The sequence below is a fragment of the Girardinichthys multiradiatus genome, chromosome 5 (assembly GCF_021462225.1).
Source record: "Girardinichthys multiradiatus isolate DD_20200921_A chromosome 5, DD_fGirMul_XY1, whole genome shotgun sequence".
Lineage (NCBI taxonomy): Eukaryota > Metazoa > Chordata > Actinopteri > Cyprinodontiformes > Goodeidae > Girardinichthys > Girardinichthys multiradiatus.
Window position 1 is genome coordinate 29,465,875 of NC_061798.1, and position 71,725 is coordinate 29,537,599.

The 71,725-nt window shown below is 40.9% G+C and overlaps 5 protein-coding genes across 9 annotated transcripts in view; all 5 read right to left on the bottom strand.

Annotated features, from left to right (window-relative positions):
* syngr2b (synaptogyrin 2b) overlaps positions 1-3,683 on the bottom strand; it is a 15,434-nt gene extending 11,751 nt beyond the window's left edge. Inside the window, exon 1 of the mRNA XM_047366071.1 lies at positions 3,449-3,683. Within this exon, the coding sequence (XP_047222027.1) occupies positions 3,449-3,559 (111 nt within the window). The 5' untranslated portion in view covers positions 3,560-3,683. The remainder of the gene's footprint in view (positions 1-3,448) is intronic.
* Positions 3,684-6,182: 2,499 nt separating this feature from the next.
* si:dkey-93h22.7 (hemicentin-1) lies at positions 6,183-16,146 on the bottom strand. The gene is given in 14 exon segments (XM_047366680.1): positions 6,183-6,362; positions 6,364-6,386; positions 6,466-6,531; positions 6,625-6,673; positions 9,278-9,305; positions 9,388-9,489; positions 9,561-9,866; positions 10,822-11,094; positions 12,498-12,604; positions 13,708-13,891; positions 15,346-15,524; positions 15,609-15,735; positions 15,819-15,845; positions 15,934-16,146. Coding segments are annotated over 14 exon segments (1,560 nt in total). The 5' UTR covers positions 15,965-16,146; the 3' UTR covers positions 6,183-6,304.
* Positions 16,147-16,269: 123 nt separating this feature from the next.
* On the bottom strand, positions 16,270-29,313 carry LOC124868996 (Fc receptor-like protein 5). 3 transcript variants are annotated; one of them, XM_047366683.1, is made up of 12 exons: positions 29,186-29,313; positions 28,807-29,016; positions 28,174-28,200; positions 26,125-26,406; positions 25,754-26,047; positions 22,552-22,824; positions 22,149-22,466; positions 20,376-20,429; positions 20,188-20,289; positions 20,078-20,081; positions 19,905-19,989; positions 16,270-16,475 (listed from the first exon to the last, which is right to left on the bottom strand). In XM_047366683.1, the coding sequence occupies exons 3-12, from the start codon at positions 28,178-28,180 to the stop codon at positions 16,455-16,457; spliced, it is 1,440 nt and encodes a 479-aa protein (XP_047222639.1). In that variant the 5' UTR covers positions 28,181-28,200; positions 28,807-29,016; positions 29,186-29,313; the 3' UTR covers positions 16,270-16,454. The 3 variants fall into 3 exon arrangements, with proteins under 3 accessions (XP_047222639.1, XP_047222637.1, XP_047222638.1); XM_047366681.1 differs by lacking the exons at positions 28,807-29,016; positions 29,186-29,313 and adding an exon at positions 28,288-28,404; XM_047366682.1 differs by lacking the exons at positions 20,376-20,429; positions 28,807-29,016; positions 29,186-29,313 and adding an exon at positions 28,288-28,404.
* An 18,494-nt stretch (positions 29,314-47,807) lies between these two features.
* Positions 47,808-54,850, bottom strand: LOC124867712 (zinc finger protein OZF-like). Its single transcript, XM_047364292.1, has 2 exons — positions 53,576-54,850; positions 47,808-50,376 (listed from the first exon to the last, which is right to left on the bottom strand). Exons 1-2 carry the CDS (start codon positions 53,715-53,717, stop codon positions 49,055-49,057), a joined length of 1,464 nt encoding a protein of 487 aa, XP_047220248.1. The 5' UTR covers positions 53,718-54,850; the 3' UTR covers positions 47,808-49,054.
* Positions 54,851-59,756: 4,906 nt separating this feature from the next.
* The window catches only part of LOC124867710 (zinc finger protein OZF-like), a 16,947-nt gene continuing 4,978 nt past the window's right edge, over positions 59,757-71,725 (bottom strand). Inside the window, exons 3-4 of one of the 3 annotated variants that reach the window (XM_047364290.1) lie at positions 71,226-71,336; positions 59,757-60,193 (exon numbers count right to left, since the gene is read on the bottom strand). In XM_047364290.1, coding sequence (XP_047220246.1) covers positions 71,304-71,336 — 33 coding nt within the window. In that variant the 3' untranslated portion in view covers positions 59,757-60,193; positions 71,226-71,303. Of the gene's footprint in view, positions 60,194-68,032; positions 68,070-71,225; positions 71,337-71,555 lie in introns of those variants that run through there. The other 2 variants (XM_047364291.1, XM_047364289.1) reach the window with 2 other exon arrangements.

Consider the following 71,725-nt stretch of genomic DNA (forward strand, 5'->3'; position numbering starts at 1 on the left):
TTGCCGGCACTAAGTGGGACCTGTTCCCGGTGCATGTTGGACTCCGGCAGGGCTGCCCTTTGTCACTGGTCCTGTTCATAACTTTTATGGACAGGATTTCTAGGCGCAGCCAAGGGCCGGAGGGGGTCTGGTTTGGGGACCAGTGGATTTCGTCTCTTCTTTTTGCAGATGACGTAGTCCTGCTGGCCTCCTCTAGCCAAGACCTCCAGCATCCTGGACGCCTTCCTCGGGAGGTGTTCCAGGCACGTCCCACCGGGAGGAAGTCCAGGGGACGGCCCAGGACACGCTGGAGGGACTATGTCTCTCGGCTGGCCTGGGAACGCCTTGGGCTCCCCCCAGATGAGCTGAAGGAGGTGTCTGGGCAGAGGGACGTCTGGGCGTCCCTGCTAAATCTGTTGCCTCTGCGAACCGGTCCCGGATAAAGCGGAAGACGACGAGTACAAGTACGAGTATTATTTTATTTAGCCTGTCGAGAGTGTATATTTGTGTGTATATATATTTTTTCAGATTTTTTCAATTGTTTCCAAGTGTTTATTTTGAAAGAATTTTACAGTCTGTAAATATTTAAATAATTCCATTTTATATTGTTTGTAATTTTGTTCACTTTTTATTCATGGTTATTTATTATTGTTTCTGTTATTTATCCTTCCTAACATTACCTTACTAAAGGTTCATCTTTACCCTGTCCTGCTGCTGAAACCATTTAATTTCCACCTAGGGGGATGATAAGGTTTATCTTGTCTTTATATTAATAATTGTGTGATAGTTACAGAAGTTTATGTGCTCATTTACTCGACTGTTTAGGGGGTGGATCCCTGCACGATTGAAACGATAGCGTTTTATTAATTCACTGTCGTTCATTGTACAGAGAATATTTCTCCCTTCCGTCATCTTCCCTGCTTAAAAGTACTCCTTGCTACTCTTAACATTTGTTCACTTTTGGAGCTCTCTTAGGCCAAAGATGCTTCGTGAATAACTTTTAACTAACCGAGGGAAAATTCTAAAAGAAAATCTTAGAATTTGAGAAATTCCACAATTTTCTTACAATGACGTCACTAGGAGCTACTTTTAGTCTTAGGATTGTTACTGAATATGGGCCCTGGTGCCTATGGATGCCAGTGAAGGACAATCAACTCATTGTTATGTTCTAGAAACCATTTTGAAATTATTTAAGGTTTGATGTGTGTCATGATGCATTAATCTGCAGAAAGAAGCCATGAGAAGATGGCTACACCGGTCAGCAACAATACTCAGGTTGGCTGCGGTGTTTGAACAATGTTCACTTGGTACTAAGAGACAAAAAGTGAGCGAGGAAAATATCTCCCACACCATTACATCACCTCTCCCAGCCTGAACCACTGACACAAGCAGGACAGATCCATGCTTATGTGTTGTTCTGACTACTTCTGATCCTGGAAGCTCAAATCGAGACTCAGTGAACCAGTCGACATTTTTACCCTCTGTTATTGCCCAAAGTAGGCAACCCTATGCAAATTGTACCCTTAGTTTCTGCTCTCAGCTGACAAAAGGGTGCAACCTGTGTGGTACTCTGCTGCTGTAGCCCATCTGTTTCAAGGTTTGATGTGTTCTGCGTTCAGAGATGCTATTTTGTATAACTCGGTTGAAAACAATTGGTTATTTCAGCAAGCCAGAACAGCAATATAATGTTGACAACCCGTAATACAGTTTCACAAGAAGTGCAAATGAAAAACGTTTTGATTGATAAAAAAATTGCAGCGTAAAATGTGGTGGCATTAGTGTAGCTAATAAGATCACAAACACTACAGCAACAACAGATATCAGGAGTTGAGTTCAGTCAGGGTTATCTAAAAAGCCAGTGATTGAAATACATGTAAGTGGATTTAAATCGGGCCTGTTTGTTTCCATGTAAAGGGCCAAGAGATAATTTGTTGTGATTTGGCGCAATATGGATGAAGTGAATTGACAAAAGCTCAAGAATTTTAGACTGAAAATGACTGTAGTCAGCATTTTCTTAACATTTAGCGTTGCAGAGCACATTGCTCAATGTTAGAAACATCCATAATAAAAGTTTCATTTTCAGTCAGTAAAATACTGTCAGTGTCTCTAGAATAGCCAGTTGTGGAAAAGCAAAAGCACTTGTGTTTTGTAGAGAAAAATCTATAAGAGGTAAACTTTGTTTGCATTAAATAGTTTTTTGCCCCCATTTCAGATCATACTAATTATTAGATCCAACATTAGCAGACTTTTCCTTAATCCAAGAGGATCTAAAGCACATCGTCGGACCTGGACGTGTGAGTCCAGTAAAAACCAAGGATAAAATAAGCTTTAAATCACCAGATACAGACTCTGATCTAGAATGGAGGAATTTCAGATGAGTTGTACACAGCTGGAACAAGTATCCACTGCATTTAAGGGGGGGCGGGGGGGGGGGGGGGGGGTCGATAGTTGGCCAGGAGTAAACGAAAGGGGTCAGCAGGTGGGGAGCGGTATCACCTTACCTGCCTGTTCAGAGCCCCTGTTTAGCAACAGCACACTTATGTCTCTCTCTCTCACACACACAAACACACACACAGTGTTTCAAAGCACATAAACAATGATCACCGCCAAGGTCATGTTCTGTCCTTAGCCCTCATCTGATAGCCTGGATAGAGAACTTTATCTGGATTAAAATACGTGTTTTGTCTGATCTGAATCACCTGGAGGACTTCATTCTTCAGGAATATGTCCAACAAGGAGAGTTAGGATGGTTTTATTCAGGAAGCTACCCAACGACAGAGAAACAGAAACCTGAACCAGACCCAAGTAGGTGCAGTGGCCTGGAGATTTTGTGGGACCCAAAATAGTGGTATTGTTTTAAATTAATGGGTGTTTTATAAACAGTATATCACAGTGAGGTGCTTTAAGTTGTTGAATTTTGATGTAGAGAACTAAAACGTAACTATTTGACAACAATGTCATAGCCCAGTCTCTAACATAACCCTCGACCTCTGAGGACATTAGATGAAATAACAGGGGCTCACGCCCTCCTGAATCCGGCCCTGCTCACAGCAGGTGAATAGTTGACTGTCTCGCTGAGATTTTAGGAATATCCAAAACATTTCCTAGCAACAGGTGATCACACAGCAAAACTCCCCCTAATTTTTGCTCATACCCAATTCAAAGTGAACGCATTCTCGTTTTAAAACTATTGCACGTCATAGAAGTAGGACAGATATAGGTCAGAGATTAACAGTTGTGTTCAGATGGTAATTTCCTCCCGGAAGTGACAATCTAGATGACATTGTCCTCAGTGTTGATCTGTCACCAAGCAGCTGCAAGAAACACGACGCCTGCTGGACACGCACCAACATTTTAACTCCAGTTTAATTAAACTTAATATCCCTCTCACCACAGACCACATGTTAGATTAAGTTATCGCTCTGTCTCTGTTTAAACCTGAGCTTCTCCAACCTGTGCACTCACTCACCCAGCTGAGCAGCCGCACGATGGTTTGCGGCTGTCGGACGAACTTGTAGAAGTCAAAGCCTCCTCCAGCCAGCGCAGCGCCGTATGCACTTGGACCTCCTGTCTCCGCCATGTCTGAGCCTCGGTATGGAGCCGATTCTCCGGAGAAGAGAAGGCAGCCTGTGGTCTTAGCTGAACCAAAACTCAAAAGTGCTGCCACCTCCTGTGAGCGTTTCCCTAAAGTGACTTCGCAGCGAGGAGGGGAGCGGCGCAGAGAGGGGCGGAGCTGCCAGACCCGTCTGCCTGGGAGGCTGACTGTCAATGTTGCTATTATTTAAAGCAGACTTTTTCGGAAGACGGCAGCGTACAGTGCTAAAACAATATACCGGGATTACAGTACCAAAGCTTTAGTACAGTTTATCTCAGCTGATTGTATACACAGTAAGGCATGCTGCCTTTTAAATCTGTCAAAGACCATTTGATTTGAAAGAGCAATAAATGACATTTAGATGATACCAATATCATGAATGTAGGTTAAAACGTAAAACAGGTACAGCATTTTAATAACTGAAATTATGGGGTGTGTTCCCCAATTTACATCAAAACCTGAGAAAAGCTACATGTTAGATATTACCCTAAAATGTTCAACAAATGATCTTTGATTAATGATTTGCCTTTTAAGTGAATGGAATAAATGTTATGTAATAGCAAATGTCAGTCTTCTTATTTTGCCCAAAGGTGATGTGTGTAACATTAGAGTATGACATTTTTACCTTTTAAAACAGCGACAGAGAATATGCCTCCCGGAAACAAACTGACCTTCAGCAATGCAAGATCTTAGTGCATGTGTGTCTCTAGGGAACCATTCATGACAATGTGTCACGTTCTTCTTGAGTTATACTTGACAATATAATAAACTCAAGGCTCATGCCATAAGCATCAAAAGTAATTATACCGAATTGTTCCCTCACCGCATTTCTGCTGAGCCTGCTGCAGGCAGGGAGTGGGTCCAGCTGTGGTTTTCAGAGGGGTGCAGAAAAATTAAGCTGCTCTTTAAAGCATTCGGTCACTTCTAACTTTTCTCTCCAACCATCATACAGCTAAGTATAGACAAAATAGAAGCACAAATCTGGTTTATATTTTGGTGATTGCTGAGTTAAACAAAAATAGTGTTTCATTATAAAGGAACACCAATGCTGAAGTGCTTTTGGGCCCCTTTTCAGTCAAACTTTCTGAATTCAGACTACCTTTGCTTTCTAAAAATTAAAGCAGGAAACTGAGAGAACTAATGTAGCTAATGTAAAGTACAGTTTGTTCGAGCAGAGAGAACAGGGGAGAACTAAACAGAAGTTCTCAAACTTTACAGGACCAGGTTGAAAAAGCTATGTAATTAATATACTAATTACTGGAGAGTCTATATGTCTTTAAATAGTTTTTAAAAGTGATGAATTAGTTTATGTTGGGACTGTACATTTAGCTAACAACATTTAGATAATGAACTGTTATAACCTGAGTCTAACGTCTCGTTCTTGTGAAAGCAGAAGTTGTACAACACTGGTTGGTACGCACACAGGATGATCTGAACATTTTCAGCAGACCAAGTGCAGACTCAGCAAACAGACAGAAATACAAATTCATTTGATTATCTCCTCTGCAGTTTAGCAATGAATAGAACGTCACAATGCATGCTTTAGGTACAGTCTAATTTCTGGACATCCAGTGAAGGGTTCCAGGGTATTTAAACAGCAAACCACAGTTATAAATGCTATGTATATAGGATTTTCTTTTTACATCAGATTTGAATGGTGACATAAAACAAACAATTTGCACAAAGAGTTTCTGTGTCCGAATATTTCCTCTCATGCAGGAGATAATGTGTTCGCAAAAGTGTTCATAGCCCTTGAACTTTTGAAAAATGAACTTTTGAAAAGTCACACTGCTTTCAACCTTTTTACAAATAAAAATCTAAGAAATGTGTGCATGTTGGTCTTCATGATGAAGTTTGTTAACTAATGTTCCAAGAGCTGTATTTATAAGTCAGTGAGTCATTTTCTACCACTTATTCCATAGTGGGTCACAGGGGAGCTGGTGCCTATCTCCAGCAGTCTATGGGCAAGAGGCAGGGTACACCCTGGACAGGTCACCAGTCCATCGCAGGGCAACACACAAACAACCACACATAAGGGCAATTTAGAGTTTCCAATTAACCTAACAGGCATGTCTTTGGAAGGAAGCCAGAGTACCCGGTGAGAACCCACGCATGCACGGGGAGAACATGCAAACTCCATGCAGAAAGACCCCAGGCCGGGAATCGAACCCAGGACCTTCTAGCTGCAAGGCAACAGTGCTACCAACTGCACCACCGTGCATTTATAAGTCTGAATCCCTTTTCAGCCTTTGAAAAAAGGCAGACATCTCCGGGGCACACAGAAGAGGGGTAGGAGCCATGACTGCAAATAAGGAAATGTGAATCTTTTTCCATTTAACATTTTCTAATGGCACAGTAACCACTGTAATATGTAGTTTGAAGTGTCCCAAAATATTACATATATATAGTATATCTGTCAGTACTGTTAATTATTGTAAATGAGCATAAAAACAGCAGAAAATGAAAATTTTACATAAACAAAAAATCCATTACAACAATTATATTTGTGTAGTGCCATGCAGATCAATGTGTTTTGTCAGCTATATTCAGTTCTAACATTCTTGTCAATAATCCAAAAAAAGGGAAAAATTACATATTTGTCCAAATATCATGAGAACAAAAACTCTTTAATATATTCTGATGTATCATACCAATGAAAAATAAACATGCTGTAATAAGTATATAACATTTCGAAGACATTGAAGACATTTATGATTAAAAAAAATGTCTCTAGTTTGATTCTTCATCAGCTAGATTCTCCAGCGTGCTCCTCTCCAGCTCGATTTGGGTCATCCTCAGAAGCTTCAGATTCCTGACCAGGACACGAGAAGAATAGTTAAAATATTTGTTAATGGCCGACTTAAGATGAAAGAAAAATATTTTGCTCTCACCAGATAAAATTCATCCTCTCTAGGTGCTCTCGCCACATCAGGGTCCTCAGAGTATTCTGCAAAGTCCTACAGAAGAAGATTTATGTCAGGCATTTAGGGTGTGGAAAATGGAGATCTAATATAGACTATACTGTTAAAAATACAGGAATACTGACTAACCATTTCGTCCTCAGACGCAACAAGTATTTGGTCCATTTCAAGACTTGAACTGAGAACAAAAAAAAAAAACAAAGTGAATTGAAAAAGATGTAGGCAACAGCATCACTTCTTGGCTTTTGAAAAATATTTTATTCTTGTCCATTTAAGCCTCCTGATGGGCCAAATCTGTGCAATCAGTTGGATAAATACAGCCAAACAAATTTACATTGTGGTGTCGACATGCAAGGAAGGAAACAGCTGGAAATTATTTAGAAGCTGTGGATTGTGGCAAAATAGTTGCTTTCACAACAGGTAGTCTCCAGAAAAAGAAACAAAACATATACCATTATGGTGCTACATATATGCTCTTCCTGGAGAGCAGTCTCTACATACAGGTGAAACCAGATGTTTACATACACTGTTTTACTGTTTTTCCTCCTCACTGTCTGACATTGAATCAGGCTAAACCTTTGCGGATTTTAGGTCAGTCAGGATTATATAATTTATGTCAATTTGCTAAATGCCAGAATAAAGAGAGAGACAACCTTTTTAAAACTTTCTTCAAATTCAGAAGTTTATATCCATTCCCTTAGTATTTTGTACAAGTTCCTTTTAAACTGCATGGCTTGTGTCAAATGTTATGGGTCTCCTTCCACAAGCTTCTCACCATAGTTTGCTGGAGGTTTGACCCATTCCTCCAGACAGAACTGATGTAACTGAGCCTGGTTTGTGAGCCGTCTTGCTCACACACACCTCTCAGCTCAGCCACTAATGGCCACTCTAAAACATTTACTTTTTTCTCCTAATGCTACTTTAAAACTATCTTAGTGGTATGCTTAGGGTCATTGTCCATTCCGAAAGCCTGTTTGTGTCCAAGCTTTTACTTCCTGGACGATTTGTTAAGATGTTGCATCTGTAATTTCATATAATGTTTTATGCTTATGGTGCCATCTACTTTCTGAAATGCACCAGTCCCTCCTGCAGCAAAACACAGACACAACATCATGCTGTCAAACCTGTACTTCACAGTCGGGATGGTGTTCTCAGGCTTGCAAGCCTCCCTCTTTTCCCTCCAACTGTAACAACGGTATCTATGGCCAACCACTGTAGTTTTCATTTCACCAGACCACAAGACATGTCTGCAAAAATCCAGGCATTTATCCCTGAGTCCATTTGCAAACTGTAATCTAGGTTTTTATGCTGCTTTTAGAAAAATGCCTTCTTCAACAATGAGTGGCCCCACAGCCCATGTCAGTACAGGACTTTTTATGCTGTGTAATAACACTCTCTTACCAGGTTCAGTCGCTGCCTTTTGCCTTTGTTCTTGGGTTCATATGCACATTTGGCACAAAAACGCGTTCACCTCTGAGACAGAGAACCTCTTTTCACCCTGTATAATTTACATGCTGTTTGTACTTGCATATAATTGTTTGACCGGATAAATGTGGCACCTTCAGGCATCTAGTAATTGTATCCAAGGATGAACCAGATTTATGGAGGTCCACAGATGTCTTTCTGATATCTTGGCTGATTTCACTTGATATTTCCATAATGTAACACAAGGAAGTAGTGTGTTGTTGCCTTAAAATGCATCCAGACGTCTGTCTCTTTTTAATGACTCTTTAAAGGCGTAGTAATCTTAGTGAATGAAAAATAAAAAGTTATATGTATTTTTATACAGTGTGTAAATGTCTGATTTCTATTTCTTTTCTATTTAATTATTCTGGGACAGAAATGATCAAATTATATTAAAGTAAAAAAAAAAACATATCCATTTTATCAGAGAATGAAAGTTGTTGCCGTGAAAATTCAAAATACATTATAAACAAACATGTGTTGGGTTAGAGGAATTTTACAAAGTATTTAATTGCATTTAAATGTAGAGTATGTCAGGATTATCTTTATTTGAAGATTGTAATATTTCAAATAGCACAAATATATGTGCTATATGTGGTATATGATATAGCACATAAATAAATAAACATTTCAAATGGAACAAAGGAGAAGGTAAAACAACAAATTATTACATGACAGAAAAAAATAAATGAGGAAAGAAATACAAAAATATCCGAGTTGCTAACTAAATAAATACAATTTTAACTAAAGGGCCCAAAAATAAACAGGGGCATTGAAACTACAGCAAATATTAGTTAGAAATTAAAATCGAAATATCACTTTATGCCTCATTTTATAGCTCTAAAATAATTTAAGCCGATTATTTTTAATGTTTTCATTTGATTTGTCGGCGCCGTTACGATTTTCTTTAAGCCCTTCATATATTTATGTACTTATTCTGGCCAATGGTAATGCTAACTCCCCATGACCTTATTCTGACATGTAATAATGGTCAAAAATGTCCTTTAAACCTGCTAGGGAGGTTTTTTTTAAGGAATTATATGGGAGCTGTAATTAATTCATGTGAAGACACTAAAAGAGGTATCTACTTCTTACAGTGGTTTAACAGAAGTTGACTTAAAAAATCCTGATCTATTCTTTTAAAAGCAGCTGTGATGCTAAAGGAAAACATGAATAGTCATTTTTTGTCATTTTGCATCTACCATGTTGTTGTTTACCCTTTCCTTTGAAAAAGGAAACAAAAGTGAAGCTTATTTAAATATATTTAAAAATATATTACTCCATTAAATATTGAAACTTAAAAGAAGAAACCACTCACTCTAACTTCTGTTGATGGTGCTTCACACCTGAAAGAAGAATAGACAAATGTATCTCTTTGTCACAACTAAAAAAGACTAATAATATAGATATAATATTGAGTGAACATACTGAACATGACTCCTGACAGACAACAAAACAACACCAGGAGAACCAGGACCGTGAAACAGCTGAAAACAGACGCCACCACCGAGGTGGAAAGGCGGTTTAGCACTAGAAGAAATGTGAAAGGAGTTAATGATCTGTCACAAGGAAGCATTATTTCAGTAACATCCAGCTTTTACCTTCTTTATCCACATAGAGCTTTTTGCTACTTATAACCGTGCTGTTGTCGAAGCTGTCCCACACTTCGCAGCGGTACTTCCCAGAGCTGCTGCTACCCACTGACAGCAGCAGTATGGATTGTTCTGGCGGCTTATCGACCACATAGTAGAAGCTTCCTCTGTCACGTAGAGGAGTTTGGTTGAGGTACCATTGGAAATGTGGGTGAGTTCCCCTTGCTGCTTTGCAGTACAGCCTCAAGCGAACAACAGCATAGTTTCTTGCCATGTCATGGTCAGAATGGACTGTCACTGGGCCAGCAACTGAGACTAGGGACAGGTTAAAAGAGATATAAAGTCAGAAGCATTGTAACTGTTGACCTTTATTGACCTTGTGGTTCTCTGCCCACTGATATTGTCTCAGCTTGAACTAAACTGTATTTATATTTCTGGTTTTCTGTTGACCACTTTGATTGACTTAAGCCAAGCCCCTATACATGCGCAATCCTGAACATGACATTAGTGGATATGGAAAATAGATGCGTGAATGGACTTCTTTTTTAGTGATCAGATCATTGGCACACTTAGATCCACCTATTCATTTTCTATATCCGCTTCTTCTATCCAGTGTCACGGGGGAGCTGGTGCCTATCTCCAGTGATCCATACACCCTATACCATCAGTCCATCGCAGCTCAATACAGAGACACACAGGACAAACAACCACGCACACTCACACCTAAAGGCAATTTAGAGAGACCACTTAACCTAGAAGTCTGTTGTTTTTTAACTGTTTGTGGAAGCCGGAGTACCCCGAGATGCACCTGGAGATGTACCCACACATGTACCCACACATACATGGGGAGAACATGCAAACTCCATGCAGAAAGACCCCAATCCAGGAGTCGAACCTGGGACCTTCTTGCTGCAAGGCAACAGAGCTACCAACTGCGCAACCGTGCAGCCCCACATCTAGATTCCTGTGTGAAAATATTTAAATAAAAGGAAGCTTCTTCCATCTTCAGTAAGTAGCTGAATGAAATGTTTTACAGTGAAGGTACACACAATAAAGTAATGATATAAGCTCCTATTGTTTATAACGATAGCACTGCAGCACAACAAGCCACAGCAGGAAGCTAGAAAATTATTGATAAAGCAAGAAATCTGAGTTTTTCATGATGAGGTTTGTGTTTTTATGCATGTAGAAACTAGTTTGGTAGATACCTGTTGTATGTCCAGAGAATAAGAAATACACACCAGAGTTTTACAGGAATTTCTTTACCTACCAATTTCAAAAGGAAACCACCGACTGTATTCCACCTGTTGCCCATTGTTTGCCTGACACTGTAGCCATCCGCTGTGCTGGTCCAGGACCGCTGGAACCTTGAAGGTGACGTGTCTTTCTGAAACTGTCGCATTGACGATAAGTTCCTTGCTCTTGTACAGTGAAAAGGTTATAGGCAGATCTCCTCTTTCAGACTGGCAAGTGATGATGGCTAAATAATTGTGATCGTCCTTCTTCACCACGGTGAATGAGATATCAGGGGTAGATACCAAGACTGAGGAAACAGATACAAGGAGGATGTTTGTTCTGCTGAGATGAAATACAACATCTTACAAAAGTATTAGTCCCCCTTTGAACTTTTCCAAATTTTGTCAAATTGTAACCTTAAATGTATTTGATAGTAATTATATTTTGTTGTCCTGCACAAAGTAGTGTATGATTGCTGAGTGAACAACTTGTTGAACCACCTTTTTCTGCAATGACAGCTTCAGGTATTCTGAAGTGTGTCTACCAGCTATACAGAAACTGAATTTCTTGCCCATTCTTCCTTAAAAACTAACTCAACCTCCCTTGGATGGAGAAAATCTTTAAACATAAATTTTCACTTTAACTGGTCCATTCTAACATATTTATATGCTTTCATCTAAACCATTCTATTATAGGTCTGGCTGTATATTAGGGTTGTTGTCCTGCGTCCCATGCAATCTGAAGTCTTTTGCAGTCTCTGAAAGGTTTACTTCCACATTTGACCTGTATTTAATTCACTTTCTCATCACCTCTCACATGCTTTCCTGTCCCTGCTGTAAAAAGAAGTCTTACATCATGAAGCTGCCACCAGCATGTTTCACTGTAGGGATGGTGTGATCAGGGTGATTTGCAGTGTAAGTTTCAGTTTTATACATGCATGCAGGCCATAAAACGTCAGTTTTGGTTTCATCAGACTAGAGCACCTTCTCCCACATGATTATGGTGTCCCCTACATGGCTTGAGGCAAACTGCAAAAGGGACTTCTAATGGCTTTGTTTTATTTGTGGCTTTCTTCTTTCCACTTTTCCATAAAGGCCAGCTGTGTGGAGTTTATGACTAATAGTTGTAATTCTCCCATCTGAGCTGTCGATATCTGCAGCTCCTCCAGGATTACCACAGGCTCTTGGCTGCTTCTCTGATTCATGCTGTCTTTGCCCAGTCTTTCAGTTTAGGTAGACATCCATGTCTTTGTGGATTTGCAGTTGTGCCATCCTCTTTTCATTTTCAGAAGAGGCATTGATCAGAGCTCTGTTAGATGTTCAAAGCTTGGGATATTGTTTATAACCTAAGTCTGCTTTAAACATTTCCACAACCTTCTCCCTGACCTGTCTGTGGTGTTCCTTGGTCTTCATGATACTGTTTGTTCACTAATGCTCTCTAACAAAACTCTGAGGCCTGCAGGGAACAGCTGAATTCATACTGAAATTAAACTGCACACTGGTGGACTTTACTAAGGACATCTTAAGGAAACTGGTTGGACTGAATTCAGTGAATGATGGAGAGGGCACTATGTTGGTCTACCACAAAATGTCCCAGTAAAATACATTGACGTTTATGTTTGTAACCTGACAAAATGAGAAAGGTTCAAGGGGTTTGGATACTTCTGCAAGTCACTGTGCAATCAGACACTTGCTACTGATTACTTCTAACCTTTCACTGTGATAAGAACGTCCGAGCTGTTGGAGGAGAAGACCGTGGTTTCGTTGAAGACGTTTTTAGCCTGACACATGTAGGAGCCGCTGTCTTTAGAGGACGCTCTGGGGAAGACACAAATAATTATAACTCTAACATCTCTCTGGGACAGTGTTGGACTGTTAGGTTTATGTTTAGCACGCATACAAACATTTTCCCCAATAAAACCTTTCCTCCTAAACAACAATTTTCCTCCTAAAACCTTATTGTGTTTTGGTATGAACAAGGAAAATATGTCACGCAGAAATCTTTTATCGATTCTTTAAGGAGTGTTTCAGACAGGAAAATAACCTAAAAACAATCATCACACTAACAGTTTACTATGATGACATTATGTCTTCATATTTACACATATGCAATGATGGCAGAGAAAGCTATGGTGCTGAGCATGTCCACGTTCAACTGAATATATCAGCTAAAGTTCATGTTGACTTGTAGCATCTTTAAAGTGACTGTGTGTAAAAACATAGGAGGGAATTCGCAAAGAATGTCAATTGAATTCATATTTAGCAGCTATTTTGCACACTTGTACTATTATTACTGCTCCTTATTGACGAAGCAGATTTAACTAAATATTTGCAAGCACAAAAATGCTCATCAAGTCCAGCTAATGCGAGCATTTTGCACCATCGGGATACATAATTGATCAAAGAGAACAATATTTTCTCACAAAGACTTCCAGGTCCTTAGTTGACTAGTTTCTCCTCCAGGTTTTAAGAACATCTGACTGCATCAGGAAGGAATTCTGTTATTATGTTTTTAATTCAATAAGTAATCTAGATGTTTTTAACACTCCCATACAGACTGTGAAAGAGAATCGACTGATTTACTCTTTTAACTGATTCCTTCAAACATAAAAAGCATCAGTTTACATTAGGTCTAAGCAAAAATCCATTATATTAATTTGTGTCATTGTGAGAACAGAAAAAAAACACTTTTTCCTGACCTCGATTATATCATGTTACTTTGTCACATTAAATACAAAGTCTCCCTCTACTCACCTGTTAACAGCTTTGAGTTTTAGCAATCCAAAGCATTTGCATTACATTTTGGCCCAATACCAATAACTATAGTGTACTATCCTAAAAGTGAGTATACTCAGAACACCTTAGCAAACATCTCCTAACGTGGTAGACGTTCCTGGACAATCTATGGATTTTGCACTAACCTGGAGATTATTAACCGGTTATCTCCAATCCAGTGGAAAGGAGACAGGGTGATGAGGCGTCCATTAAGAAACCACTGGTAGGACACATGATTTCCGGCTTCAACTTTACATTGTAGCTCTAGATTGTTTCCCTCAAAGAATTCTGTTGGGCCCGTGTTAACGATCTCAGCACCTTTGACTGGCTCTGCAAAACACAGGAAAAATAAAATTAATTTCAATAAACAATTGTTAGGAAGGAGAGTCTAAAGATTTTGTCTTAGTAGTTCTAGTTTTTTTAAATATATTTGTTTTTATCTAGTTGTTTCCATTTTCTTTGTTTATTTTGCAGACTGTATTGTTTTTTAGAGAAGAGAGAAGAGAAGAGAAGAGAAGAGAAGAGAAGAGAAGAGAAGAGAAGAGAAGAGAAGAGAAGAGAAGAGAAGAGAAGAGAAGAGAAGAGAAGAGAAGAGATTCTTTGGTGTTTTGGTTTTCATTTGTGTTTTGATCACACCTGAGTTTTTATTGTTTCAAAAGGTCTTGCCATAGTCTGTTCTCTTTGTATTTTAGTTCATTCTCAAGATCAAGTGTTAGTTGTTTTCCTCTGGGTTTGCAGTTTCATTGTATCTAGTTCAGCTTTCTCTGTGTTAATTATTCCCTCAGTTTACCTTTTTGCTGTCTTCCACAGCTGTTCCTAATCCCCTGAATAACTCACCTGAATTTAATGTCCTTCTCCACTCTCCTCTCACTATATAAGCTCAATGTTTTTCATTGTTCTTTGCTGGTTTCTTTTGTTACTCAATCTGCGCTCCGTGTCCTTGTTCTCCTTGTGTCAGTTCTGTAGGTTTTCTGTTTTAATTATTAAACCTTCACCGTGCTCTTTCCAAGTTCCTGTCTTACTCTCAACATATAAAACATGACACTTCCTGAATGCAAATAGCAACATTTTGCTTTTGTTTGGCTTTTCTTCGTTTATTGCAAGCCATAAAGTTACAGTGACATTCACCAGCATTATCGCATATTGCTTGCTTTCCATGATATTGTGCAGGCCTGATGTATGTACATAATTGAGCTTGCATAAACAATTCCTCACTCTAAATTTACAATAAATTGAAACTGGCACACTAACTGATGTTTTTCAAAAATCATGAAGTTTGTTGTATTTTTACCTTTGTGTGATACCATGTAAGCTTGTCTATCATTTTGCTGCTGGTGCACCTGAATTTCCCACTGAGGCACAATAGGGATATTTCTCTTCTCTTCTCTTCTCTTCTCTTCTCTTCTCTTCTCTTCTCTTCTCTTCTCTTCTCTTCTCTTCTCTTCTCTTCTCTTCTCTTCTCTTCTCTTCTCTTCTCTTCTCTTCTCTTCTCTTCTCTTCTCTTCTCTTCTCTTCTCTTCTCTTCTCTTCTCTTCTCTCTTCTCTTCTCTTCTCTTCACTTCTCTTCTCTTCTCTTCTCTTCTCTTCTCTTCTATTCTATTCTATTATTTTAAAATGAGAGAAATAATTTTCAAAATCATCAAAAAAAGACTAACATTAATATGAAATTAATGCTGCAGATGAGAGGAAGTAAGCTGAGCTGAAACTATTGCTGTATTTGTCTGAAATAGCATTTTGTTTTGTGCAAAACAATGTACTATTCCTCCTTACCAACCAGGACTTACCAACAACCTTAAAGAAGTGTGGTTGGCTGACAGTAGCATTTATCTCAGTGTTGTTTTGTATGCTTGCCACACACTCGAAGTAGCCCTCATACACATCTTTGATTTCCCTGGGAAAGACTCCGATCTCCTGCCCAGGTTTAATGGGGTAATCTCCCAACACCTCTGTACGGTCATCCTTCCTGGGGACAGGAATAACAACATCTCTATATTTGCATTCTCTTTCAAAATGCAGTACACTCCGACTGTAACCTGACTGTACGTACCTGAATAAGCTCAAAAGGATTGTTTCATTATTTTCTAGATTGGGAATTTCACAATAGAAGTCAACAACATCATACAACACAGCTACTGAGGGGCCACTGAGTCGTGGACGATCCAGTTGGACCTCATCTGTTGAAAAAAATCAGTCGACTCAAAGAACCATCAGGTTTTACTACCTGGAGGCACACAGCAAATTATAAAAAGGTACTTACTGCTTTCTTTTGTGCAGCAGCAGAGCCCTACAGGAATGAAGAAGAAATCAAATTAGACGTTAAATCATATATCAATAACTTTGGTGCATAACTGAGTTTCTGTTAGTTTGCTTACCCAGGATGACCAAATATATGAAAGGAAACATGCTGGAGTCCTTTACACAACAAAAGGCTTCAGATGGTGTAAAACTGGACTAAATAACAGACAGTTTCAACTGGGCAGATGAAGCTGTATGTTTGACACTACAGCCACAGTCAGAGAAATGTGCAGAAGACTGATAGTGCTGCAGGCCAACGCCTCTGAAGGTACAACGTCCTTCTCATCTTGTCAGCTGGGCAAAAATATAACTGTCCTGCTGCGGTTCAATGTCAAAATTATATTAAAGAAGTTATACTCACAGTGAGGCAAGAAGACAGTGTTTTCCTTCACTTATTCAATGAAAAATATACATTTCCATCTTTAAAGTTAGTTTATTTACAAAATGAGAATGTACAGTAGTTGTTCAAGACAATTTCTCACTCTTTATGCAGGAATAGCTTACTCTAACACATATTTGTCAAATTATTGAAAACTGAAAATTGGTCACATTTTAAATAATTAATGATGAATGAGGATCAGGATCTTCTTGGTTCTCCTCAAACTGTCATTTCAACGGTCTGAAACAGAGACAGAGGGACAGTTAGGATGTCTTTTCTGTTTGTAATTTAACTGTTTATCACATTGTAAAGTTTAGATACTGCAGGACAGCCAAAATACAGCACATGCTCAAATGTTAGCAAATCAATAAAATCTGATACATAAAACCCCCAAATAGTCTAATCACGTTAAGTTATTTTAACACCTATTTTCCATCTTTCCTGAATTGTTTCTTTTGTTTTTAAATGTTTTGGACAATCAAATATCTTTGAAAATAGTGTATATTTATAAGGGGTCACTTAAAAATTACATATAAATGTGACAAAATACATTTTTAATTTTAAATTAAACAAATCTTCAATTTATGCATGTGATCAATTAGAATAAATTCACTTATAAAGGTTACAAAAAATCAGTTAAAAGGTGAATTATTAAAAAAAATATATATTAAAATGTGAAATAATGATCTAATACTAATTTAAAGGTGACAAATATTTTTTTTCAGTTCCTTCAAATTACAGTAAAAAAAGAATAAGTAAAATGGTGGCATATTGACAAAAATCTACTACTAATAATAATTACATTTATAAATGTAAAATGAATAAGACAAATCAATTAAAAAGGTTCACAAATTAGATGAATTGTTATTAAATGAATTGTTCTCGCTATTACCATTTGTGGTGCCCTTCATGAGAAGAACTTTGTGAATTCAACCCACATTTTAATTCAAGAAAGCATTGCTGCTCCCCAGTGACAGCTAATACACTCAGCAGGCCTACTCTGCAAATTTAGTCAAGTCTCTGAAAAACACTAAGCTTAATCGTCAGAGCTGCCTGTAACTCCTGATCATGTGTCTGCCTCCATCACATGGTTAATGGTGACACACTGTGGTTTGGGATGTTTCGCTGCTCTAGAAATTGAGCAACAAGCAGTCATCGATTCAATTGTAGACAGGATCCATCTGGGAGGTGAAACTTTGGCCAAAATCACATTTTCAAAGACGTAGGAGCACATATTAAGCTTCTATGGCTGAAAAAAAACCTAGGGAATATTCCAGATGAAGGAGTTTAAAGGGTTCTTGGATGATATAAACTGTGGAGCCTGCAAGAAAACCTCAAGATGATGAGTGGTTAGAAATTGAAACAAGCATGTCAGATGGCAGACATCTTCAGTAACTTATTCTGATGCAGAAAGGAATTATATACACTGCTCAAAAAAATAAAGGGAACACTCAAATAACACATCCTAGATCTGAATGAATGAAATATTCTCACTGAATACTTTGTTCTGTACAAAGTTGAATGTGCTGACAACAAAATCACACAAAAATCATCAATGGAAATCAAATTTATTAACCAAACTTAAAGTGGAAAAACACACTACAGGCTGATCCAACTTTGATGTAATGTCCTTAAAACAAGTCAAAATGAGGCTCAGTATTGTGTGTGGCCTCCACGTGTCTGTATGACCTCCCTACAACGCCTGGGCATGCTCCTGATGAGACAGCGGATGGTCTCCTGAGGGATCTCCTCCCAGACCTGAACTCCTAGACAGTCTGTGGTGCAACGTGACGTTGGTGGATGGAGCGAGACACGATGTCCCAGATGTGCTCAATCGGATCCAGGTCTGGGGAATGGACGGGCCAGTCCATAGCTTCAATGTCTTCATCTTGCAGGAACTGCTGACACACTCCAGCCACATGAGGTGTAGTATTGTCCTGCATTAGGAGGAACCCAGGGCCAACCGCACCAGCATATGGTCTCACAAGGGGTCTGAAGATCTCATCTCAATATCTAATGGCAGTCAGGCTACCTCTGGCGAGCACATGCCATGCGGCCCTCCAAAGAAATGCCGCCCCACACCATTACTGACCCACTGCCAAACTGGTCATGCTGAAGGATGTTGCAGGCAGCAGGTCGCTCTCCACGGTGTCTCCAGACTCTGTCACGTCTGTCACATGTGCTCAGTGTGAACCTGCTTTCATCTGTGAAGAGCACAGGGCGCCAGTGGCGAATTTGCCAATCCTGGTGTTCTTTGGCAAATGCCAAGCGTCCTGCACAGTGTTGGGCTGTGAGCACAACCCCCATTTGTGGATGTCGGGCCCTCATACCATCCTCATGGAGTTGGTTTCTAACCGTTTGTGCAGACACATGCACATTTGTGGCCTGCTGGAGGTCATTTTGCAGGGCTCTGGCATTGCTCCTCCTGTTCCTCCTTGCACAAAGGTGGAGGTAGTGGTCCTGCTGCTCCTCCACTACTCTTGGTGTACTGGCCTGTCTCCTGGTAGCGCCTCCAGGCTCTGGACACTACGCTGACAGACACAGCAAACCTTCCCACAGCTCGCATTGATGTGCCATCCTGGATGAGCTGCACTACCTGAGCCACTTGTGTGGGTTGTAGAGTCCGTCTCATTCTACCACGAGTGTGAAAGCACCACCAACATTCAAAAATGACCAAAACATCAGCCAGAAAGCATAGGTACTGAGAAGTGGTCTGTGGTCCCCACCTCCAGAACCACTCCTTTATTGAGTGTGTCTTGCTAATCGCCAAAGATTTTCCCCTGTTGTCTATTCCATTTGTACAACAGCTGTGAAATTGATTGTCAATCAGTGTTGCTTCCTAAGTGGACAGTTTGATTTCACAAATGTTTGATTTACTTGGAGTTATATTGTGTTGTTTAAGTGTTCCCTTTATTTTTTTGAGCAGTGTATATTATTGGTATATATTTTCAAATATAATAGCATATTGATGAGTGCCCAAAAACAATATTGTATCTGTGTAGTTATTACCTAAATAAGACTGAAACATTTTTTCAGTGCATTACTTTCCTTCTAATATCTTTAGAAACTGCATGAAAACACTACTGCTTTGGGGTAAAAATATATTTCCTTTTTTTTATTTAACCTTTATTTAACCAGGACGTTGCTTGATATCAACATCTGTTTTTGAAGGAGACCTGGCAGAGATGGCACACCAGTCATTACAAGTTACAAGTGAAAAAAGCACAAGCTGAAAGTCTGAATTACCATCAAAACACATGAAAAGAATAATCTTGCTTAATCACTTGTAACAATAAAGAGCATGAACTACAGTTTATTACTGACAATTCTTTCCATACAAAAAAAACTATTCCATCCTGGGAACCTTGCTCTAAAATTGTTACAGAGAGTAAGTGCATCCTCTATTTGATTTTTCCTACATATCATTTTGCAAAAATACTGCTGATGAAATACAACTGCAGAGTTTAGGCATTGGGTGGTAACTGGTTTTACGCTATACCAAAGTTTCAAAAAGTTTCAAAAAGCAACAGTTTCAAATCCAAAAGAGTTTCCTCTAAATATTTAGTGTAATGCTAAATATTTTTTATATTTTGTTTGAAACTAAACATTTAATTTGGAGCTAAATATTTAAATATTTAGTTTCAAACCAGGGTTTACTGCTGGGTTTACCAGGTTCTGGACATCAGAAGACAAAGTGCCAGATTGCAGGCCAGCGGATTGAGACTCGGGTTCAGAGAGATGAAATGATATTGTGCTGAAATCATAAAACATATGCATTTCAGATGCATTAACATATTGGTTTCAGTTAAACACATCAATCTTGAAAAAGGTTAAAAACTTACTTAGCTGCAGAAACATTGGTAAGAGTTCAAAAAGACACAGAGAGGAAAACATATTTAATACCACATTTCAAAACAATCAACAGATTACGCACATGCATTGATGCACAGACCTTGGGAGTGGTCAAACATCTTGTACACGCAGGCTGAGGCCGCTGCCAGCATCAGGAGGAAGAAGCAGCAGAATACTATCATGATAACTTCAGTAAAACGTTCTGTGGGTCAGAAGAGACAAAGTCATTAATATAACACTGTCAAGGCTACATGCAAGTATATTAATAATGCAGTTTATTATCTATACTTTGGGATGTTTCAATGCAGGATGATGCTTGAGCCATTGAGTTAAGGAGTTCATCTTGTTGATAGAAAATCAAGGACAGAAAACAGAACACAAGAAGAAATATGACAGATGTTAAAATTGATCAACATTACAACCAGAGACTTCAATGTATTTAATTTAGATTTCATGTGATAGGCCACAACAAAATAATGTATAACTGTGAAGTGGAGAGAACATTATGTATGGTATGAAAAGTGTGGTGTGCATTTGTATTCATCATCCCTGGTGTCCAATTAAAAAACCTTACATTTTGGTGCACTCTTTGCAAAATAGTTTAAACTCAGTCAGATTGGATGAAGAACAGCTGTAAACATCAATTTTCAAGTCCATATTCTCACACATTTTCTATACTTTGACTAGCCTATTTTAACACATTAAATTGCTTTGATCTAAACCTTGTAGCTCTTGTTTATGTTTATGTTTATCTCCTTCTGTATTTAGGGTCGTCCAGCAACCTCTACCTCAGATTCAGGTCTTCTGGAATCACTCACAGATTTTCTTCCAGGATTGTCCTGTATTTATCTCCTTCTGCTTCCCATTAACTCAAACCAGTTTATTCAGGGTGATGTGCTGTGATAATTTTCCAAGAAAGGTGTATGTTTTTAAAAAATCTTCCAATATTTAGCTCAAAGTCTCATCTAACTTAAAGGATTTATAATAAATAAGACCTCATAGATTGTGATTCTATATGGTGACTGGAACAGCTTAATAGTTTTAGTAGATTTCTGTTGCCATTTAGTCAAAAAAAAATGAATTTTGAAGGTTGAAACTACTGACTTCTGGACTAAGTCTTTCAGTTCTACTGTCATGTTTAGTCTATGACACAAATCTTCACCATTAATCCTGTCTTACATTTGAACTTTTTATACAATTTGGATATCAAAATCTTTATTCAAAATTCATCAAGAGTTCTCATATAGCTCTAAAATGGCCAGATAGAGAGAGTCTAACATTGCTCAAGAGGAAAAGACCAATAAGACGGCATTCACTTCAATTCAAGCTTTTCCACCCTACAAGTTTCCTTGGGTGAGGGTATTCCCTTTTATCTATTAATCAGTGTGTGTGAATTAGCCAATCTGGCTAGTGCTCTTTAAGGGTTTTGAATTTGTCAGTCATTTTCTACCTCTTCTTCCATAGTAAGTCGCAGAGAAGCTGTTGCCTATCTCCAGCAGTCTATGGGCGAGATACACCATTGACAGGTCGCCAGTCCATCGCAGGGCAACACACAAACAACCATGCACACACACACTCATTCACACCTAAGGGCAATTTAGAGAGACCAATTAACCTAACAGGCATGTCATTGGACTGTGGGAGGAAGCCGGAGTACCTGGTGAGAACCCACCCACGCACGGGGAGAACATGCAAACTTCATGCAGAAGGAGTCAAACCCAGGACGTTCTTGCTGCAAGGCAACAGTGCTACCAACTGCGCCACCGTGCAACCTGGGTTTTGAGTTTATTTTCAGACAAAAAAATGACAATGTAATTGCTGTTTAAGTAAGTTAAAGGAGTTTCCACAGGCCAGATGATAGCATATAAACCCAACTTTTAGTCTTTACACTCTAATAATAAATCAGCTTAGAAAAAAAAAATTATACGTCTATTTGTTCTGCATCTCATTTGACCTGATGAGTATGTTGCCTAAAGCTGCACAGACATAAAGTGGTGCTGACTAGAAAACAAGTAAGAGCATATCTCCAACTTTTGGTTTCTGATTAATACTTCTTTTTACCAGTGATTTGGATGAGTACAGCTGCACTATCTGCCCATGGTCCTGATATCTCGTAGCTGTCTCTGGCCCTGCAGCGGTAATACCCAGAATTCTCCGGGCTCAGTTTACTGAGGATGAGGGCTTGTTTTCGGTGGGAAAGGTCAGTTTGAGGTTGGAAATTATCTTGTGACTCAGACAGAAGAATAGAGTCATTTAAGAGCCAGGAGAAATGTGGGAACGTTCCCCTGCTGATGTGACAGCTCAGCTTGGCTGCAGTCAGTTTGGCCTCAGCAGTGTACAGATAGTCCACTTCCACTCTTACATCCCCCCCGACTGGGACTGGAGACACAAGGAAGAGGAGAATGGAAGAGCAATGAGATCAAGGGGAAACCAAGAGTGTGGATTTCAGAATCACCTATCTCACCTATATCCAGAGTGAGGGTATCACTCTTCAGGTCCTGCACCTGAGTTCTTCCTTGACATTGGGCCTCTCCCATGTTCAGACCGATTACAACAGGAACATCGAACCAGGCAGCAAGTGAATCAGTGACTGTGATAGACCTGACCTCCTTATCATCCAGTAAAAGAGAAAAGTTTACTGGTGGACTCCCTGTTGAAGACCAGCAGGTTACATTTCCAAGGTAATTATCCCCATCTTTGAAAACGGAAATGGAGATTTCTGGTTTTGAGATCTTAACTGAAGAAGAGAAGGAGGGAGGAAAATAGAGAGAGAGATAATGTATCTTAGAAGAAACCAATTTCATGCAATCAGTGTATTTAATACATGGGGAAAAAAAGAATCACAACCATACATTGTTTGATAATAAAATATGTAGCCATATTCAATACATCAGAATATTATTGTAAAAATATATTATAAACATTGTAAAAATCTGGAAATATGAGGTGCAATTTATAGGAATTCTGGTAAGCCTTATTTAAGCTTGTTTGTTTTGATTGACTCGCAGGTGACGTTTTCTGCTCACGTTGATTCCTTTTGTCACCTCTGTGTTGTGTAACGTACACAAAGTGGATGTGCAGTGGAGTCATTGGTGGCATTTTTTCTGTTGAACCGACTCCTTTAGTTGTTTCTTTATATTAGAGCATTCTGGCTATGAAGCTCGACAGTTTGTGCTGTTCGCTCTAAGTTTGTTTGACTTGCCAGTAGTGTTTTCTGCTTGTGCTGAGTCCATTTGATTTAGTAGTTTGCTGATTGTTTTAATTTATTGCTTGTTTATTGATTCGTCAGTAGCGTTTTCTGCTCGTGCTGAGTCCTGTAGCTTGCTGCTGCTGTCTCGGTGGCATTTTCTGTCCATTCGACTCCACTGTTGCCGCCTGTTCGCCGGTGATGGATAATCTCTGTTGTGCATCCTGTTCAGGTCCTCTGCAGCCTTAGGATGGTCATGACATGTGCCCCCCTCCGTCTTAGCGTTAAGCATCTCAGGGAGGGACTTTCTGATTATGCTTGCTCTAATTGCAACGCTGTGCCCCAGGCGGTGCGGCTGGCCCGGCTGTCTTCCGTGGAGCTGCCTGCTAATGGGCGGTCTCTTCCCAGCAAGATATGTTGCCGCCTGGCCAGCCAGCGGCTTCAAAACGGCTCACTGCGGATGAGACTTCAGAGTCTGGGAAGAGGCGCAGACAGCGCAAACCACCTGGGCTGTCTACGAAGGTGGATCAGATAACAACGAAGCTGGTCCAGATAAAGGCCCTCAGATCTGCTGTAAGACAGAGCGCTACAGGAGATCCTTCCTGCCCACAGCAATCAGCATCTACAATGGCTTATGTAGAAACCTACATAATGAGCTACAACAACATTTAATTTCCCTTTGGGATTAATAAAGTATTTTTGAATTAAATTGAATTGAATTATTGTTCCTCCTGTAGAGGCGTTAAGGTCTACTGCCTATTGTCCACAACCTCAATGCCGTGTCACTGACGATCTGCTTTGTAGGGCCTATGACCCGGTGGCCCGTATGGCCCAGATCGGGAACTCACTCTCCCATCTGCTCTTGGGCCTGTCCTCCTCTTTGGAGTCGGTTCCATTGGACCAATCGACACAGGGCGTCTCTGCAGGCCTTTGCTCTGATGACACATGAGCTTGGACGCACACTCTCGACACACCTGGCGCAATCACCTTTAACTGAGCCCTGTAGGAGGACACTAAGGGCTCTTCCTGTGGTTCCCGGGGAGTTTTTTGGCTCCACCACACTTGAAGCCCTGGAACACATGGCTCAGGCCTCCCAAACGAGGCAGCAGCTGGCGAGTTTTCATAGACCTAACCGCCAGTTTATTGATACAGGGAACTGGGAGATCATTGCAGGGCTCGCTCCATCCTCCTGCTCCTATTTTGGGGTCTAGGAGCACCAGACCGAGACCAGCTTGGTCTCAGGGAGACCTTGGTGGGGCCCAGACTTCACGCCCATTTTGGACCGCGCAACCTGGTCGGTGTTTCCCCAGGCCTTCCCGGGCGGGGGCGCCCGCCAGTGATGCTTTGGAGTTGGCAGTTGGATTTTTTACCCCGGGACAGCTCAGTTACTGGGCTGCTCAAACCCCGGAATCGTGGGTGCAATCCACCTTGTCCCGGGGATACTGCCTTCATCTGCGCCAAGTACAGGGAAGTGATACATTGACTGGCTAATAATAATGGCAAATATTAATATTATGTAAAAGAAGATGAGGAGACAATGGAGTAGAGGATGGCAGGGCACGAGGGTGAAGTGGATCACAGGGAGCTTTTGGGAAACTTCATCCAAACCTGTAACTGTTGTCTCTCCTCTTGCAGAGCTATTTACAAGAAACCATGAAAATTTTAAAAATAATAAAGAGTTCAAGTTAGGTTTACATGAAATGGCTATCTTAGGCAAATGTGGTTTCCCTAAGATATTTAACTAATTTAACTTATCTCTTTTAAAATATTTTTCTTCTTATAAATTTACATGCCAAAATATTGCTAGAAAGACAAAGTTGTCTTGTAAGGAAAAACTATGGATCCAGTTTATAAAATACCTACATTAGCTTACAATGCCAGACATTTTAGAAGAAGATTAATTTATTTTATATCCTGCTTCACCACATACACTAAACTCTTCCACTTTCATTCGCTATAAACAGAAAGCAGGTAGCGGAAAATTACAGAGTGAAATGCTGAGATCAGGCTGCAGTTAGAGAAGAAACACCACATCAACCGTCCGCTAGGCCTGTGCTCCAAAAACTCTGGAGCATATTTTAAAATGTAAGCACATTCTTGATGAACTAATTGTGCAGATGAAGTCTTCAGGTCTACTTCCTCTCTTAAAAATATTTTAAAACGACTTTTTGTGACAAATTAATGGTATAAGAACAATACATTTCTACATTCACCTTCTCCATTTACTGCTGCTGTTGATACAATGCACTGTGGGATATCTTGCTGCACAGAAGCCTGCTCCTTTAACAATCCTAGGGTAATCTGAAAAGTCCTACCGCAGACCAGGATGATCCGTGAAAGTAAGGACCCGGGAAAGTGAACTGACTCGGTAAAATTGTGTCAAAATGCGTCGAGGGCTTTCAAAAGCCCAGGTAATGGCTAAGAGTCCCTGCAATAGAAAAGGGGGTAATTTTACACCAATTGTTTTGTTGGTATTTACCTTTGACTGTCAACGTGATCTCTGCACTGGTTGAATACCTGCTGGTGTCTTGCACCACAGACCAAACAATGCAATTATAATTTCCCTCCTGCTCCAGGGTCACCTTCTCCATTACAAGTTTGTTCCCAGCGATGCTGAAGCCAGAATTTGATGATGTTATTTCCTTCCTGTTAAAATACCAGGTGTAGTTAAGGTGGGAACCTTGTTCAGCATCACAGCTCAGACGAATTCGTGACCCCTCATACACAACTGGAGGGGAGGGTTCAAAGGTCACTCTGGTGTTTGATGGTGGAGCTAGAAATGAGGTAGAGCATTAGATTGGGTGTGAACCTTGGGAATGTGAAGTAATACCCCAACAGTCCAATACTCACTGACTACACTCAGTTTGATCCTGTTGCTGAATCCTGTGCTTTCTCCAGCTGTCGCCTTACACTGATATGACCCATCTGAAGCAGCTTTGACTTTAAAGGGAAACGTTGCAATTTGGTCCCCTTTTAGACTGATTTTTGTGCCGACCAGGAAACGACGATCTCTTATCAGCCTGTATTTGACCTTAGAGGACAAGCCGGGGGTAGAACACCAGAAAACCCCCCTGGTGTTGAGGTAGGCTCTGTCAGGACCAGACAGCACTGGGTGAAGAGAATCTGCTTCACCTGGAGAATTAAATTAAACTTAGTAATAGTGGCATTGCTAAAATATATTTTTTGCTCTTAAGCTACTGCCATAGCCCAAATATTTGACATGTGTTATAATGTATCGAGCAGTGTGATGTGATACATATTAATAAATTGTATTTACTACTTTAAAAATGTTTTTTTAACAAAACTATTTTTTATTGTATTTTTGCGCTAGTACAAATTGATCAGCTATAGCGTTTTTTAAATGTCATTAACATAGACAAAGCTGTGAAAGAGTTTAGCTTAAATCCCTCTATCTAATTAGCAAAATGACTGCAATAAAAGACAGACAGAGGTCCTAGAAATTATTGTCTTCTTGGGATAGCTATGGTTGACCCCAAACAAAAGCACCCATTCATCATTACATTGCATCCAAATTGCTTAATACGCAGGAAACTTCTAACACAAGAGACTAGTTTTCTGGTGTCATGGCATTAAAGACTTTAAGTTGTTGTGTTTTGGGATTTTGTCCTAATTTGGTGTATTAGACCTTTGATCTTTCCTATGTCTTAATTTTGGATTCATATTTTAAGTCTGTTCTTGTGTCCACGTGCAGTGATTGTTTGTTTCAGATGTTTGTTAGGTAACAGCTCCACTTATTGTTTCACGTGATCTCTTTGTAGACTTACACTCACCAACCAGTTTATGAGACATGGCTTGTTGGTACTGATTTGGCAACTATACCTTAATTCTTCTTGGCACAGATTAAACAAGGTATCTAAAACATTCCTGAGAGATTTTTGTCCATATTGTGTTAGGACTTGCGAGATAGAGGACCCCAGAATGCAGACTAGAAGGCAGCATGTCGGTAAGTGCAAAAAAGATTTAATTAACAAAAATTCCCTCTCAGTAAGAGGCAGAAACAAAATAACCAACGGGCAGGCAAGATATGCAAGGCATGATCCGAACAACAAAGCGTGATTAGGAAATGACTCTGCCATGACTAACTGAACAGGTGTGTATATATGGAGAGAAAACCAGATGAGCAAGGAGACAGATTAGCTAGATCAGGTGAACCAAATAACGATAATTGACAGACAGAACAGAACGTGGCTGGAGCAAGAACAGAGACTCTTGAATACAAACAAAAACCAAAGCATGACCAGAACCGAAAACCAAACTTGACCAAACATGATCAAGACTAAAACATGACCAGAAAAATAATAAACAGAAGCATGATTCAAAAACTGTGAGAGAAATATAAGAAAAACCCAGAAACCAAAAACCAAACAACTCCACATCATAACATAGTGAGATGATAACATCACACTGTTGCTGCAGATTTGTTGGCTGCACATTAATTAAAACTCCCCTTCCACTAAATTGTGGCTAGTGAGCGAATTAGCTCTTTGGTTCCTGTCAATCCTTGTTAGCTGCACTTTTGTATGTTGTTACCAGTTACTCGCATTGTATTTTCTTTCATCCACATTTAGATTTAATTATTTGCTTTAGACATTGATTTAGAAGGTTTGTGGTATTAAATACATTTAACTTTCATTCAACCTGCCTACTGCCTGTAGTCGGGTACTCTTAACCGCATCTAAAACATGACATCTGGATCATTAACAACTTCAAGGTCAAGGGGTCAGATTCAGTAAGGAAAGCTTCATTATGACCAAGAGTGTCCAACATGAGCCAGAATGATTTCCTCCTGAGGAGTGTGGTGCAGAATTGTGTTTCCACCAATTCAGAGCTTGCTTAACACTAGTAACCAGTGCTTCATGTTAGAAATATCACACTTACCTAACATGATGGGCAAACTTGCAAGAGCTGAAAAAACAAAACAACATGAGGCAGTAAGAGTTTTAGCCCAGTAAATAAATAATTTAGATTTTCAATACAACCCCATTAACTCACCCAAAATTGGCAACAAATATAAAGTGTGATGCTTCTTCATAGCAGGGCTCTGAATGTATCTTTGGCATGGTTACTTCTGCATGTACGTCCGTGTCTCATTGCGTGTGTAAGGTGCTGGGACACATATGTTGTGAGTAGATAAGATAACAGATGGGATGTTTTACTTCATCTGTACGATGTCATACAAGGGGGCTAAAGAACATGCATTTAGTGCAAAGAGTTTAATGAATACACAAATAAAAAAAACATGTGCAAACTCTTGAATAAGATTGAATTAACATTTTGGAATGTCAACAAATATTATTTCACATAAACAGGGATGTGCTTATAATCTATGTTGACACTTGTGTAGTACTTGTACCTAGGAAATTCACCCAGAGAATATTACCCGCTAAGGCACACAAGTTCGTTATTACCCAGGACAGAGAAGACATGGTTTCAAGTTTTAAAACACCAATTTATTTGATATAAATTGAAATGTAGCAATAAACAAACCATTCCAAGAAGGGCAGAGGGTACCTGATCAGGAGCGGAGGTTGCCAGTTGGATCAGAGCCAGAAGGCATAGGAAGCATCCACCAAAATAAAGAAAATAAACATCCAAAAAAAATCTACAGCACCCAGGGGTACGTGATCCACACACATGGCGATGTGACCAAAATCCCCGCACAACACAGCACAATGAGGGGGACACCGCCTGACCACCAGCTTCACCACTGGTCCTCAGCCACTAAAAAAGGGATAAAATAATTAGGGGGCCTACACCACTAACCAAATATAACAAAATAAATCACTTACAAAATGGCAACTCAAAATATGGTCATTAAAATTTTATTAGTAGAACAAATAATCAGCCAAAACAAATTAAACGATGAGGCATCTGCCGACAGGTCACTTACCTGCTAATACATGAAGGTTCTTACACGCAGACACAGGGAAGCAGGATTGAAGAAACAAGGCATCTGGTGTTCACCTGTGACCATACTAGCATTGACCACCTGACAGAATCGCAATAATGCAGCAAGAGAGGACACCACAGCAAGGTAGCGCAGGGCACAACACACCCACAAAAATGAGGTATGCAGAGGAAACATAAATGGGAAGGCAACATGGAGAACGGAACTGCAGCTCCTTTTATACCCAGGCGTCTCAACTGGCCAGACGTGGAGCTAGATTACCATCTTGCAATATATATAGAAATCTATATTTCTATAATGCCACACACTGATGAAACGTTTTTTAAAGCAGTCTGTAAACCGTTTGAAATTAGCTTTACACAATAAGAGATGTTTAAAGGTTTATAAGGAAAGTTACAATAATAATAGGATGTCTTTTTACAGAATCTGATCACATGTTTCAAAAGGTTACTCTGTTTCTTTGTGAATTATTGCAGACTGATTTTCTATTACTCTGCCTGCCAGGTGAGACTGACCAAGAAACAAACTACAAACTTCGTTCATGGAGGGGCTTTCTTTGTTCCACAGCTACAGGACAGATTCTGTTAGCGTTCTTCTGACCCCTCAGTAAGGTGGCATGCTCCTTCCCTAGGAACTGCTTATCTGAGTTGCAGTGTAGGAGTACAATAGTATTAATATAACCACAGCCTTAACACGTCCGTCCGTCGGTCTAATCAGTAAGTTTAACTATCCGGAATTACCATTATAGATATCTATGTCATTTTGACTAGTCGTAATGTCATTGTGACTAGTATGAATTTTGATTTAAGATATCTCTAACATCATTCTGACTAGTCAAAACTGCACTTACAGATATCTTTAATTCAGTTTTGACTCGTCAAAAAAATAGTTGCAGATATCTCAAATGACAACACCTGACATTGCTCATGTAAGGTTCGCCATAGGCTTACAATTTTTTAACCAGATTTTAAGACTTAGGGGCAATGGCGGTTGCATTTGTGGACAGGATCGTTAGAAAATGCCTAGGGATGGGTACCGAATTCTTAACTTTTTTAGGTACCGACTACCGAGTACCGGTTCACATAAAATCAAATGGTACCATGTTTCAGTACCTAAACGCATCATTGTGACACTGAGGGAGTGGAAGAGTGGGCGATTTTCCATGCCGGACATGAACACAGCATTGCACGCACAAGAGCGTAATGATGTCAGTAGCCGCTGGTTCCATCAACAAAGCAAGCATTGCTGATAGAAAGCGCAGAAAGGCTCCACTTTTCAAAATGCGGTGCAGATTACGCTCGCTGCAATGTTTGTGATGCAATGTGCAAGCCCAGCAGCGGCTATACTTCTAATCTGAGGAAGCACCTGCAGCGTTTCCCCACCCCAACCAGTCACCAACGCTGACACACTGCACTGTTACGTGCGCTCGCACGCAGGTGAACAGAAGCTCCTGACAGCAGACAGAAAAACATACCGCTAAAATTTAGAAAGCAGGCAACGACATGTGCAGTTTTAAAAAGCGGCAAATTTAGTTTTGATGGCAGCACTTCCTCTCCTGTGAGCAGCAGCAGGTCTAACTCTCCTACTCCAGTCACCACCGAATAAAGGTTTTTCACCTGGCTTGGTGAAATTATCCCCCTGGATCAATAAGACTGGCTTAGTAATTAAATACATACATGATAGAGAAAATAAAGAAAGAAAGGAAGAAAGATACAAAAACAGATAAAAGATGTGAAAGTGACAGAAAGATGAATTTAGACATAATATATACATACAGTAGTGTAAAAATTATGATAATGAATATTTATCAAGAATTATAATTTAAAATCATAATTTGAAAGAAATATGTTTCTTAACCAAAAATCATTACTTACGAATTGAAATCAGAGATTTCCTCTGGTGTTGTGATTATGGGCTCAAAGCTCTTTAATAATTACAATTAGCTATTGATCATTAATAATTGATAAATTATTAACCAAAACCACAAAATGTCACTGTTTATTCAATCGCTGCAACAGAAGGTGGGGGAACTTCGACCTTGTTTGACAGATAAATCACTTTTGCACGAAATAAACACAAACGCTTCCCTTAATTCAAATTCAATTCAATTCAAAAATACTTTATTAATCCCAAAGGGAAATGAAATGTTGTTATAGCTCATATTATGAAGGTTTCCTCAAAGTGCCGTTTAATTATTTATATGAAGATTTATCAAAGCCAAATAATTCTGATGTACAATTATTATTATTACAGAACATGAACTAGAACACGAGAAACTAAAGCACAGCCAGGAAAATAATAAACAGAAACAAAATCCAAAATGTAAACTGAAAACAAGAATAACTAGAACCCAAACACCCTCAAATTATGATACAATCTCAGATTTATTTGGGATTAAACAAAAAAGAAATCAAATTTTTTGAGCCCTGCCAAAACTTTGTAATTAATAAACATTGCGAAACACCATGAAAATCCTATTGAAAACCTAGAAGCTTCAGATTGTATTCATCAACATCATGACTATAACTGCAGCAAATTTGCACTGAATCAGTTGAATCATTTGTTCCATAAAAGTTTTAGTAGGCAATGTGCCAGGTGGAGCTGGCATATTGGCACAATTTAGCCAAATGGGCTAAAACTGTGCCAAATGTGATTTCTATGTAATAAAAGGAAATCTGGTCAACCAAAAATGCTGATTTCCATTGTAGGACTCCTTCAGCATATGACAAAGTCTTTGGTAATGACATTTACTCTGTGTATCATTAAAACGTCCCATTTTACACAGCATAAAATCAATATAATAAAAAGAAATCAAACGAAATGTTGTCCTTTTTTATTGCAACTAGAGAAATTTTATTGAAAAATACAATAATCCATGACAAACGATGTAAACCAATGTGCAATAAAGAATATTCAATAAAAAACAATGTATACAAATTCGCAAAAAACTATCGATGAAAAACAGTCAGTACTGAGGTGAAAACAACTAAGGATACAGCACTCACAACCTACCTTCCCTATTCTTATTTATATAGACATACTGCATATAAATTATGATAGGCTGCATCCCACCCCCCTTTCCACACACTTGTACATTCTGCTCCTTGTCCTTATTTTTATGTCTCTAAATGGTTTTTACTTGTTGTGGTTGTGGAAACCCAAGTCAAATTCCTTGTTTGTGACACAAACTCAGCCAATAAAGTTGATGGTGACCAACTCTGAATCAAACAACAATATAGATGTAAAATAAGTAAAACAATGTTTAAATATCACACATGTAATGGCGCAACTTACTCATGGACAACTTTGTAGGGACTTTAGAACCGGGGTGATGGGCTCCACTTTCTTAGTTCTAGTGAGGACGTGGGCAGCAGCGTTCTGGATCAACTGCAGTTGTCTGATTGACTTTTTAGGCAGACCTGTGAAGACACCGTTGCAGTAATCAATTCTACTAATGATGAACGCATGAATTAGTTTTTCAAGGTCCTGCTGAGACATTAGTCCTTTAATCCTGGAGATGTTTTTTAGGTGATAGAAGGCTGACCTTGTTACTGTCTTTATGTGCCTCTGAAGGTTCAGGTCTGAGTCCATCACTACACCCAGGTTTTGAGCCTGACTGGTGGTTTCTAGCTGTATTGACTGAAGCTGTGTGCTAACTTTTAAACGCTCTTCCTGTGGTCCTAACATTATTACTTCAGTTTTGTTTTGATTCAGCTGAAGAACATTTTGGCCCATCCGTGCATTGATTTCTTCTAAGCATTTACCCAGCGCTTGAATGGGTTCATAGTCACCTGGTGACATTGTAACGTATAGCTGTGTGTCATCTGCATAGTTATGATAACTTACGTTGTTGTTTATTAAAATTTATGTTAGGGGGAGCCTGTAGATAATGAATAGGAGGGGCCCTAAGATAGACCCTTGGGGAACGCCACATGTGATTTTTGTGGTCTCTGACGTAAAGTTACCTACTGACACAAAAAAGTCCCTGTCCTTCAAGTAGGATTTAAACCAGTTGAGTGCTGTACCAGAAAGGCCGACCCAGTTTTCCCGGCGCTCTAATAAAATGGAGTGATCAACAGTGTCGAATGCTGCACTAAGGTCCAATAATACCAGCACTGTGGTTCTTCCACAGTCTGCATTTATACGGATGTCATTGAACACCTTGACAAGAACAGTCTCTGTACTGTGGTGAGCAGGAAGCCTGACTGGAAGACATCGAAGCTGGTGGTCGTTGTTAGGAAGTTGTTTAACTGTTGAAACACAGCTTTTTCAATAATCTTGCTGATGAAGGAGAGGTTTGATATAGGCCTGTAGTTCTGTAGTAGCAGCTTGTCCAAGTTGCTCTTTTTCAATAGAGGTTTGATAATTGCTGTTTTCAGGGCCTGGGGGAAAACACCTGACAAAAGGGACGTGTTTATTATTTGTGTTAAATCAGATGTTATTACAGGCAAAGCTTTCTTAAGGAAAGCTGTGGGTAAAACATCGAGACAGCAGGAAGAAGAGCTCAGTTGCTGTACGATTTCTTCTAAGATTTTGCAGTTTATTTGGTGAAATTGGGAAATTTTGTCAAAATCAGTTCTAGTTGGAGACAACATTGGTACTGGAGTTGATGTGGATGTGCTGACTGTCTCTATGATCTTTTGGATTTTTTCAGTAAAGAATTGAGCAAATTCATTGCAGGCCCTGGTAGAGTGGAGTTCAGATGCTACAGTTACAGGAGGGTTTGTTAACCTGTCGACCGTGGCAAATAATGCACGAGCATTGTTAATGTTTTTTCTGATGATCTCAGAAAAGAAAGATTCCTTGGCATTTTTCACTTGTAGGTTATATCTGTATAGTCTCTCTTTATAGATGATATAGTGATCATGGAGTCCAGTCTTTTGCCACCTGCGTTCAGCTTTTCGACACTCCTTTTTTTCACTTCTGACTGGTAGAACACTTCTCCATGGAGACATTTTCTTCCCAGAAACGACTTTCACTTTAATTGGAGCAATTGAATCAATGTTGTCCGAGAATTTTTAGAATGAAAGTTATCCACCAGCTCATCTACAGTGTTACAGGGCAAAGTGGAGGTAGAAGAGTTAATCTGGTTAAAGGTTTCAGCAGCACTGTCCTTAAAGATGCGTTTTCTAATCATGTGTCTTTGGCAAACTGAGTCATTGCAGATGATGCTTTCAAAAATAACAGAAAAGGGGTCAGATAGAGCAACATCAGTTACAGACACCTTGGAAATGTTTAGACCCTTAGTGATGATCAAGTCCAAAAATATGTCCCTGTTTGTGCATTTTCTGTTTAACATGTTGAGTCAACCCAAAATTTCACAGGTGTCACATAGATCTATTGGACTTCTGTCTTCAGGATTGTCCATGTGAATGTTGAAGTCTCCCACAATAATTAAACAGTCATAATAAACACATATCACAGATAAAAGCTCATTAAAATCACTGATAAAGTTTGTTTTGGACTTAGGAAGCCTATAAATATTCAAGAACATTTTTCGGACCGTGCTCTTTACCCGGAGAGCCAAATATTCAAAACAGTCAAATTTGCCCAGAAATACTTTTTTTTAAATCTTTAAACAAAGTGGCCACCCCTCCACCTTTTCTTTGCTGTCTGCTCTCACAAAAAAAATTGTAGTTCGGAGGCGTCGACTCTATCAGAATGGGAGCTTCATTAAATTCATGTAACCATGTTTCTGTTAAAAACATAACATCAAGATCGTGATCATTAATGAAGTCATTGATTAAAAAGGATTTTCCTGACAGAGATCTAATGTTCAATAAAGCCAGTTTATATGACTTAGTTGCTGATATTAACTCTCTTGTCTGGTTGTCCCTGACAGTTTGTGGCTTTCGTTGATTGTTTATTACTGTCTCTTATTCTTTTGGCTTTGTTCTTTCTGTCACGTATAACCACAGATATTTTACAACTATCTCCTATTAGGGGCCCGAGTTTCTCCTGGACATGCTCATTTCTGATAGAGTTACCACTGGGGCCCAGACTGTATCACAGAGAAGTGATTTGAAGGTCCTTATTAGGAGGAGATAGATTAGGAGGTGGTGGAGGTCTGCGGCATTTGGAAGATGTTGGTTTAGTAGCAGGGCCTCGGCCACGAGGGGTGTTGAATGGAGAAGAGGTCAGAGCCATTTGGGTCCCGATTTTAAGAGCTCCTTTTATGTTATCAGAATCCAGTACAGCAAAAAGCAGGCTCAGTGGGGAGATGGGAGAGTTCTGTGCGGTCTGGGTCGGGGTCTGGGGAGAGGGGGGTTTACCGGGGGTGTCGGTCTGGGTTTGGGGGGAGGGTGTATAATGGGGGGGTCCACTTCTCCTGTGGATTTCGACGGGGAGACCTTTTGTGATGACCTCTCTTTCTCAGCCAACTGGCTGATTGTTTCTGCTGGAGCTGTTGGAGGCAGCGTTATCATAGTTGTTGAGACTCCATGTTCTCTGCTGAGGGTTGAAGCTGCTGGCGAATTATTTACTGAATAGAAGAGATTAGATGTGAGATGTCTGGCTCCTGGCTTGTTCAAACAGAAACCATCTTGCTTGAAGAGTTTTCTTTTTCCCCAAAAATATTAAAGTTGTCGATGAAGTTCACAGGTGTGGTAGCACATGTTTTTTTCAACCACTTATTAATCATCATAAGTCTCAAAAAAACCTCATCTCCACAGAAAATTGGTGCAAAGGGTCCGCTGAGAAACACCTTGATATTGAGACTTCCAACAATATTCAGAAGACGAGTGAAATCCTCCTTCAATCCACAGTGTATAATAAGGTTTTCAAGAGAGGGGCGCTTTTCTGTGATTGCAAGAATATTATCTGAGATATCGGAGGCCACGTTACTGGTACCAATCATAACTTCTGTGTTTTTCTTGTTGCAGACGTTTTTAATCCCATCCACAGCTGTGTTGCCCACTATTAGGGTTCTTGGTCCAGTGGGGCTCTTTTTCTCTGGCAGCTTAGGAGAAGACTGTTTAGAATGAAGGTTGTTCTCAAACCTTTTATTGTTCTCAGAAGATGGATCATTTTCCTGGTTTTCATTCTGTAGTAGAGCAAATCTGTTTTGGAGGGGAATTCCATTATTTCCAGCTGTCTCACTCCTATCAGTTGTTGTGACAGCAGCTCGCTGTCGAAGACTCCTTTTCCCAGGGGAAACGGGGGCATTTCTCTGTAATTCTGGCCATTCTAATTTATTTAATTGCTGAGATCTTCCAGTGAGTCATCCACCTTGATTTTTTGGGCATGCCCCTAAAACTTGCCAGGGGGGTCTGCTGGTAGGTTTATTCTCAATGTTCTGATTGCCGGCAGAGTTGTTGAGCTGGCTGTCACTGTTTGGGATCACAGGCAGAGTTGAATCATCGTTGTACCCCATATTCACCTCCACATTCACTTCTAGTCCATGGATTTTCATCTCCAAAACAGCCAATTTCTGTAAAGGTTTGTCGAAGTCCTCTGTGGTGAAGGGAGGCATTTTGTGCTGATTAGCTGGCGTCAACTTGTCCTGCTTTCAAGTTCGATTATAAAAACATAAAAATCCTTTAAAAAAAAAATAATAATAATAATAATCCTTGGGAGTCGCTGGTAAGAAGTAGTTTTAGTCCAATATTTCCGTAATTTTGGCTAAGAGATAAAAAGTTAGGAGTAAAAGAATGCAAGCAAGCAGGGAGCTTAGAAGAAAAGCGCCTGAGCAGACAGAGAGGCGGAACCGGAAGGTGGGTGAGAGTGGACGAGAGGGTTGCATCCCTGCGCCTTTGGGTTGGGGACAGGTCTCTGACTGTCGTTTCGGCTTACGGGCCGGGCGGTAGTGCGGAGTATCCGGCCTTCTTGGCGTCCCTGTCAGGGGTGCTGGATAGTGCCCCTCCCGGGGACTCCATTATTCTGCTGGGGGACTTCAATGCCCACGTGGGAAACAACAGTGACACCTGGAGAGGCGTGATCGGGAGAAATGGCCTCCCCGATCTGAATCCGAGTGATGTTTCTGTGCTAGTCGCGGATTGTCCTTAATTAACACCATGTTCAAGCATAAGGGTGTCCATCAGTGCACTTGGCACCAGGACACATTAGGCAGGAGGTTGATGATCGACTTTGTTGTTGTATCATCAGACCTTCGGCAGCTTTTGGACACTCGGGTGAAGAGAGGCGCTGAACTGTCCACTGATCACCACCTGGTGGTGAGTTGGATCCGCTGGAAGAGGATAAAGCCAAACAGACTTGGCAGGCCCAAGTGCATAGTGAGGGTCTGCTTGAACGTCTGACAGAGGCCTCGGCCAGGGACATATTCAACTCCCACCTCCGGGAGAGCTTTGACCAGATTCCGGGGGATGTTGGAGACATAGAGTCGGAGTGGACCATGTTCTCCGCATCTATTGTCGATGCTGTTGCCCGTAGCTGTGGCTGCACGCAATCCCTGAACCCGATGGTGGACACTGGCATTAAGGAATGCGGCTGTGATTGGCTTTTGGGACTCCTGAGGCGGCCGACGGGTACTGTAAGGCCAAGCGTGCCACGGCCCGGGCGGTGGCAGAGGCAAAAACCCGGGCCTGGGAGGAGTTCGGTGAGGCTATGGAGAAGGACTACCAGTTGGCATCGAAGCGATTCTGGCAAACTGTCCGGCGCCTCAGGAGGGGGAAGCAGTGCTTTGCCAACACTATTTACGGTGGGGGTGGGAGGCTGCTGACCTCAACTGGGGACATTATCAGGCAGTGGAAGGAGTACTTCTGGGATCTCCTCCTGCCATCACGCATTCCCTGGTGAAAAAAAGAGGCTGGGGACTTGGGGTTGGACTCTTTCATCACCCAGGCTGAAGTCACCGAGCTGGTAAAAAGCTCCATGGTGGCAGGGCTTCAGGGGTGGATGAGATCCGCCCTGAGTACCTCAAGTCCCTGGATGTTGTAGGGCTGTCATGGTTGACACGCCTCTTCAACATTGTGTGGCGGTCGGGGACAGTGCCTCTGGACTGGCAGACTGGGGTGGTGGTCCCCCTTCATAAGAAGGGGGACCAGAGGGTGTGTTCCAACTACAGGGGGATCAAATTCCTCAGCCTCCCTGGTAAAGCCTATGCCAGGGTATTGGAGAGGAGAGTCCAGTCGATAGTCGAACCTCGGCTTCAGGAGGAGCAGTGTGGTTTTCGTCCCGGCCGTGGAACACTGGACCAGCTCTATACCCTCTACAGGGTACTCGAGGGTTCATGGGAGTTTACCCAACCGGTCTACATGTGTTTTGTGGACCTGGAGAAAGCATTCGACTGTGTCCCTCGTGGTGCCCTGTGGGGGGTGCTCCAGGTATATGGAATCGGGGGCCCTTTATTAGCGGCCATCTGATCTCTGTACAAGCGGAGCAGGAGTTTGGTCCGCATTGCTGGGACTAAGTTGGACCTGTTCCCGGAGTCCGGCAGGGCTGCCCTTTGTCACCGGTCCTGTTCATAACTTTTATGGACAGGATTTCTAGGCGCAGCCAAGGGCCAGAGGGGATCTGGTTCGGGGACCAGTGGATTTTGTCTCTTCTTTTTGCAGATGACGTGGTCCTGCTGGTCCCCTGTAGCCAAGACCTTCAGCATGCGCTGGGGCGGTTCGTAGCCGAGTGTGAAGTGGCTGGGATGAAGATCAGTTCCTCCAAGTCCGCGGCCATGGTTCTCGACCGGAAAAGGGTGGCCTGCCCTCTTCAAGTTGGATGGGAGTTCCTGCCTCAAGTGGAGGAGTTCAAGTATCTCGAGGTCTTGTTCACAAGTGAGGGAAGAATGGAGCGGGAGATTGACAGACGGATCGGTGTGGCTGTCGCAGTAATGAGGGCACTGTGCCGGTCCGTTGTGGTGAAGAGAGAGCTGAGCCGAAAAGCAAAGCTCTCGATTTTTGTCACTTAATTGTTAAAAACAATTTCTTACCATTTTCTGGTGAGTGGACAATTATTTCAAGACCCAAACAAGCTCCATCAAACTGTTTTTAACTTGTTAAAGCATCTTTGTGGCTGTAACTTGCTGATGTGTTTCTCCTCCCTGTCTCCAAGCCTGCTCCTAGAGAACAAGCAGGGAACTCATTATCTAGTGATGTCTCAGTCATTTTCTCACTTCACACACACTTTCACACACTCTGGCCAATCAGGCGGTACAGCAGCGTTTCCTGGTCCACATGAGAGATTATTTCGTTATCTCTCAGACACAAAAGCTTATTCGCAGTAAAGTTTATTCAGTGAAGGAAGACTTCCGGCCGGCAGTATCTTTTGGACTTCTTTAACAAGGTCCAAGACCCTACAAACCTTACCCGAGTTTGCCCATCTATATTCCTGCGTGTTTACTTTCAAAGAAGCGGGCAGCTTTGAGATCTTTTAAGAAGATCAGGGAGGCCGTTTAAACCCATACACTTCCCCTCGGTAGTATCTTTTGACCCTTCTTATAGAATGGTCGGGACCCTACAAACCCTTAACCGAGTATTTGCGTGCCTCATTCAGGAAGGTCGCTTTTATATTGCGTGGAAGGGAAAACTGTCTTCCCTTGCATGCAATAAAGGAACTTCAAATCTACTCCCGTAGACTTTAGTCTCTTTTAGAAGATTGTAGTGTTCTTCCCGGACTGCCACCATTAAAGTCGCACCGCTTATCTACACGCCTTACGGTTTAACGCGTTTGCATCAATTATTCTGAACCATTTCTCTGCCTCCAAGAATTACAGAAACAGTTCATTCAGAACTAACAACACAGCCAGAGTGTTTTTTACACGAAAAACACTAGAGATTTTTTAAAAGGAATCTCCCTACCTTTTGGTTTCCGGCCGCTGCTGTGATGTTTTGTCCTTCCGTGGCAGCCCTATCCAAAAGTGATTTTCGCTTCTGGGGTGGAAACACCAATTTGTCCGAGCTACCGCACCCTGTTGGCGGCCAGACGTCTCGGAGCTCTTCCAGTCCTTGGTCTCCAGAGGCAATCACACACTCTATCTAAAGACTCTTAAATGAACAACTCTCATACAGTTTCTAACTTTTAGCTCCCTTAATCTAAATTTAGGCAGAGGAATGATTACAGAGATCAGCGCTGAGGCTCCCGTCTCAGACCGTCACCGTCTGTGAAGGATGACGAAGAGCCCTGAAAGAAGGTCACATGTAGTTTTATTATCTCCCACTCCAGTGCAATGGATGTGCCCTCCTTCAATGATTATCAATTGATTATGTGTCACCATTGTGATGTCTATCTGGTAGGTTATGTAGTAGCGGGTGTCCATCCTTAATCTAAGTATGCTGTGGCTTTCTAATCAAACCAGTTATACTGGTTGCTCCACTATCAAACCAAGTGCCCCATTCTCAGGTCATTCATGACAAACCTTGGGCCATTTATCCTTGTAACTGTCATAGTTTCCATTTGGTGGGTGGACCAGAGGTGCAAGACGAATGGAGATAGTTGGAGAGAATATCACTCTTTAATAAGGAGAGCCAACTTACAATTGCCGGTGCAGGTTAAACAGGAGATCCAGGTAACTGAGTTCATGAACAGACAGTCCTGGTTTCTGGATCTCAGCACAAACTTAAACAAAGCAGGAACTGATAGACAAAAGAAGACTAACGACACCGCATGGAACAAAGGACAAAGACGAACTTAAATACAGATGAAGGTGGACATGAAACAATAGGGCAGGTAATCAGGGAAAAAAGACACAGGTGTGGAACAGGCGTGTGGGAAGACAGAGGGACAGGTGAACCAGATAGGGATAAACGAGAACATGAGGAGCCCGACAAGACAAACAGTAAACAAGCCCAAGGGACCAGAACACAGGAAGATAACGGATCTAAGAATACAACCAATAACAAAGTTAAAAGAACAGAACCTAGAAAATAAAACATCAGAAACGAGGACTCAAAAACTAACCATACTTGGAACAGGAAAACACCTGACTAAACATAAACAAATACCAAACCAAAAACACTCACGGTGACAGTAATGTGTGTTTATGAGCATTCTTATCCTATTCTAACAAAAGGGAAACATTAGAACTTATACTTTATATTTCTATGGTATAAATGGGAAAAACAGCTATGAGTCATATTAATAAAGGTTATTCCTAACAAGCCTTCATGCCCAGATAAGTTGTATGTGGAGATGAAAACCAACCATATGCCCAGAAAACCAACTTAGGATGGAGAATAGTAAGCTACTGTGATTGAAGCAACACAAGCAGTGATTAAGTGAGCAAGACAAGTGATACCAGAGATACATACAACATCAAAGTTAAAGAATGAAGTTCACTACATCTGAAAAACTCAAATAAAGGAAGAAACATTTATGGATGTTATTAAAGTGCTCGAAACAGGCTTCAATGAAAGAGCAGTGGAAAGCACAAGTGTCTCACAGGAAGATCTCCACTTCCTGACAAGGCTATCAGAAGGAATCAAACACAAAGTAGATGGATATAATGAAATGCCTTTGCCTTTCAAGAGCGAAAGACCAAATCTTCCGAATAACAGGTCAAGTGCAGTGAAACATCTAAACATTCTTGAATGCAGAAAGGACCAAAATTATTACAATCATTACGTACGTTTTATAAATGACATTATTGCACGTGGCGATGCAGAAAGAAAGATGCAAAATTCAATTCAATTCAATTCAATTCAATTCAATTCAATTCAAAGATACTTTATTGATCCCCGAGGGGAAATTAGAATTCCAGTACAACCCATCCAAACATACATCATGACACAAGACAAAGGAGACGGGTCACCGAGGCTTTGCTGCCCACTCACAGGCGCTGCCCTTGTTAGATGAGAAAAGAGGCCACATTAGGTAAGTAGAGGGGAAAAAAAATCATATTTCACACTTTATCCTTAGCAGGATACAGTTTGAGATTGCAAAAAAACCTCAGCACAAAGAAGCAACAAGTTGACAAAACAACATCATGCCGGGAACGGTGAAGGTGGTGTGAGGGGGTGCATATGTTTATCTTGAGCATGTGTGTGTGTGCGAGTGAGTTCATGAAGCACTGTCACAGAGGCCATTGTCCTTGATGGTACGTTGGAATGTTCATCAACCGGCCACAAAGTTCTGAGCAGGTCCACAGATGTTCTCAGGGAAGGGAGGGGGGCAGAGGGAGCAGAGCGTCATGTTTACATAAATTCCAGGAGAAGTTGAAGATAACCAGCCATCAAGGCCGCGCAGGGGAGCCAGATTCAGAAAAACAATAATTATTTGGGTTAGGCTGACTCTTAATTTTCCGTCAGCCTTGAGAGTCTCACTGGTGCTTCACAAAGGCGAATCCAAACAGCCAAATTCCTGCTCTTTCCGCCAGATCCAAGCGAACAACTTTCTCCAAGATTTATACCATTTCACCTCTGAGTCCAGGAACCGCAACCTGCCTGCGATCCTGTGTAAGGATCACATCCAGTCTGCGATTCAGCTCACGTAACATCTCAGTCTGAGTGTTGATCGCTCTGAAGATCCCATCACACATGCCAGGCAGCCTTACAATGGCCAGAACAGCTGCTGACATTCTCCGAATTTCTCGATATGCCAGGTAACCGCTGACTCCAAAAAGGAGAAATCCTGATATCAAACATACAATTATATACACATCTTCCACATCCTCGACTGACATTATCGACAAACACACAATCCTCCACTTCTGCCAGGAGTCCATCGTGTATCCGGAGAAAAATGTCCCGTCCAGGCAAGCGGGCTCTCCCGACCCCTGTCTTCTCGTCGAGAAAATTTGATCAATTGCATTGAGAGACCAGCTGACCAAAAAAGAGGAAATTGATAACAACCCTGCCTGGTATATTCTCCACCATCCTCAAAAACCAAACAAGATACATGTAGTGTTTGATTGTTCTGCATAATATCAAGACACATCACTAAATGACCACCTACTTACAGGACCTGACCTACACACTAGTGGGAGTACTGTGTATGTTTCACAAAGGCCCAGAAGCTGTTACGTGTGATGTGGAATGAATGTTTCACCAGTTCCACGTCAGACCTGAGGACCAGGACTATTTACGGTCCCATGGTGGAAGCATGGTGACCTAAGCTCTCCTCCTTCAGTCTTCAGGATGAAAGTTCATCTTTTCGGGCAGCGTCTTCACCTGGCTGTTCTTACTTTGGTGAAGGTCAGTGAAGGTAGCCAGTGAAGGTCAAGTTTGACCCAAGCATAGTCAAATTCATTCAAAATAACTTTTACGTAAATGATGGACTTGTCAGTGTGATGTCAAAAGGAGAATTAATAAAGCTAGTCAAAGAACCAAGAGAGCTGTGTAGCACATGAAAAATAAGAATACAGAAGCTTATACCTAACAATGACAGTGTGTTAAGGTCACTACCAAAAGAAGAGTGTGCCTGCAGTGTTAAAGACTTAAGCCTAGCACTGGGAGAGCTACTAATGGAAAGAGCACTAGACGTCCCATGCTGCGTATCCTTGGATGAGTTTCAGTTCAGGATAACAGTCAAAGAGCACCCTATAACACGAAGAGTAATCCTGCGCACAGTAGCTTCTGTCTACGACCCATTAGGATTTGTGGCACCATTCATCCTAAAAGGAAAACAAGTCTTTCAACAGTTATGTCAAGAAATGGCTGGCTGGGATGAACCCCCCTACGACCATCTCCGAATGCAGTGGGAGTCCTGGCTGCGAGTTCTTCAAAATCTGTCAAAGGTGAGAATTACAAGTTGTCTCTTACCAGAAAACACTAATGTCAAACAGTATGAGGTGCATCACTTCTCTGATGCTAGTGTCATATGCTATGGACAATGCAGTTATCTGAGAGCAGTTACTTCCGATGGCGATGTTAATTGTGCCCTAGTAATCGGGAAAGCACAAATAGCCCCTACCAAAGTAACCACTGTCCCTAGACTTAAGTTATCAGCAGTAGTGGTAGCAGCAAGGGCAAGTGTAAAACACTGAAATGAACTGGAAATAAGTGATTTAAAAGAAAATGTCTGGACAGCTTCCAAACTTGTAATTAGATATCTGAATAATAATGCAAAGAGATTTCACGTGTTTTTAGGGAATAGGATTCAAAGAATCAAGTCTCTTACAGACCCACAACAATGACATTATGTGCAGTCTGAAAACAACCTTGCAGACCATGCATCGAGGCGTCTGAATGTCAAACAACTCCTCACATCAAACTGGCTCAAAGATGCAGATTTCTTACGGCAAAGAGAGGTCAATATTGAAAGTGTCGATGTTGAAGTTAAACGTGATGATCCAGAACTAAAGACAGTTACTGTGCTCAACACAAATTCACAACAAAAAACGTTTGCAGACTGAAGTAAAGCTGTAAAAGCTATTCCACGTTTGTGAAACAGTTTTAAAGAGACATACCCAAAGACAATAACAACAAAAGCATTAAGGACAGAGAAGAAGCAGAACTTTTCATCATGAAACTGACAAAAGACAATAATAGTGAAATCAAATATCTGACACAAGGAAAAGAGATTAAACTCAAAGACAAGAGAAACAAACTGTACAAACTAAGTCTATACATTGATGATTAAGGTATTCTCAGGGTGGGAGGACGTTTAACCAGATCTAGTCTTCATCCACACTTTAAGCATCCAGCTATTATGGCCAGATTAAGTCATATCTCATCTTTGTTGATTAAACACTACCACAGGAATGTGCATCATCAAGGAAGAGGAATAACTGCAAAAGAGCTGCAGTCCCAAGGTATATGGATCCTAGACTGCAGTAGCGCTGTTGCCTCTCACATCTACAAGTGTACAACCTGCAGCAAATACAGGAGGAACATACAAGATCAACTGATGTCAGATCTACCAGAGGAAGGACTGGAAATGACACCGCCATCCACCTGCTGTGGTGTAGACTGTTTTGGACCTTTCTATGTGAAAGATGGTAGAAAAAAAATGAAAAAGTATGGTCTTCTGTTTACATGTATGTTTTAGGGCAATACATATTGAAATGTTAGATGATTTTATAACAGATATGTTTAATAATGCACTAAGAGCATTTATAGCTATACAGGTCCTTCTCAAAATATTAGCATATTGTGATAAAGTTCATTATTTTCCATAATGTAATGATGAAAATTTAACATTCATATATTTATAGATTCATTGCACACTAACTGAAATATTTTAGGTCTTTTATTGTCTTAATACGGATGATTTTGGCATACAGCTCATGAAAACCCAAAATTCTTATCTCACAAAATTAGCATATTTCATCCGACCAATAAAAGAAAAGTGTTTTTAATACAAAAAACGTCAACCTTCAAATAATCATGTACAGTTATGCACTCAATACTTGGTCGGGAATCCTTTTGCAGAAATGACTGCTTCAATGCGGCGTGGCATGGAGGCAATCAGCCTGTGGCACTGCTGAGGTCTTATGGAGGCCCAGGATGCTTCGATAGCGGCCTTTAGCTCATCCAGAGTGTTAGCTAGCTGCATTGACCCTGCCCTTGATAAAACACAGTGGACCAACACCAGCAGCTGACACGGCACCCCAGACCATCACTGACTGTGGGTACTTGACACTGGACTTCTGGCATTTTGGCATTTCCTTCTCCCCAGTCTTCCTCCAGACTCTGGCACCTTGATTTCCGAATGACATGCAGAATTTGCTTTAATCTGAAAAAAGTACATTGGACCACTGAGCAACAGTCCAGTGCTGCTTCTCTGTAGCCCAGGTCAGGCGCTTCTGCCACTGTTTCTGGTTCAAAAGTGGCTTGACCTGGGGAATGTGGCACCTGTAGCCCATTTCCTGCACACGCCTGTGCACGGTGGCTCTGGATGTTTCTACTCCAGACTCAGTCCACTGCTTCCGCAGGTCCCCCAAGGTCTGGAATCGGCCCTTCTCCACAATCTTCCTCAGGGTCCGGTCACCTCTTCTCGTTGTGCAGCGTTTTCTGCCACACTTTTTCCTTCCCACAGACTTCCCACTGAGGTGCCTTGATACAGCACTCTGGGAACAGTCTATTCATTCAGAAATTTCTTTCTGTCTTACCCTCTTGCTTGAGGGTGTCAATAGTGGCCTTCTGGACAGCAGTCAGGTCGGCAGTCTTACCCATGATTGGGGTTTTGAGTGATGAACCAGGCTGGGAGTTTTAAGGGCCTCAGGAATCTTTTGCAGGTGTTTAGAGTTAACTCGTTGATTCAGATGATTAGGTTCATAGCTCGTTTAGAGACCCTTTTAATGATATGCTAATTTTGTGAGATAGGAATTTTGGGTTTTCATGAGCTGTATGCCAAAATCATCCATATTAAGGCAATAAAAGACCTGAAATATTTCAGTTAGTGTGCAATGAATCTAAAATATATGAATGTTAAATTTTCATCATGACATTATGGAAAATAATGAACTTTATCACAATATGCTAATATTTTGAGAAGGACCTGTATATGGACATGTAAAACAACTCAGATGTGACCAAGGTACAAATTTTGTAGGTGCTAAAAGGACGTTTTTGAATGCAATGAAAGACTTTGACCATGAATAGTTAAAACAGTATGGTTGTGAATTTGTAAAGGGAAAATAACAATAGGTACGTGAAACAGAAGGACATCTTTTCCACAACTACGTATGTGTCTTTCGATATGGTCGTTTCAGTCTAAACTGCTTCTTTCTACATCAGAACCAATACAATTTCAGTTCTTTGCCGTTAATCTGGAATCTGTTACAGAGCACCATCAGACTAAACTGTTATGACTTTACAATGAATGACTATAAAAGTGATAAATATGGACACAAAAAAAATACTATAAATGTAAAATACACAAGAATCTCAAATAAAAATATCAAGATAGTATTTTCTTTAAAAACTCAAATATTGTATTCAATTTAATCTTCGATTTATTTATATCATACCAGTTAACAAATTTCACCTGAGTGCACTTTATCAGACAAAGAGCTCCAGTTTTTATACAGAAAAATCGAATCAAATGAATACATCTGATCACATAGACCAGACTTAATTCAGTGACATGAAAAATAATTCAAACCTAGTTGTAAGACAATGAATTCAAATTCAGGATATAATGACAATTATTTAAAAGTTATCCTTTTAACCTGTTGTGCCCTAAGGGTTTTAGAGGCAATTTCCACCTAAATTTACAAACTGAAGTGAATCAAGAATAGCTCCACAGTTATAAAATCTAAATGAAAACCTATAGTATCTGTGAGGTAAGACATAAAATTCTATTTTTCCAGTGGAACTTTTATTGCAACTGTTACTATATTTGTTTAATTTGGTATTAAACAAAGCAAATCTATTATTTGGGCCCTGCCAATTCTTTGTAATTAATAAACATTGCAAAACACCATGAAAATCCTATTGAAAACCCAGAAGCTTCAGATTGTATTCATCAAAATCATGACTATAACTGCAGCAAATTTGCACTGAATCAGTTGAATCATTTGTTCCACAAATGTTTTAGTAGGCAATGTGCCAGGTGGATCTGGCATATTGGCACAATTTAGCCAAATGGGCTAAAACTGTGCCAAATGTGTTTTCTATGTAATAAAAAAAAAATCTGGTCAACCAAAAATGCTGATTTCCATTGTAGGACTCCTTCAGCATATGACAAAGTCTTTGGTAATAACATTTACTCTGTGTATCATTAAAACATATCCTTTTACACAGCGTAAAATCAATATAATAAAAAGAAATCAAACTAAATTGTCCTTTTTTATTGAAAAAAAGAATAATCCATGACAAACGATGTACACCAATGTGCAATAAAGAATATTCAATAAAAAACAATGCATACAAATTCGCAGAAAATAACTATCAATGAAAAACATTCAGTACTGAGCTGAAAACAACTAAGGATACAGCACTCACAACCTTCCCTATTATTATTTATATAGACATATATAAAAATTATGATGGGCTGCATACCAGCCCACACACACACACACACACTTGTACATTCTGCTCCTTGTCCTTATTTTTTATCTCTCTAAATGTTTTTTATATGTTGTGATTTTGGAAACCCAAATCAAATTCCTTGTTTGTGACACAAACTCGTCCAGCAAAGTGGATAGTGACCAATTCTGAATCAAACAAGTCTTTAGTCAGTCCAATATAAACTGCCTCTTTGAACAAAGATGGAGCCTCTTTGTTCTGGAGGAGGAGGGTCGGGGTGATTGTAAACATCAATCACTGATCCATCACCGATCCATCAAATGTGGTCCAGAACCTTTAAACCGGTCATTTTCTCTTCTGTGTCTCAGCCAAACCCAATGGTGGGTCCGTCAGGTTAAAAGGTTAAGAAAGCCCAGCTAACTGCATAAAGACATTGACTTTGCAGCAGTCCTTCATACTGAGCAAGGATGTGTTGACATGAGGAAGAAACACCTATGAGCTGTAATTGACTGGGGGATTCAGACACAGAAAAAAATGATCTTGGCCCACTTTTCACCATTGACTCGTTTCATTGAGGTTTGCCGACATCAATTTTGCACAGCTCTGGTGAGAACCTAGAATTTCAGTCAGGATTTGGTCTTTTTATAAGTCGATCCTTTTTACATTTGCTGCTTTGTTTGGGATTATTATCCTACTGATGATCCACTTTGATCCAAGCTTCAGCTGATTAACCTTGACTCAAAGATACTCTGGTATACAGAGGAGTTCATGGTCGACCTAATGACAGCAAGGTGCCCTGATTCTGTATCTAAAACCGTAAAACTATTTACATACCATGAAAACACACCTGTGCTACAGCTCCATCTAAACAAAAGACTAAATATAGTGAATAAAACTTACCTGGCAAAGAAATTCCAGTTATACAAGTAAAGACATAAAACATATATAAATTAACCCCCAGAGAAACATTGAAGCCATTTGAAGACTGTTGCCTCTAATGACATCGAAATGTCTCACCAAACTACAGCCGTGCAGCTTGAGCGAGTATTTATAGCTAAGCCATTTTCCCTTTAATGTGGATTCTCATATGTCTGTTTAAACTTGATTTGTGTGTAAATCTTTGTCCACAAAGATCACAACAGAAAGATTTCTCTCCTGTGTGGATTATAATGTGTTTGTTTAAATAGGCTTTTAGGCTAAATCTTTGTCCACAAAAATCACAGCAGAAAGGTTTCTGTCCTGTGTGGATTTGAATGTGTTTGTTTAAATTCGATTTATACCTAAATCTTTGTCCACAAAGATCACAACAGAAAGGTTTCTGTCCTGTGTGGATTCGAATGTGTTTGTTTAAATAGACTTTTTGGCTAAATCTTTGTCCACAACAATCACAGCAGAAAGGTTTCTCCCCTGTGTGGATTCTTATGTGATTGTTTAAATTTGATTTATACGTAAATCTTTGTCCACAAAGATCACAACAGAAAGGTTTCTGTCCTGTGTGGATTCGAGTGTGTTTGTTTAAACTTGATTTCTCGCTAAATCTTTGTCCACAAAGATCACAGCAGAAAGGTTTCTGTCCTGTGTGGATTCTCATGTGACTGTTTAAATTTCCTTTATGACTGAATCTTTGTCCACAACGTTCACAACAGAAAGGTTTCTGTCCTGTGTGGATTCTCATGTGACTGTTTAAATTTCCTTTACAACTAAATGTTTGTCCGCAAAGATCACAACAGAAATGTTTCTGTCCTGTGTGAATTCGAGTGTGTTTGTTTAAACTTGATATCTGGCTAAATCTTTGTCCACAAAGATCGCAGCAGAAAGGTTTCTGTCCTGTGTGGATTCGAGTGTGTGTGTTTAAACTTGATTTTCGGCTAAATTTTTGTCCACATAGATCACAACAGAAAGGTTTCTGTCCTGTGTGGATTCTCATGTGACCGTTTAAATTTCTTTTATGACTAAATCTTTGTCCACAAAGATCACAACAGAAAGGTTTCTCTTCTCTGTGGTGCTTTACATCAGCGTCCTCTTCATCCTTAGTGTCTTCAGTTTGTGGAGAAATGGAACCATCTTCATGATGTTGTAACCGGATGGATTCTTCTCCTCCATCGTTCTCTTCTGGAAGCTCTCTGCCTTTAACTTTGTCTTGATAAATCTGTGAGAACAGTAGGGACTGTTTATCATCCTCACTCTTTATGGGAGTAGCATTCACTGGAAACCTGATGGGATTAAACTCCTCTTTCCCATTGAGCTGCTCTCCTCCCAGACTGGTGCAAACTTCCTCCTGTTCCTCCTTTATGTGTGGGGGCTTTGGGTCATGCAGGTCATCACAAGGTCTGTGGTCTAGAGGAGCTTCTTTAACCATGAGGATCTGCTTAACATCTGCAGGAAACATTGAAACAGATTATGCATGTTGATTATTTTATTGATGCTGCTTTTGCTCAAACAAGATTTAGAAACTGAATGTTTTTTGAAGAAGCCACACTTTTACATCATCTTTAGTGTTTGAATTGCAGCTAATTGATGGAAAGTCACCTTACTGCACAGTCCTAAGGACTTCTATCCCCTTCTTTACAATAAGGAGACAGTGTTAGAAATCAAACTCTACCTTTTTTGATTGTATAAAAAAAATTACATGGTTTGACATCAAATGTCCTCAATAACTTTGACCCAAAGTTCTCAGTATTAAACAGTATCCTATGTGTCATCTGATCGTTTCTTGTGCTTAAACTAATAATTTTGTTTCTTAGAGCTTTCAGTTGGATAAAATCAGATCAATGAGGCACAAAAGCCACAGAAGATAAAGTTTAAAACTAATAGGCACTGGAATGTAAGTTGATTAAAAACCTAATACAAGTAATGATAAAGTGTTTTAACACAGAACGTGTCATCAGTAACACATTTGGACAAGTGTAATTTAAATTACCGTGAATATGTGACAGTTTGAACTATCTGAAAAATTCCAACGGTTTCTGAAAGCAGAGGAGTTGCGCTTCACAGTCAATATGTGGTTATTATGGAAATTTCAGTCGTGTTGTTGCAGGAAGCCGGTGGATTAGCTTCTTTATCAACTCCTTTCAACACACAGACGGTACAGAGAGTGGTGGGGACAAACAACACGTGAGCGGAGAAATGGAGCAGAGACTAAATCTGTTTGCTAACATGTGTTACTGTGTGGAGCTGAAGGAAAAAGAAAACTCAAACATAAAGAAGGAAAATGCTGCACTCAAAGAAAGAGTGCTTAATATGGAAAGATGTAAACGCAGCTCAAGAAATTTTACAGGATGACTATTTTGTCGTACACTCGAAAATAGGAATTCATGAAGCACAAAATAGGGCAACTTTCAATCTCCTTCAGCCAAATAATTAAAAAGGAATATAGAGAAGAAGAAGAAAACAACACAAATGAAATACATTTGATAAGTAAAAATCTAATTTAACAGAGGCTAAAAAAAATAAATGGTTAACATTACGATCCACGTTTGATAATATCTATGAAAGAAAAGCCAGAGTAGCTTTGGATTTGGGCCCAAATTCTGTAATATATCAAATAATTTTATAATGACACAAATAGCTTCGTCGCGCTACCCCAATGGGTCATCCCCTAAATTTAACATCACCAGGAGTTAAATAAGGCTGTAACATCTCCCCTTTTTATTCATCATGGCAGTAGAATTTCTTGCAATCTATAAAAAAAAACTCAGATATTCCCAAACTAGAGATTTTGATGATCATTGATGATCATAAGTCAGCTAGCAGATGATACCACTATTTTCCTAACAACCTTAAAACAACTTCCCAAAATCTTCGATCTCCTTGATACATTTATCAAAGCATCAGAGCTAACTGTAATAAATGTGAATTAATAGCCATACATGACTGTAGCCTAGCAAATGCCTATAACATCTTCATCAAATAGTCGGTGAAATATCTAGGGGTTTATAAAACCAAGGAAGAAATTAATCATGAAACATTAAATTCAGCCCTAGGGCTGCACGGTGATGCAGTTGGTAGCACTGTTGCCTTGCAGCAAAAAGGTCCTGGGTTCAATTCCCGGCCTGGGGTCTTTCTGCATGGAGTTTGCATGTTCTCCCCGTGCATGTGTGGGTTCTCACCGGGTACTCCGGCTTCCTCCCACAGTCCAAAGACATGCCTGTTAGGTCAATTGGTCATTCTAAATTGCCCTTAGGTGTATGAATGAATGAGTGTGTGCATGGTTGTTTGTGTGTCGCCCTGCGATGGACTGGTGACCTGTCCAGGCTGTACCCTGCCTCTCGCCCATAGACTGCTGGAGATAGGCACCAGCTCCCCCGCGACCCACTATGGAATAAGTGGTAGAAAATGACTGACTGACTGACTGTCATTAAATTCACAAAAGCAAACTGTAAAATGTAAATTCAACCTTAATATGTGGCTACAGAGACCTGACAGTATTTGGAAGAATATACTTAATTAAAATCGAGTCTTTGGCCCGATGTCTTTACCCTGCATATTCTCTCTCCATATTTAATAAATATACTAAAACTATTAATCAGCTGAACTTCAATTTTATTTGAAAAAACCTGGTACACTACAAAAAAAAAAAAAAAAAATACACCAAGTCTATGAAGATGGTGGTCTGAAAGCTGTAGATTTTGAATGTCTGATGTTAAAGTGGTTAAAATCTTCCATACTAAACCAAAATACCATAAATGGGTGGTAAAGAATTTACTTATATGTGATTTTTAAGGATGAAAAACTGCCAACAAAACTTATTTCACAAACAAGTTAATCTAAAACTGCTTCATCCACACTTCCAAATGAAGGAAAATTAATACACTTTTTTATGTTTTTAAGAAGTATCTTTTGGACAATTGCCTCAAAGCTCTAAAATTGATGAAATGGAAAAACGCACAATCTCTTCTGCTAGCAAATGATGAATATGGGATATTCACGGACCCTTAATGAACTTGCACAGATCATAGCATCATTCCTTTTGTATTTTTTTTATTCCCTGTATTTTTGTTTTGTATGATCTGCTTTAATTTATGCTTAAATGTGCTTATGCTTAATATTTCTAAACAAATCTCCTTCAATAAAAAACGTCTCCTTCACTGTGAATTTAGTGTCTTTAATGTTTTCCTAGAACATGGTGGTAAAAAAAAAAGAAGCCATTTCAGCCTGTTCACAGTTTCAATTATTTGATTCTAGTATATTTAGATGTGAACGGGATATAGTGTGTCGCAGGTTGAACTGGTTATGGTCAACGGCGGTGCTCTTGAAGCGTTTTTAATCAGGCATCGACGCAGCCACCTGTCCTTTAGAAACATCTGCGACACGCAAAGATTTCAACAAATTAATCTCGCCACCAGTTAAAATAGTCAAACCATTACACTGCGGAACCTGTTTTATATCCTGTTATTTTAGGAGAAAACGTACTTCGCTGTCCTGTAGACAAGCAGTAGAAATACAACTAAACTTTTCCATTTTCATTAAAAAGTAGAACTTTTATTCCTGACCAGAAACACAAAACACAACATTATGGTTAAGAAGCCAATCCATTAGTAACCTTAAAAATATTCCCAACTGAAAACATACAAACCTAATCTGTGCAGCACAACTCTGGGGTTGAAACCAGCATCCATGATGTCGTGACTCAGCTTATATTCTTTGTCTTTTGTCGCCGTCTTAGAAATCTCTCCCTCTGCTGCACTCTGCCACCGTTTGAGCTGCTGCCTCCACATCTCTGTTGTTAGTTTCTCTTCTAACGATCCTTTAACGGTTCCTAAACAGTTACAGCTCTTTCATCCAAACTCAGCGAAGCAACGTTACTTTATTTTTCATCAGACGGAGAACTCAGGGCGTTACAATAGAGTGAGGCGACTCCTTCTTCTTCTGGTGTTTAATGGCGGTTGGCATGAATCTGTAGGTGTGCATTACCGCCACCACTGGTATGGTGTGTGGTTCCACATGGATTAATATCTTATATACTCAAATTCTATTAAATAATTTTGTTCTATTTAGGAATCTTAAAATAATTTCTATATATTTGCTCCCTCTGTTCTTTTGTAATGAATCTATTATGCTAAACTTTTCTTTAATCCTTTCAAATTCTCTCTTCATGCTTCTTCTTTCCAGCTCATATTTCTGACACTCTATAAAAATATGTTCAATTGTTTCATCCATCCCACAGTAGTCACATTGTCCTGTATTATGTTTATGTATTTTAAAAAGTGTATAATTAAGTCCTGTATGTCCTAATCTTAGTCTTGTTATTACCCTTTCCTCCTTTCTATTCCTTCTTCCAGTTCTTTTTTCACTGACTGCCTTTTTGATCCTATAAAACCATCTTCCTTTTCTTTCTCCATCCCACCTTTTCTGCCATTCTTCCTTCAATTTCTGTTTGATGATGCTTTTTGCTTCTGATTTACTTAAATGTACTATAAAATTAATATGATTTTGCGTTACCTTCTTAGGCATCTTATCTGCCATCTCATTTCCTTTAACCCCAATATGTGCTGGAACCCATAAGAATACTATTGATAACCCATCATTTGCAGTCTGAATAAAGTTTGCTGTATTTCTAGTAGAATGTCTGGCCTGCTGTCTGAATGGTTATATTTTAAACTCAATAATACTGAACTTGAATCTGAACAAATTATTGTTTTTAATGGTCTTATGTCTTCCACCCACTGTACTGCTAAAAGTATTGCTAATATTTCTCCTGAGTATACTGATAAACCATTTGTGATTTGTTTTCCTACTCTTATTTGAAATTCCGGTACTATGAATGCTATTCCTATTTTGTCATTTATTTTCGATGAATCTGTATAAATCTGAAGATATTGATAATTATTAACATATTCCTGTATCATATTTAACTCTAATATACATGTTCTTTTCTTTTTTTCCATTAATGACATATCTACTTGTGCTTCTGGTAAGATCCAAGGTGGTACAACAGCTATTGGCAGTATCGGACTTCTTACTATATTTTGTATATGAAACTCTTCTGATATTTTTTTTAATGATCCATCCAAAACTTTTTGTCTCTTTTTTAATTTTTTCCCAGCATGGCTTCAATATCTCTCGTGTTGGATGACCCGGGATATTGCCTTGTTAATGTATCCAATAATTTATTGTTAATTGTGTTCTCCTCAAATCTAACGGCATTTCTCCCATTTCTACTTCGAGTGCTGCTGTTGGGGTTGTTTTGAATGCTCCTGTACAAAGTCTTAATGCTTGATGTTGAATAATGTCTTATTTTTCCAGGTGCGTCTTTGCTGCTGAACCATATATAATTCTTCCACAATCTATATTTGATCGGATCAATCCTGTATAAATTTGTTTTAACGCTTTCTGTCTGCTCCCCAGTTACTGCCAGCCAAACATCTCATAATATTTAATACTTTCTTACATTTATCTATTATTTTCTGAATATGTATATTCCGTAGGATTTTCTCATCAAACCATATTCCTAAAAATCTTATACATTTAACTTGTTCTAATTCTTGATTATATAATTTTTATTTTATTTTCTCTCTTGTTTTTTTCCTTGTACATACAATAACTTTTGTTTTCTCTACTGAGAACTTGAATCCCCATTGAAAAGCCCATTCCTCTATCCTTCTTATCTCCGCCTGTATTTTCTTTCCAGTTATCTTTACATTTTTCCCCCTTTTCCATATGGCTCCATCATCTGCAAAAAGTGAACATCCTATTTCTTTTCCCATTTCTGTAAATACGTCGTTTATCATTATAGTGAACAATATTGGACTTATAATACTACCTTGTGGTGTTCCATTGTCTACAGCATATTTTCTTGGTATTTCTTGATCTATTTTAACTTGATGAGTTCTATTTGTTAAAAAATTTTGAATCCAGTTAAACATTTTCCCAGTAATTTTCATTTAATTTAATCAGTAATCCTTCAACCCACATCATGTCATAAGCTTTCTCTATGTCAAAAAATACAGCTACTACACTTTATTTATTAACTTGCGCTCTTCTGATTTCATGTTCTAAACGTTGGATCATTAATATTTCTCTCTTTTCTAAAACCACTTTGCACTTTAGTAATATACCCGTTGCTATTCAAATAATATGTTAATCTATTATTAATCATTTTTTCCGTTATTTTGCATACATTTGATGTTAATGCAATGGGTCTATAATTTTCTGGTTTTGTGTTGTCTTTTCCTGGTTTAGTTATTGGTACGATGATTGACTCCTTCCAGCTCTGAGGCAGCTCCCACTCCTCCCAGACTTTATTATAAAGCTCTAACATGACGTCTTAAAACGTTTCACTGAGATGTTGTGTCATTGTGTAACAAATCTGATCTTTACCAGGTGCCGTATTCTTAATTTTTCTAAGCACCGAGTTCAGTTCTGCTTTTGTAAATGGTTCATTCATTAAGTTATGTGTTTCTTCAGTGTTCTGTAGTAAATATTTGTATTTCAGTTTTGTGGCTTCCCTCCCTTTCCTTCCTTCATCACTAATGTTATTTGAATTATGAATTTTATTTAATGTTTTAGCTAGTATTTCAGCTTTTTCTTCATCTGTTATTATATTTGTATTTTCTACTTTTAATATTGGATATCCATATTCTTTCTTAATACCATTCATTCTTTTAATTGTTTTCCATTTTTTATCAATTTTTGTTTCTCTCCCTACCATACTACAAAAATTCCTCCATTATTCTCTTTTTGCATTCCTAATAATTTTCCTTACCATTGCTTGTTTTCTTTTATATTCAATGAGATTCTGAAATACTGGATTTCTTTTAAATGCTTTATTTCTTAATTTTATTACTTCTCTACATTCACTTGTCCACCATGGTACCATTTTCCTATCACATCATCTTCCTCCTTTCTTTATTGAATTTTCTGCAGCTTCTATAATTATCTTACAAACACATTCATTTCTATTATTTACATCCATTGTCATGTCTATTTTTCCTAGATTTTTTTCACTGAGATATTGAAATTTAATCCAGTCTGCCTTATTAAAATTCCATTTATTTATTTTTATATTCTTAATGTTTAATGTTAGTCCTGTTCTGATCTTAATGGGATAATGATCACTACCTATTGTTGTATTTTTATCTATATCCCACTAACATATACAGCTAACGAATTTGATACCAAAGTTAAATCAATTGTTGACTCTGTTCCCGTTCTTAAATTAAATCTTGTACCCCTTCCATCATTAAGACATACTAAATTTTTTATTTCTATTACTTCTTCTATAACTTGTCCGTTTTTATCATTGCATTTTCCCCATATTGTGCTATTAGCATTAAAATCCCCGCACCATATTACTTTCTCCTCCAGATATTACAACATCTCCTCCATCCACTCCATTGATAATGTTTTACATGGATTATAAAAATGTATTTGTCAAGGTTTACTTGATATCGGACCCCAGAATGCAGACGAGCAGGCAGCGTGATGGTAAGTGAAGAAGAAAAAAGTTTAATAACGAAAACTCACTCAGCAGGAGGCAGGAACAACACAAACGGGCAGGCAAGACAGGCATGGCATGATCGAAAAAAAACAAGACTTAGTTAGAGAACTAGACATGAGCATGAGAATGAAAGATGTTTCCGCCAAGACTAACAGAACAGGTGTAAATATATAGCGTGAAAACCAGGTGGAGCAAGGGGACAGATTAATTTGGACAGGTGAGCCGAATAAACTTAATTGACAGACAGAACAAAACGTGGCTGCGGCAAAAACAGAGACTCTAATAAACAAACTAGAAAAACATGAAGCTAAAGCATAACCAGATCCGAAAACCAAACTTAACAAAACATGAACAAGACGACAAAACAAAAGCATGACCAGGAAAATAAACAGAAACATGATTCAAAACTTGAACAGTGAAAAACATAAGGAAAAACCCCGAAACCAAAAACCAAACAACCCTACATCATGACATAATTATCTTACATTTTCCTTCTTTTTCCCAAATTTCAACAACTATATACTCTAAATCTTTACCTTTTCCTAATATTTGATATTGTACTCCTTCCTTTATAAATATCGCACACCCTCCTCCATTTCCTTCTGGTCGATCCCTTCTTATACTATCATACCCTTTAATAACAAAATCTAATGTTGGTTTTAACCGTGTCTCCTGTACACAAATCACCTCTGGTTTCTCTTCAAGTTTATTAATATATGATTTCAGTTCCTGTCCATTAGCTATCAGACATTCCACTGTAGTTTCTCATATGTTATCTGCTGGGGTTCCTGGTCTCCCCTCTGTTTCCAACCTCTTATTGATGTTCTCCCAAGATCCCTCTTTGAAACCTAGAAATTTTTCTGCTCCTCTCACAATTATTTAAATTTTTTCAGTTTTATGTTTGGCCTGGTCAGTGCAATCGATGACATAAGCAGTGAATAGTATTAATTTTTCTACCGATAACTCAATATTCTCTTCTGTTTGCAGTTTTTGAGGAATTTGTCTCTCTTTTTGTTCCACCTCTATTATCTTTTGTCCTTTCACACTTTTGACTGCTTCTGCATAACTTGTGTTTTTGCTCACCTTAACATGCTGGATTTCCTTTGCTGTTTTTCTCACCTCACATCCTCCATATGTAACTCGATGTTGACCTCCGCAGTTACAACATTTTTCTCGCACTTCTTTACAGTCTTCTATCTTGTGGTCCTCTCCACACTTTGCACACCTCTGCTTTCCTTTGCAAACTGCTGCTCTGTGTCCATATCTCTGGCATTTGTAACATCTAAGTGGTGGAGGGATGTATGGTCTTACTTGGAAGCTCAAGAATCCTATTTTTATGTTTTCTGGCAAGATTGTTTCTGCAAATTCAATCATCACTGACAGATTTCCTACTCTTTGTCCGTTAACAGTTTTTGATAATCTTTTCAGCGAGTTCACTTTTGCACCAGTAATGCTTCTTCTTATTTTGTCTAAATCTTCATCCTGAGGGATACTAAAAATCACCCCCCGGGTCGATTTATTTTCTCCTAAGATCTTTCTCTCTACAACCATTTTTTCCCCAATGCTTTCTACATGTAGAGCCTTCATTTTTTGTTTACACGTCACTAATACGTTTCCGTCTCTTAATACTTTCACCATTTCTACATCTCCTATTTTGTTTTTTATTTCTCTAGAAATCACTATCTGGCTTAGGTTATTGTGCTCATCCTCATTCCTTAATTTTATTATTATTTTAAATTCTTCCTTCAGTATTTTCCTTCTAACTATTCTCTCTTCATCCAAGCTGCTTCCTTCCAACTCTCGCTTGTTACCCTGACTTTCAAACATCCCTCCTTCCTCCTTTTTCCCACGTCCTCTTCCTCTCCCCCTACCTACCGGTGTACATCCCTCAAAATCCATATCTTCCCCTTCTCCTGCCTGTCCTTCCATCCGAACCATTCACATACCAGTTTATGCCTTATTCCGCCGTTTCCAATATGAAAGCAAGTTTATCCAGTAAGTCAAAAGAAAGCGGGATCGAGCTTGTCAAGTTTCCTCCGAGCAGTAGCCACAGCCCGCGTGGGTAAGTTCCGGGGAAATTACCAATCTTCGTGCATGAGTGAGGCGACTCTCCAATAGACCTCTATAGAAAGAACCTGAAGGCATACTTTACTGCACAATCTGCATATGGTTCTTGAAGCTTCTTCCGGCTTTGCAGTGGACCGGACCGGAGCAGATAGTTACAGTATTTATGGCACTGAGTGAAACAACGGGAGGCGAAGTGAGCAGCATGGAGCAGTAGCAGCTGATATTTTGAAGAACAAGTAATTTTTTTCCTAATATAGGGTTGAATATATTAATTCTGGGAAACCTAGCATATGTGGGTGAAATTCCCCACAAAAGTATAATCATCTGTATTAAGCAAGATTAATATTTTCTTTTTTATTTAAAAGGCACACAACAGAACTGTAACTTTAAGCATTAGCTAAAACAAGTATGCAAACTTTCAAACAAAAGAAATAGCCCTGGCTTAAGGCCTCTTTGGTATCTGAGGAAATTTGGCCATTCTTGGAGAAAATTCTCTCAGATGGAACAGCGGTTGCAACGATGCAAAGCTTCTTAGCAATGAGCTTGCTAAGTCTGGGGTACACAAGGGTTGAATTTCCCATTACTTGACAGGATCTTCCTATTTTGGAAGTAGAGGCGCCTCCAAGAATGCACACACATCCATGATGGCGTCTGATGTAGGGTTCCTGAATGTCACTGTTCCTGCAACTTGAGCACAATTTAATAAACAGATTATTATTACAATCGAATGGCAACTAATGAATGTATTTGCACTGTATATACACTATACTCTAACTTGCACATTCAAGAAGTGCCAAACAACACATTCTTGCTCCAAGCTGCTACAAACAATTATTTCTTATTTTTATTAGTTCACAAGATGCTGAGTGAGCGAACCCAAACATACAGTACATGTATACATGTGTACAAAAAGTTTATAAGCTTATAAGTATCATTACAAGTCCTCAATTCTCTTCTCAAGAACGGATCAGCCAGTGTGGTATGTTTTAAGTTGACTTTCGTCATTTCTGTCATTTCGTCATTCAATTAAATTTTACTTAAATTTTCCAGTTTGTGTCTATTTGTAACTAGTGCAATTTATGTTGGTTCTTAGTTCGACGGTGGCCAAGGCGGCACGTTTATGTAAGTTGTATCAAGACAATGTCAAGCTACGTTTGTAAAACAACAATAAAACATCGTTTTGAGCCGTCAGTAAACAAAGTCTTGAATGACGAGAGGAAAGGAGTGATTGTCAAACTCCGACCTGCGTGGTTCCCAGCCATCTCATGGCGACATCTCGTCATTACATCAAGCAGCAACAAGTCACTGCAAGTTTATGGACACAAGTTTGTCCGTGTCTTCATGAAGATGTCCAGAAGCCATGCATTACAGTTTATGTGTGGAAGTGTGACACAAAGTTGGAGAAACAATATGGAGCTGTGTAAAGCCTAACACCAACAGTGATTCCAGGTAACAAGAGGGAATTAATGCAAGTTAATGCAAGCATAAAGAGGACAAATTCATTTCCCAGGACAAGTAAAAGTTAAAAAAAAGACTTTATCAATAAATAAGCAATTCATTACGATTTGACACATAAGTCATGTAGTGGTGTTTGTGGTAGGACCAATGTGCAGAAATGACACCAGGAGCAAGGTAAGTGAAAGTAAAATGAGTTTTAATACTCTCTTCTCAAAGTCAGGCAAGCAGGGAACACAAACAGCTGACTGAACGCCAGGTGTCTATGGAGCCAGAACCAGATCAGGACACAGGGTAAAAAAACCAGACATCATAGTAGGAACCAGCCAAGAACAATAGTAACTGAAGACTTAAATGCAAAGTGAAATACAGGGTGAACCAATGGACAGAGAGAATTGATAATCAAGGAAAACGGTGAACAGGTGTGAAAGCAGGCTGCAGGAAAACAGAGGACCAGACCAAAAACATGAAACATGGATTACAAACCAAACTCCGAACACTGAAAATGGCAGAACCTGACAAGAACATGCCGCAAGAAACAGGTTTCATCTGTTTAGAGCAGTGCAAAGAGAGCCACGTAGAAGTGAAAGACCTCGCACATTGTCAGAAAGAGGAAAATAATTCCTCAAAGACAAGTTAAAAGGGCTACAAGTTTGTTTTGACAGCATTTATGAAAGATGGAAAGCATTAACTAAAGTTGCAAAAAAACCTGTCATTAAGAAAGATCCACATGACATTCTACACAAAAACATAAGCACTGTAGAAAAGGAATTAGCTGAACTGAATTCTGTTTATGTTGAACACAGGACAACTGACAGCCCACCTCATGAAATGCATTGTACATTAGACAAGTGTGCAGCTATAACTGGAATTGTTGTGAAAAACAATCAATCTCAAATACAAGAAGCAAGTGCAGAAATCATATGGCCTGGTGCCGGCTCTGTATTCGTATCCCCAAAGTCTAGTGTCACATTTTCAGCTCTCAGTCAATCTAAGGCCAACACCATTGTGTCCATCGTCTCCTCAGCCAAAATACAAGAGGCTGCTGCAGAATATGCTGCAACAAAAGCTGCTCTACAGATCACGTCTGAACAAGAACAACAAAGAAAAAAACTCCAAATGGTTGCAAAGGAGGATAAATGCATAATCAAAGATATTCTTTCTACAGAAGAATGTTGGTGGACCTGAAAGAGAAGCCTTAGAGGGCTACTTCTTAATTGGCTCTGAAGATTCGTATGATTCAGCAGGAATATGCTTAATGAACACTGTGGTGAGCCTTTCATTATTGCTAAAGCCTTTAGAGTCAAGCTACCTATATGGCCAAGGATTACAGGAAAGGATAGTGCAGACTTGAGAAAGTTTGTGGACTCCTTACAAAGCTGTAAATTGCCATGACTCAAAACAACCATCTAAACATCCTTAAATAATTAAATTGAAAACCAAAGACTTTCGGCTAAGCTTCTCGACTGGTTAAGTTGCAGATGGAATCGAAAGGCTGCAGAGTACCAACTAGAGCACAAACAGTTTCCAAGCTTCAGTTATTTTTTGACATTTTGTGATGTTAAGTTTTTAGTCCAACTTTCCATTCATTTTCTTATCCATCATTCTATTCTTACCTCTGTTGTTTTATTTCCTGTATCATCGTAATGTTTTTCTTTATGTACAGCGCCTTGAGTGCCTTGTTGCTGAGAAGGGCTATATAAATAAACTTGTCTTGACTTGATATAAATCGGTATGCATAACCCACCAGGTATTTTATTGTTTGAATTCCATCAATTAAATCAACTCTATCATTTAGTGCAACTACCACTTTTGGTGAAAACCAAGTTTCAAATATAGTAAATTAATTTTAATCTTGTCAGAAGGCAATCGTACATTTATTCTTTTCAATTTATAGAGACTTAACAGCATTTTTCCTCTTACTGTAAGTCTTAAATTAGTGAAAGTTTTTCCAAGTTTAATCACTGCCATTATTAGTTATACAGTTTTTGAAAAATCATCTTTTGGAGTATATTGATCAGTTATCTTTATGTATTTTACACCAATAATCAGTTGTCAGTGCTGCCAATTATACCTTTTATTTATTTCCATACATAATATGTGCCATGATAGGGTTAAATAAAGTCAAAATCAGGTCGAAGGACATTGGGTCTTCTCTACAAATGTTTCTGTTTGGCCATGATAAAGCTGCTCTCTTGTAATCATCTGGTACCATAACAATTTTTGTGGTACTTATCAGCAAGATTATAACGGCTCTGGATGTTTTATTCTAATCTAGCTTTATTTAGATCCATCTATATTTTCTAATGCAGTAAGTCCTTATTATATTTAAGAATGGGGTCACTAGTTTTATGAGTTGCTATTATTGTAACAATGCTTGGTTTAGTTTAGGTTTCTTGTTCTAGTGTTTGTTTTAGTGTCTTTCCATACCTCAATTGGTCTCTTTTTATGTGTAGGATTCAAAAGGGTCAGAGTATTGTGTTCATTAAATTGTGAATGTAAGTTCGTTCGTTCGTCGTCTTCCGCTTATCCAGGACCGGGTCGCGGGGGCAGCAGACTCAGTAGAAACACCCAGACGTCCCTCTCTCCAGACACCTCCTCCAGCTCCTCCAGGGGGAGCCCAAGGCGTTCCCAGGCCAGCCGAGAGACATAGTCCCTCCAGCGTGTCCTGGGCCATCCCCTGGGCCTCCTCCCGGTGGGACGTGCCTGGAACACCTCCCGAGGAAGGCGCCCAGGAGGCATCCGGTATAGATGCCCGAGCCACCTCAACTGGCTCCTCTCAATGTGGAGGAGCAGCGGCTCTACTCCGAGCTCCTCCCGGATGGCCGAGCTCCTCACCCTATCTCTAAGGGAGTGCCCGGCCACCCTACGGAGGAAGCTCATTTCAGCCGCTTGTATCCGTGATCTCGTTCTTTCGGTCATGACCCAAAGTTCATGGCCATAGGTGAGGGTAGGAACGTAGACCGACCAGTAAATTGAGAGCTTTGCTTTTCGGCTCAGCTCTCTCTTCACCACAATGGACCGGCACAGCGCCCCCATTACTGTGGCAGCTGCACCGATCCGTCTGTCGATCTCCCGCTCCATTCTTCCCTTACTCGTGAACAAGACCCCGAGATACTTAAACTCCTCCACTTGAGGCAGGAACTCCCCTCCAACCTGAAGAGGACAAGCCACCATTTTCCGGTCGAGTACCATGGCCTCGGACTTGGAGGAGCTGATCCTCATCCCAGCCGCTTCACACTCGGCTGCGAACCGCTACAGCGCATGCTGTAGGTCTTGGCTAGAGGGGGCCAGCAGGACCACGTCATCCGCAAAAAGAAGAGACGAAATCCACTGGTCCCCAAACCAGACCCCCTCCGGCCCTTGGCTGCGTCTAGAAATCCTGTCCATAAAAGTTATGAACAGGACCGGCGACAAAGGGCAGCCCTGCCGGAGTCCAACATGCACTGGGAACAGGTCCGACTTAGTGCTGGCAATGCGGACCAAACTCCTGCTCCGCTCGTACAGGGACCGGATGGCCCCTAATAAAGGGCCCCCGATTCCATACTCCTGGAGCACCCCCCACAGGGCATCACGAGGGACACAGTCGAATGCCTTCTCCAGGTCCACAAAACACATGTGAACCGGTTGGGCAAACTCCCATGAACCCTCGAGCACCCTGTAGAGGGTATAGAGCTGGTCCAGTGTTCCACGGCTGGGACGAAAACCACACTGTTCCTCCTGAAGCCGAGGTTCGACTATCGGTCGGACTCTCCTCTCCAATACCCTGGCGTAGGCCTTACCAGGGAGGCTGAGGAGTGTGATCCCCCTGTAGTTGGAAAACACCCTCCGGTCCCCCTTCTTATAAAAGGGGACCACCACCCCAGTCTGCCAGTCCAGAGGCACTGTCCTCGACCGCCACGCAATGTTGAAGAGGCGTGTCAACCATGACAGCCCTACAACATCCAGACACTTGAGGTACTCAGGGCGGATCTCATCCACCCCCGAAGCCTTGCCACCGCGGAGCTTTTTAACCACCTCGGTGACTTCAGCCTGGGTGATGAAAGAGTCCAACCCCGAGTCCCCAGCCTCTGTTTCCACCACGGAATGTGTGATGGCAGGATTGAGGAGATCCTCGAAGTACTCCTTCCACCGCCCGATAATGTCCTCAGTCGAGGTCAGCAGTCTCCCGCCCCCACTATAAACAGTGTTGGCAAAGCACTGCTTCCCCCTCCTGAGGCGCCGGACGATTTGCCAGAATCGCTTCGAGGCCAACCGGTAGTCCTTCTCCATGGCCTCACCGAACTCTTCCCAGGCCCGAGTTTTTGCCTCTGCCACAGCCCGGGCCGCAGCACGCTTGGCCTCACGGTACCCGTCAGCCGCCTCAGGAGTCCCACAAGCCAACCACAGCCGATAGGACTCCTTCTTCAGCTTAACTGCATCCCTTACTGCCGGTGTCCACCACCGGGTTCTGGGATTGCCGCCACGACAGGCACCGCAGACCTTACGGCCGCAGCTATGGGCAGCAGCATTGACAATAGATGCAGAGAACATGGTCCACTCGGACTCTATGTCTCCAACATCCCCCGGGATCTGGTCGAAGCTCTCCCGGAGGTGGGAGTTGAATACATCCCTGGCCGAGGGCTCCGCCAGGCGTTCCCAGCAGACCCTCACTATGCGCTTGGGCCTGCCGAGTCTGTCCGGCTTTCTCCTCCTCCAGCGGATCCAACTCACCACCAGGTGATGATCAGTGGACAGCTCAGCCCCTCTCTTCACCTGAGTATCCAAAACATGCGGCCGAAGGTCTGATGATACGACAACAAAGTTGATAATCGACCTCCTGCCTAGGGTGTCCTGGTACCAAGTGCACTGATAGACACCCTTATGTTTGAACATGGTGTTCATTATGGACAATCCGTGACTAGCACAGAAGTCCAATAACAAAACACCACTCGGATTCAGATCGGGGAGGCCATTCCTCCCGATCACGCCTCTCCAGGTGTCACTGTCGTTCCCCACGTGGGCGTTGAAGTCCCCCAGCAGAATAATGGAGTCCCCGGGAGGGGCACTATCCAGCACCCCCGACAGGGACGCCAAGAAGGCAGGGTACTCTGCACTACCACTCGGCCCGTAGGCTGAAATGATAGTCAGAGACCTCTCCCCAACCCGAAGGCGCAGGGATACAACCCTCTCATCCACTGGGGTAAACCCCAACACGAGATGGCTGAGCTGGGGGGCAACAAGCAAACCCACACCAGCCCGCCGCCTCTCCCCGTGGGCCACTCCAGAGTAGAAGAGAGTCCAACCCCTCTCAAGGAGATGGGTTCCAGAGCCCACGCTGTGCGTGGAGGCGAGCCCGACTATTTCTAGTCGATATCTCTCGACCTCCCACACAAGCTCAGGCTCCTTCCCCCCCAGCGAGGTGACATTCCACGTCCCTAGAGCCAGCCTAAGCATCCGGGGATCGGGCCGTTGAGGTCTCCACCTTCGTCCGCCACCCAATCCTCTTTGCACCGGTCCCTCACGGTTCCCCCTGCAGGTGGTGGGCCCACTGGGGGATGGCCTCGCGTCTCTCGTTCGGGCTTGGCCCAGCCGGATCCCACGAGGAGCAACCCGGCCACCAGGCGCTCCCCGACGAGTCCCGACCCCAGGCCTGGCTCCAGGGTGGGACCCCGGCTCCGCCGTACCGGGCGACGTCACGAGGGGTTCTTGAACCATTCTTTGTCTGACCCATCACCTAGAACCTGTTTGCCATGGGAGACCCTACCAGGGGCATTTAGGCCCCAGACAACATAGCCTCTAGGATCATTTGAGCACTCAAACCCCTCCACCACGTTAAGGTGACGGTTCAAGGAGGGGTGTGAATGTAAGTATTAAATCTCAACCCCTCCTCAAACAGCCACCTTAACGTGGTAGAGGGGTTTGAGTGCCCGAATGATCCTAGAGGCTATGTTGTCTGGGGCTTAAATGCCCCTGGTAGGGTCTCCCATGGTAAACAGGCTCTAGGTGACAGGTCAGACAAAGAGCGGTTCAAGACACCCTCATGAGGACTAAACAAACAAGGCACGTGACATCGCCCGGTACGGCGGAGCCGGGGTCCCACCCTGGAGCCAGGCCTGGGGTCGGGACCCGTCAGAGAGCACCTGGTGGCTGGGTTGCTCCTCGCGGGACCAGGCCGGGCCAAGGCCAAAGGAGAGACGCGAGGCCATCCCCCAGGGGGCCCACCACCTGCAGGGGGAACCGTGAGTGTCCGGTGCAAAGAGGATTGGGCGGCAGACGAAGGACCCGATCCCCGGATGCTTAGGCTGGCTCTAGGGACGTGGAATGTCACCTCACTGGGAGAGAAGGAGCCTGAGCTTGTGCGGGAGGTCGAGAGATATTGACTAGAAATAGTCGGGCTCACCTCCACGCACAGCGGGGCTCTGGAACCCATCTCCTCGAGAGGGGCCTCGTCTATTCAACTCTGGAGTGGCCCAAGGGGAGAGGTGGTGGGCTGGGGTGGGTTTGCTTGTTGACCCCACCTCAGCCGTTTCGTGTTGGGGTTTAAAGGTAAGGTAAGGTAAGTTTATTTATAAAGCGCTTTTCAGCAACGAGACACTCAAAGCGCTGTACATACAATTACAATACAATCACAAAGAAAATAAACACAGATACAGACACAGAAAAACAAATCAAATTGTAAAATCAAACACCAGAGGTAATTTAAATAAAATAAAATAAAGAGAATAGAATGATGGTGTAACGATGAAGCAACTCAACCAGAACCCAAAATGCAGCCAGACAAGAGAATGGTTAACCAAAAGTTTTAATATAAAAAAATAATAATAATAATTGGGTAGAAGAGGTTCCACTGAAGCGGTCAGACAGGAAGGACAGGAATGGAGGTTTATCAGGGAACTGAAATCCAGCCGGGGAGGAAGGGGAAGTGGACAACAGGAGGTCTTGGGGGGTTCCAGGAACAAACAGGAGACAGAGAATATTTCCACCAACCAGATGCAGAAGCGGGAGACAATCCAAGGTAAAGCACTGGAGGGTTTCAGGCAGGGATAGTCCAGTAATCCAGAGACAGGCAGGTTTCAGCAACGTGAGGTCAGGATTTTTCCAAACAGCAGAAGGACAAGGCAGAAATCTGTGGTCAAAAAACAGGCAGGATCAGATAACCAGAAAAAACTCTTGAAACATGAATCAGGGCTTGAAAGCTGTGACAGAGGCAACAGACGATCTCGCACTGAGCTGGTGACGAGCAGCTGATTAAATAGGAGCAGCCCAGTGCAGGTGAAGGCAATGAGTAATCAGCACAGTCAAGGTGGAGCTGAAGGGCTGGAATCATGACATCAGCCCCTCCTCAAGGGGCGGCCCTTGACGCCCCTCTGGGCTGGTCCGGATGTCGGCGATGAAAATCGCGGATAAGGCCCTTATCCAGGATCAGGCGAGAAGGTATCCAAGACCTCTCCTCAGGACCATAGCCCTTCCAGTCCACCAGGTATTGGATGCCACGGCCCCAACGTCGGGAACGTATCAAGCGTTTTACAGTGAAGACAGGGGCTCCATCTATGAGTTGGGGGGGTGGAGGGGGTCTGGAAGGAGGGCAAAACGTGGATGACCTTACAGGTTTGACCTTGGAGACATGGAAAGTGGGGTGCACACGTAATGAAGAAGGTAGACTGAGACGCACAGCTAGTGGGTTAATGACCTTGGCAATAGGAAAAGGACCCACAAAATGGGGTGCCAACTTGCGATTCTCTACCTTGATGGGTAAATCCTTAGTGGATAACCAGACCTTCTGACCCACCAGGTATCTTGGAGCTTGGGATCTGTGACAGTTGGCATTACAGGCATAGACAGCTGAGATCTTGCAGAGAGATGCTCTGGCCTTTCTCCAGACTCTGAGACAACGACGTGCTGTTAAATGGGCAGCAGGAACCTGGGTAACCCCTTCCTGAACAGAGAGAATAGGCAGTTGATAGCCATAAACAACATGAAATGGTGACAGACCTGTGGCACTTGATGGTAATCACTTGATGGCGTACTCCACCCATGGTAAATTCTGTGACCAGCGACTGGGAGCATCCATGCATAGGATGCGTAATTTGGTCTCAACTTCCTGATTCATCCTTTCTGTCTGGCCGTCTGTCTGAGGATGGAAACCTGAAGAAAGGCTGATGTCAATGCCAAGAAGGGTGCAAAACGCACCCCAGAAACGGGAAATGAACTGAGGTCCTCTATCTGAAACGATGTTACGGGGAATGCCATGAAGTCTAAAAACCTTTCGGGTTATTACATCAGCGAGTACAGGAGCTGAGGGTAACTTGCGGAGAGGAATGAGGTGGGTCATCTTGGAAAATCTGTCAACCACAGTGAGGAGTACAGTGTTACCATGAGAAGGAGGTAGACCGGTGACAAAATCCATAGAGATGTGGGACCATGGTCGGTGTGGAATAGGAAGAGGCCTTAGTAGACCGGCTGGAGGGCGTCTTGAGGGCTTAACTCTGGAGCAGGTGGTACATGCTGACACAAACTCTCACGTGTCCTTTCTGAGTGTGGGCCACCAGAAACCTGACTGGACCACTGCCAGGGTCCTAGTAATACCTGGGTGATAGAAACGTTTAGAGCCATGACAGAACTAAAGGACTTTAGACACCATTTCCTCAGGAACATACAGAAGTCCCTTAGGACACTGAACAGGAGGTGGTTCTCTCTGATGACTCCTCTTGAGCAGGCTTTCGATACTGGTAAGAGCTAGCCTGGTCTTGGGGGAAAGGATGTAGTCGTGATCAACAGAATCAGAAGGACAGACAGAAAACCGATGAAGTCTAGAAAGTGCATCAGGCTTGATGTTCTTGCTGCCAGGTCGATAGGCTAGGGTGAAGTTAAATCTACTAAAAAATAGTGACCATCTAGCCTGGCGTGGGTTAAATCTCTTGGCAGATTTGAGATATTCCAAGTTCTTATGGTCTGTCCACACAGTAAAAGGATGTGTGGACCCCTCAAGCCAGTGCCTCCATTCCTCTAACGCTAGTTTGATTGCCAATAGTTCTCTGTTCCCAACATCATAGTTTCTCTCGGAGGTCGAAAGCCGGCGAGAAAAAAAAGCACAAGGATGTAACCTAGCATCGTCTGAAAACCTTTGCGACAGGACAGCGCCAACCCCAGTCTCCGAGGCATCAACCTCCACAACAAAAGGGTTCGATGAATCTGGAAAACGCAGAATAGGAGCTGAGGTAAAGAGACGTTTTAGTTTGTCAAAGGCCTGTTTGGCTTCTGAGGACCATTTGAACTGAGTCTTTATAGAAGTGAGTTGATAAAGAGGGGCAGCCACAGAACTATAACCCTTGATAAAACGGCGGTAAAAATTGGCAAACCCAAGAAAATGTTGAAGTTCCTTCAAACTGGATGGGTCAGGCCACTCCAGGACTGCAGCCACCTTTGAGGGGTCCATGTGAATTCTGCCAGGAGCTATGACAAAGCCCAGAAAGGATACAGATGATTGATGGAATGAACATTTCTCGGCCTTAACAAATAGTTTATTTTGGAGAAGCTTGAGAAGAACCTCACGAACATGTTTGATATGGGTAGAAAGATCCTTTGAAAAAATTAAGATGTCATCAAGGTGTACAAAAACAAATCTGTTTAGCATGTCCCTTAAAACATTATTAATCAATGCCTGGAAGACGGCTGGGGCATTGGTGAGCCCGAAAGGCATGACCAAGTATTCATAATGACCTGAAGGGGTGTTAAAAGCTGTCTTCCATTCGTCTCCTTCTCTTATGCGGACCAGATGGTAGGCATTACGCAGATCCAGTTTGGTGAAGACAGTACTACCTTGAAGGAGCTCAAAAGCAGAGGTCATGAGAGGTAGAGGGTATCTGTTCTTAACTGTTATTTCGTTTAGACCTCAATAATCGATGCATGGTCTAAGTGAACCATCCTTCTTGCCAACAAAGAAGAATCCTGCACCAGCAGGAGAAGAAGACTTTCTGATAAGTCCTGCCTTGCGGGCGTCAGAAATGTATTCCTCCATTGCCTCTCTCTCAGGACCTGTAATGGAATAGATTCTGCCTCGAGGAGGGGTAGTACCAGGGAGAAGGTCAATGGCAGTTGTACTCTCTATGGGGTGGTAGAGAAGTGGCCTTAGATTTGTTAAATATCTCACACAAATCATGATAAATCTTAGGGACCTTAGACAAGTCTGGATAAACAAGGTTGATCTCACAGGGAGATGTCATGATAGGGGCTTCCCTCAAACAATTAGTGGAGCATGATGGCCCCCAAGACTGAACCTCACCAGTGAGCCAGTTGATGACTGGACTTTGTTTGATGAGCCAGGAACGTCCCAGAATCACAGGAATCTCTGGAGACCTGGTTAGCAGAAACATGATCCTGTCGTGGTGGTTTCCTAAAATGAGTACAGAAACAGGCTTAGTGCAGCGAGTTACTTGATCAATGAGATGCCCATCAATAGCAAAAATCTCATGTGGTCTCTCTAGAAGTTCCAACTCCAGTGCAAGCTTATGAGCTAGGCTGACATCAATAAAGTTAGCATCAGCCCCAGAGTCAATGAAGACATGTACCATTTTACACAGCGTAAAATCAATATAATAAAAAGAAATCAAACTAAATTGTCCTTTTTTATTGAAAAAAAGAATAATCCATGACAAACGATGTACACCAATGTGCAATAAAGAATATTCAATAAAAAACAATGCATACAAATTCGCAGAAAATAACTATCAATGAAAAACATTCAGTACTGAGCTGAAAACAACTAAGGATACAGCACTCACA

Coding starts and splice junctions, on each gene's coding strand:
- LOC124868996 (XM_047366681.1), bottom strand. CDS start 28,327: ATGAAGAAGCATCACACTTTATATTTGTTGCCAATTTTGG. Junction 22,825..25,753: donor GATCACGTTGACAGTCAAAG/GTAAATACCAAC, acceptor TCTCTTCTTCAG/TTAAGATCTCAAAACCAGAA. Junction 16,476..19,904: donor CTTCTGATGTCCAGAACCTG/GTAAACCCAGCA, acceptor TCTCTGTTTCAG/ACCGTTGAAATGACAGTTTG.
- LOC124867712 (XM_047364292.1), bottom strand. CDS start 53,717: ATGTGGAGGCAGCAGCTCAAACGGTGGCAGAGTGCAGCAGAGGGAGAG. Junction 50,377..53,575: donor AGTTGTGCTGCACAGATTAG/GTTTGTATGTTT, acceptor TGTTTCCTGCAG/ATGTTAAGCAGATCCTCATG.